This window comes from Cavia porcellus, unplaced genomic scaffold, assembly GCF_034190915.1.
Source record: "Cavia porcellus strain 051 isolate PalLab524CR breed Dunkin Hartley unplaced genomic scaffold, mCavPor4.1 scaffold_15, whole genome shotgun sequence".
NCBI classification, from domain to species: Eukaryota; Metazoa; Chordata; class Mammalia; order Rodentia; family Caviidae; genus Cavia; species Cavia porcellus.
This window is the reverse complement of record NW_026947498.1, coordinates 44653978-44726066: the sequence shown is the minus strand read 5'-3', so window position 1 is coordinate 44726066 and position 72089 is coordinate 44653978. Positions and strand designations below refer to the sequence as shown.

Here is a 72089-nt window from a genome sequence, read left to right as displayed (position 1 = left end):
AGCGGTGTAAGGGTACAAGTAATACAGAACTACAAAAAAAAAAAAGAAAGAAAAACAGTAAGACATCATCAGTTAATAGATTACATATTATCATCTTAGAAATACTTGCTCAAATCACAGTATCAAAGAATACAAAGTGGACATTCAAACAGTGAGACTGCAAACAGTTGTGTTCAATGATCCAACCAAAAACATTAATATAGTCAGCTATTTAACACCCCTAAACACACTTGCTGTTGTATCCTTTAGAGCTCTTTTTTTCCCTCTCTTTTTTACAACAAAATTTACACATTTTGGGTTTTATTACTCCTTAGTTCTTATTACTTTTTTGTGGGAAAGAGAATAAAGTCAAATATGGCAAAACAAAGCTGTCAGTCAAAACCAAAGATAGACATAGCTCATGATGTAAAACAGAGTACAAGGTTATCAACAATGGTTATCAACGATGTCTCTTGTTTCCTTAAAAAGAATTGTCTATCTCATTAGATATTATAAAGTTGAACAAAACAGTAGAGAACAAGACCAATAAAACTTAGGCATTGTAAACATTACAGGACTTCTAAAGGAGACAATAGTCAAACCAGAATGGGTATCTTAGTGAATCTTATTGTCTTCAAAGTAGTTGCCTATACCCTCAAACTTGATACTATCATACAGAATGGAACAGAGTCTAATCAGTCAAAACAAGATCATGGGAGTACTACAGGACTTCAAAACAAGTTAATAGGAAATCAAAAAAAGTTACTATTATATATCCTGCTAATTTTTAAAAATTTTCCCCTTAATTAAAACAAACATAAGAAATAACTAAATAATTTTTTTAAAGAATAAGGGAGAGATTGAGATAAAACAGGACATAACAATATAACAATACAGGTCAAAGCATGACTGTTTCAGCAACCTAGTGCTTCACCACCAAATAACCCGACTTAATAGTAGTTACCATAGTGTCTGTCTTTTTCCTTGAAATATTTGAATAAAACTTCATATACTATAGCTTCAAATATTTCCATATCAAGAAGCCCAGAATAAAGCCTTTCCAATTAATAAGTGAAAACTTTATAAGGCTTCAAGGCCACATAATGGGGAATCATGATTACCACATATTTTTATATACTTGAATCATTACTTACATTAGGGAAACTATTCGGTATTCACACATGCGAGATTGATTTATTTCACTTATGAGTATGGTGTCAAGCTGCACCCATTTATTGATAAATATCTCAATGTGATCCTTCTTTATAGCTGAATTATACTCCATTGTATAGAAATACCAAAACTTTTTTATCCATTCCTCAGTTGATGGACACTTGGGTTGTTTCCAAGATCTGGCGATTACAAATTGTGCTGCTATAAACATAGGTGCACATATATCACTGTGGTATGATGCTTTCAGTTCTTCTGGGAATATGCCTAGAAGTGGAATAGCTGGAATAAATGGGACTTCCAACCCCAGCTTTTTGAGAAATCTCCAGACAGACCTCCACAAAGGCTGTACCAGTCTACACTCCCAGCAACAGTGCAGGAGAGTTCCTTTTTCCCCACAGCCTCTCCAGCATTTGTTGTTGTTGGTTTTCTTGATCCTGGCCATTCTTTCAGGAGTGAGATGGTATCTCAGTGTGGTTTTAATTTGCATTTCTCTAATGACCAATCATGATGAACATTTTTTCATGTATTAATTTGCCATTTGCATTTCTTCATCTGAGAAGTGCGTATTCATCTCAGATGCCCATTTTTGGATTGGATCTTTGAATTTTGGGGGTCTGAGTTTTTTTAAATTCTTTATATGTTTTAGACAAGAGTCCCTTGTCTGAGAGAGAATTCACTAAAATCTTTTCCCAGTTTGTGGGTTTTCTTTTCACTATGCTGGAGATTTCTTTTGACATGCAGAAACTTTTTAATAAGAAGTGGTCCCAGTTACTGATTCTGGCAAGTATTTCCTGTGCGGTTTGAGTCCTGTTCATGAATTCTCTACCTACTCCTATGTCTTCAAGGTTTCTTCCCAATTTGCCTTCCAATAGATTTAGTGTTTCTGTTTTAATATTCAGATCTTTGACCCATTTAGATTTTAATTTAGTACATGGTGATAGGCATGGGTGTAGCTTTAGTTTTCGGCAAATGGAGAGCCAGTTTTTCCAGCACCATTTATTAAGGAGACTGTCATTCTTCCAGTGAACCTGCTTGGCTCCTTTATCAAAGATAAGGTGGTTGAGTGTGTTTGTAGTTGTGGTTGTATCTTCTAATCTATTCCATTGATCTTCGGCTCTGTTTTGATTCCAATACCATGTTGATTTTACTACTGTTGCTTTGTAGTATAACTTCAAGTCAGGGATTGTGATGCCTCCTGCTTTGTCTTTGCTGCTTAGAATTGCCTTTGCTATTCTAGGTCTCTTCTGGTTCCAGATGAAATTTAGGAGTGATTTCTCTAGATCTATAAGGTATGTTGATGATATTTCTATTGAAATTGCATTGAATCTGTACAACAATTTTGGGAGAATGGCCATCTTCACAATGTTTGTTCTTCCTATCCATGAGCAAGGGATGTCTTTCCATTTTCTGAGATCATCCTCAATTTCCTTTTTCAGTGTATTATAATTTTCACTGTATAAGTCTTTCACTTCTTTTGTAAGAGTAATTCCTAAATATTTCATTTTTTTGCTTGCTAATGTGAAGAGTGCAGTTTCTCTTATTTCCCTCTCTGTGATTTTGTTGTTCGTGTATAGGAATGCTATTGATTTCTGAGTATTGATTTTGTATCCAGCCACATTACTGAATTTATTTATTGTATCTAAGAGTCTTTCAATGGAGTTTAGGGGGTCTTCTATGTAGAGTATCATGTCATCTGCAAACAATGATAATTTAACTTCTTCTTTTCCTATCTTTACCCCTTTTATTTCTCTCTCTTGCCTAATTGCTCTGGCTAGTACTTCCAGTACTATATTAAATAGGAGTGGTGATAAAGGACATCCTTGTCTTGTGCCTGATTTTAAAGTAAAGGCTTTCAATTTTTGGCCATTCAGTATGATGCTGGCTGTTGGTTTGTCATAAATGGCCTTTATTATATTGAGGTAAAGACTATCTATTCCAATTTTCTGTAAAGTTCTTATCATGAATAAATGTTGGACCTTATCGAAGGCTTTTTCTGCATCTATAGAAATGATCATGTGATTCTTATTTTTGGCTTTATTGATATGGTGGATTACATTTATTGATTTGCGTATGTTGAACCATCCTTGCATTCCTGGGATGAATCCCACTTGGTCATGGTGTATAATCTTCTTGATGATTTGCTGCATCCTATTTGCCAATACTTTTTATTGAGGATTTTTGCATCTGTGTTCATTAGGGAGATCAGTCTATAGTTCTCTTTTTTAGTTGGGTCTTTCTCAGGTTTTTCAGAGTAATATTTGCTTCCAGGAATGACTTAGGAAGGATTGCTTCCCTTTCAATTTCATTGAATAGTTTGAGGAGTGCCGGCATTAGGTCTTCTTTGTATTTCTTGTAGAATTCTGCAGTGAATCCATCTGGACCTGGGCTCTTCTTGGTGGGTAAGGACTTAATTACATTTTCAATTTCATTAACAGCGATTGGGTTATTCAACAGTTTTACATCCTCTTGATCTAGCTTTGGTACTTCATATGTTTCTAAGAATCTGTCTATTTCTTCTGTGTTATCAAACTTTTGAGAGTAGAGGTTTTGGAAATAGGTGTTGATGATCTTCTGTATTTCTATTGGGTCTGTAGTGATTTCTCCTTTTTCATTTCTTATTGCATGAATTTGAGCTTTTCCTTCCCTTTTTTTAATAAGGTTGGCTAGGGGCTTATCGATTTTATTTATTCTTTCAAAGAACCAACTCTTTGATTCGTTGATTCTTTGGATTGTTTTCTTAGTCTCTATTGCATTGATTTCTGCTCTGATTTTTATAATTTCCTCTCTTCTTTTGGCTTTGGGCTTGACTTGCTCTTCTTTTTCTAGCTGCTTGAGGTGTAGCATCAAGTTATTTATTTGTATTCGTTCTGTTTTCCTGATGTGGGAACTCAGTGCAATAAATTTTCCTCTCAGGACGGCTTTCATTGCATCCCACACACTCCGGTAAGTTGTATCTGCTTTTTCATTTTCTTTTAGGTATTGTTTAATTTCTTCTTTAATTTCTTCTGTGACCCACTGATTACTCAAGAGCGTGTTATTCAGTTTCCATGTGTTTGCGGGATTTTTGCAGTATCTTTTATCATTAATTTCTAATTTCAGAGTGCTATGATCCGATAAAATGCAAGGGATGATTTCAACTCTTTGCCATTTGTTTAAATATGTTCTGTGAGCTAATATATGGTCTATTTTAGAGAATGATCCATGTACTGCTGAGAAGAATGTGTATTCTGATGTTGGTGGGTGGAACATTCTGTATATGTCTATCAAACCCATCTGTTCGCAGGTGTGATTCAGTTCTGTTATTTCTTTGCTCACTTTCTGTCTGGTTGATCTGTCCCTTGGTGTCAATGGTGTAGTAAGGTCTCCTGTTACAATTGTGTTACTGATAATTTGAGTTTTCATTTCTGTTAATAGTTGTTTTATATAACTGGGTGATCTGGAGTTTGGTGCGTATATATTTAAGATAGTTATCTCTTCCTCTTGGAGTTTTCCCCTTACGAGTATGTAGTGACCTTCTTTGTCCTTTATGGTCATTGTTGGTTTAAAGTTCACCTTGTCTGCAAACAGAATGGCTACTCCTGCCTTTTTTTGGATTCCTGCTGCATGAAGAATTGTTTTCCATCCTTTGACTTTCAGTCTGTGAGTATCCTTCTGGGTAAGATGGGTTTCCTGTAAACAGCATATGGTTGGATTTTGTTTCTTGATCCATTCTGCTAGTCTGTTTCTTTTGATTGGTGCATTGAGACCATTTACATTAATGGTTATTACTGTTAAATGCTGGTTAATTGTAGGAATCTTATCTCTCTGCTGTTGCATCTTTATCTTTCTGTTCTGTTTAATTATTTGCTTTGCTTAGTGGTTTTTTCCTTTGTGTATCTAAACTGTGTTTCAATATTTTTTGCAGTGTTGGTTTGGTGTTCATGAAGTTCTTCAGCTGTTCTTTGTCATGGAAGTATCGTATTTCACCATCACTTTTGAATGACAGTTTTGCAGGATATATCAGTCTAGGTTGGAAATCATTTTGCTTTAGGATCTGGAATACTTCACTCCATGCTCTTCTTGACTTTATTGTTTGTGCTGAGAAGTCTGCTGTGATTCTGATAGGTTTTCCTTTATAAGTGATCTGTCTTTTCTCTCTGACAGCTTTTAATAATCTATTCTTGTGTTGGATTTCTGGGATGGTGATTATTATATGTCTGGGTGTAGTTTTATTTTGGTTATGACTATTTGGAGTTCTATATGCTTCACTGATCCTGATGTCGGTTTCTGATCTCATGCTTGGGAAATTTTCAGTTATTACTTCTCTAAATATCCTCTTGACATCCTTTATGTTGTCTCCTTCTTTTTCATTGATCCCTATCATTCTTATGTTATTCTTCTTTGGATCGTCTTACAGTTGTTGAATTGTCATTTCCTGATTCTTTGTTATTTTTAAAAGATCTTTCCTTTCCTGTTCACTAGCTGCAATCCTGTCTTCAAGGTCTGAAATTCTATCTTCACTTTCATTAAGGCGGTTTTTACAACTTTCAGTGGAGTTTTTTATTTCCTGTATATCTCTGTGCATCTGCATTATGTATTCTGTTTGTTTCTTATATTGCTCGTCTAGGGATTCTATCTTTTTGTTTAGTTCCTCCAATTTTTTATCTGTGTTTTCTTTAGATATATTCAGAATCTCTTTCATTTCTTTTATCATTTCTTCTTTTATCTGGGAGATTATTTTGAGTTTGAATTTCTTTAAAGCTTCCTGCAGTTGCTTGTCAATTTCAGTAGCTATTGTGTCCGATATTTGAGGTGGATGGGATATATTTTCTTCTATATACATCACTCTTAGGGTTTCTTGAGATGGGCTGGAGGTTTGAGGTTGTAATTTGGTCTTTCGTTTTGTCATTTTCCTATATTTCTGTGTTTCAAGTGTTATTTGAAAGCTTCCTCAGGATCTGTTGAAAATCCCCTTTTATGTTTGCAGCTACTGAAACTCTGGCACCACGCTACCCCAAGCCACTGGGCCTGCAGAACCAATGGCCCTCCTCTGCCTGCTCAGAAGTCCACAGTTCCAGACAAGCTGGGCCTCAGGGACACTGTGCGCCCACCTGCCCCTTGGAAGCTCCACAGCTCTCCAATCACAGCCGTGATGTGGAGGCAGATGTAGACACCTCAAACCCACCTCTCCACTTCACTGCACCTGGAAGCCTGGAGGGACCCAAACAGTCTGGGCTCTGGGCAGAGTGTGCTGAGCACTCACCACAAGCTGCAGGGCCTCTGGAACCCACAATGCTCCAGCGCCCGCCAAGACATCCACAGTCCTCCAGACACACAGGGAGGCTGATGCAGGTGCCCCAGATCCGTCCAGCCCCTCCTCTGCACACCGATGGCTAGGTGAGGCAGTCTGAAACAGGCTGGGCTCCGGGGATAGTGTGGGCCCGCCCACCCGTAGGAAGCTCAGCAGTTCTCCAAGTGCAGCCGGGATGGGGAGATGGATGTAGAGGCCTCAAACCCACTTCTCCACTTCACTGCATCCAGAAACCTGGAGGGTCCGGAACAGTCTGGGATTTGGGCAGAGTGTGCTGAGCACTCACCACAGGCCACGGTGCTTCAGGAACCTGCGATACCTGCCTGCTTGCTGAGATATCCACAGTCCTCCAGACACACGGAGAGGCCGATGCAGGCGCCCCAGATCCACCCAGCCCCTCCTCTGCACATCGATGGCTAGGTGCGGCAGTCTGAAACAGGCTGGGCTCCAGGGATAGTGTGGGCCCGTCCACCTGTTGGAAGCTCAGCAGTTCTCCAAGTGCAGCCGGGATGGGGAGGCAGATGTAGAGGCCTCCCATAAAATGCTTTTGATAAAGTCCATTTATCATTCATGATAAAAGCCTTTTGGGAAATCAGAATAGACACTCTTTATCTCAATCTGATAAAAGCCATCTATGAAAAACCAATAGCCAACATCACACTAAATGGATAAAAGCTGAAATCTTTCACTCTAAAACTGAGAACAAGACAAGAAAGTCCATTATTACCACTCCTATTCAATGTAGTTCTGGAAAGATTAGCCACAGCAAGTAGACAAGATAGAGAAATAAAAGGAGTAAGGATAGGAAAAGAAGTTAAATTATCATTATTTGCAGATGACATGATAGTCTACATACAACACCACAAAAACTTCACCAAAAGACAGCTAGAGTTAATAATCAAGTTCAGTAGTATAGCTTGGATACAAAGTGAACACTTAAAAATCAGTGGCATTCCTATACACAAACAACAAACTCACTAAGAGAGAGATTAGGAAAATTAGGAATATCATAAAAAATACTTAGGAATCAATCTTACAAAAGACATGAAAGCTCTATAAATTAAAAATTATAGAACTCTAAAAAAAGAGATTGAAGTAGACATCAGAAAATGGAAAGATAACCATTTTTTCATGGATAGGAAGAAACAAGATTGTAAACATGGCCATACTCCCAAAACTTTAATACAGATTTAGTATAATCCCATTCACAATATTTTTAGCATAACTAGTAGATCTAGAGAAAATATTATTAAAATGCATTTGGAAACAGAACAGATATAAAATAAAGGCCATAAAGGTAAGGCAGGAGGCATCACAGCTATAAAGCTATTGTGATAAAATCAGCATTGTACTGGAAAAATAAAAAACAGACCTGAGGATCAGTGGAATAGATTAGAAGATACAGACAACTACAGAGACACTCAGCCACCTTATCTTTGACAAAAGGGTCAAATACATTCACAAAAAGGAGAGCCTCTCTAATCAATGGTGTCAGAAAAACTGGCTTTCCATATGCCAAAACGAAAATTAGACATGTCTGTTATCATGCATTAAAATAAAGCTAAAATTGATCAGAGATCTAAATATTGAAACAGAAATACCAAGTCTACTGGAATAAAATGTAGGTAGGAATCTTGAAGACATTGGGTAGGCAGAGAATTGATGAACAAAAGTCAAACAGCATGGGAAATACTTCAAAGAATAACAACTGAGTTCTGGTCTTATTATGTTTTTGCACCTCAAAAGAAATCACCAACAGAGGGAAAAGACAGCCCACAGATTGTGGAAAGATTTTAGCCAAGTTTCCCTTTGATGAAAGATTTTTATTTAGAATGTAATGAATTGAAAAAAAAACAGACTTGTCCACCAACCAAAGGCAAAGATGAAACCCAAAAATGGGCATCTGAATATGCACTTTTCAGATAAAGAAATATAAATGGCAAACGAATATATGAAAAACTTTCAATACCATGAATCATTCAAGAAATGCAAATTAAAACAACACTGAGATTTAATCTCACTCCAGAAAGAATGACTGTCATCAAGAAAGCAACCTGTAAAAAATACTGGTGGGGCTGTGGGAGAAAAACCTTCTCCATTGTTGGTGAAAGTGTAGACTGGTGCAATCACTGTGGAAATCAGTGTAGAGATTCCTCAAAAATCTAAGTATGAAGCCCCATTTGACCAAGACATTCCACTTTTTGGTATTTTCCCAGAAGAACTGAAAACATCACACAGCAATATGTGTGCACCCATGTTTATAGAAGCACAACTAGCAATAGCTAAAGCTTGGAAACAATTTAAATGCACATCAATCACTGAATAGATAAAAAGACGTGGTATTTTTTAATACAATGAAATACTACTCAGTTATAAAGAAGGATAAAACTGAGGCTTTTATAGGTAAGTGGGTGCAACTTGAGACCATATTCATAAATAAAGTAAATCAGACTTGTATGTATAAATAGGGTTGTCTCTTTAGTGTAAAAAACTGAAAGCATAAATAAAACCCAAAATGTACAACAGATTTTGTGAAAGGGGAAAAAGTGCTCAAAAGCAAAGAACTGGGAGAGAGGAAAGAAGAAAAGAGTGAAGAGAAAAGATATTTATATATATGTATATAATAGATAACCATACTATCAATCTGCTAGTTCATCAAAGAACAATTTGTGTTTCCATTGTTTGATCATTTTTTTCACTAGGTGATAAATAGGCTACTGTAAATCGTTATATACTGAATTGAGCAGAAATTATGCTTGAAAAGAATGAAATGTGTAATCTATTATCCTTTAAGGCCTCAGGAAGCAATAATTTTTAAGGCTGAAAGAGTAATGTATAATATTGTATTACACCAAATAAGTCCAAAAAACATAGCTTACAATAAAGAAAATGGTAGTATTGGGTAATTATTCATTCACAAATTTTTACTATATTTCATATAGAGTGAAAATTGTTGCCTTAATTAAATGATAGAAATAGATTGCAATATGTTATCAAAGTATCCAGATTGCATTGTCAAGGGAGCAGTACACACCAGAAATCAATGATCATCATATGGTGATGTTCTAAGTAGCTAAGTTAGATAGAAATTAATAGGTGACAGTCAGGGATGGATACTCAAGAGAATCGTTGCAAAAGATGAGAACAAACCAAAAATATGACTGAAGGTGCATATGAAGAAGGTAAATCCTAGAATTTAAAATCACAATGGCCAGACTTGCATATCTTTCTAAGGGATGAATGGAAATTTCAGATTATATTGTAGTTGACATTACCCACTCCACTAAATCCTGAGAGACATCAGTCACCTAGTGGGTGACCAGAGTATTCAAATCCATCTCTTCTCCAAAATGCCTTTGTTCGTTCCATGTACTCTTGACACATGACTCAACTCTCTACTGGATCAATTATAGCTAAAGTGGATGTACTTTTAATCCTATATGTATTTTATAGTTTAAATCACATTGTACATACCTTGTGACTTTGCTGCTGATAAAGGGCCTCAGAGGTAGCCCAGCTGAAGAGTCTCTCAGGATCTACTCTTTATCTCTCATTAAATCTTCCCTGCTCTCAATCTCCATCATTTCTTAGAATTTATTTCTTGACTTTGGGAGACATAAACTTGTTGTATTTGGTATCTCACAGATTAGAAGTTACATTTTTTCCCCCTATATCAGTAAGTCTCTGGTAGTTGGGCTCTTGTGTCCAAAAACTTTTACACAACAGTTGAAGCAACTAGAAAGGTGAAAGAGAGAGAAAAATTACTCTCAGAAATACATCAGGTAGCAAAACTATTACAAAAATTTATCAGGAAAGGTTGACCAAGCAAGAAGAAACCAGAAATATGAAAGACCAAGGAAACTATCCTCATTCACCTCTGATAAACTGCAAATGAGATAAGGTACATTCAGTTAAGGACTAATATAATAAGTAAAACACACACATTTAAAGATCTACATGTAGGTATGTATGTTCTCATTTTAAAATCACTACGTTGTTGCACCAGATACACACATGTCCCTGTACTTAATCATTAACTCTAATTCATCTTTATATAGGGTTCCTATTCACCACCACTTATCCATTATGAAGAGACACGAAGAAATCAAAGGGCCAAAATTTATGTAGACAGAGACATGTAAGGTTAGAATCAAAGACATTATTATTATTATTATTATTATTTTACACAGCATTAACCTTGATTTCTCATATCAGAAAGGGAAAAAATATATCAGGAACTGGTGGAATCATACTAGTAAGATTCATGAATAAACTTGAAATTTTGTAGTGCAGTTTCTGCCAAAGAATAATTATTATAATTCCTTAAGGTAAGAATATATTTAAAATTAATAATTTTGTAGGATATTAGAAAAAATAATTCATTAGTCTGAAAAACAGCAATTAGATTTTGTATTGTTTTTTCTATGTGATTAAGTTTTAAATAAACTAGAAAAGAAAGAAAAAGAAACAAAGGAAGGTGACGAAGGAAGTAGGTAAAGAAACAAAAAGCAAAGGAAAAAAGGAAAGGGAAGAGGGAAAGGAAGAAAAGAAAAAGGTAGGGAATAAAAAAGAAAAGAACAGGCGAAGTAGAGAAAGAGGAACGAAAAAGAATTCATTATTATCTAGAAAAACAAATTTTAATATACCCAAACAAATTTCATCATTTAGTTTCAGAAAGTCCAGGATAAAGAAAAGCTCCTGGACATCATCTGACAGAAAATTGAGCAGATATCAGAATAACACACAACTGCTCATGTAACGCAGGGTGCTAGAATCCATGAAGATGACGTCAGAGTTCAGTAAAATGGTTATTTCAAATGTCGAGTTCTAGACAAGCCCAATTATGGATCACGTGTGAAAAACACTGCAAAATGTCAGTCAAGATTTCTTAGCAATATGTGAAATTAAACATTAAGAAGATGGAGAACTTTAAAACAGAATACTTAACATAGGAAAAACTTCAAATAGAATTCTCAGGACAGCTGAGATTTGAATCAGAGTATAATATTAAGTGGAATAAACCAGACGTCCAAGTTTAAATATTGTAGAATTTCTTTTGTGTAAGCAAATCAAAATACAAATTCAGCAAAATAAAGATAGATAATAGGAAGCATGGGAAAAAGATATCAGGAGGAAAGAATGAAGGAAAAAAGGATCTTAAGAGTCTCGAAGGAAAAAGCAGAAAGAGTTCTTTCAAATAGGAAAAAGATTAAGAGTTGGAGGGAACTGGGTGGTCTAGGAGGAGGGGAGGACAAAAGAATTTGAAGTGCTGTGTACATGTACAAACTCTGCACAATAAATGCAATCATTATGCATTTTAAACATGTACTAATAAAACGTTAATGAAAAAAAATTCTGTCCTGACTGTGGCAGGAAGACAAAGTGCTCCAGGAAGGAAGACTCTGGTTTAAAGAAATACACTGTTTCTTAATATGATTACATTTTATTTTATTTATTTTTATTTAAATAAAAAAGCAAAACAGAACAAAAGGTAGAAATAATACAGAATTTCAAAGAAAAGTTAACACTAGGAAATCGCTAGTTAATAAATTACATATTGTCATTTTAGAAATAGTTCAATCAAAGCATAAAAAGTGGCCAGTCTAACAGTGACAGTGCAAACGATTCTGTTCAATTATCCAACAAAAACTTAGTAATGTGATTATCTATCTTACACACTTAAATGTATATAGTTATATCATTTAGAACACTTTCATTCCCTTTACCTTTTATAATATTTATTATACCTTTTGGATCTTATTTCTCCTTCAGTTTTATTACTTTTTACACTGGAGAGACTATGTGATATTTACAAATAAGAGCCATTTAATTCACTTATGAGAACAGTCTCAAGTTGCCTCTATTTATCTATAAGGGCTCATTCTTTTTTACAGCTGAGTGATATTCCATTATATAAAATACCACATCTTTTCATCCATTCTGTGGTTGATGGACATTGTGGTTGTTTTCAAGATTTATCAATTACAAATTGTGGTGAGATAAACATGGACGCAAATATATTTCAAGTTTTCTGGGAAAATACCCAGGAGAGGAATAGCTGCATTGAATGGAACTTCCAATCCTAGTTTTTTGAGTAATTTCAAAACTGACTTCCACATTGGTTGCACCAGTTTACTCCCACCAACAGTGGAGAAGTGTTTCTTTCCCCCAAAGCCTTGCAAACATTTGTTATCAGTTGATTTCTTGATGGTAGCCATTCTTTCCAGAATGAGATGAAATCTCAATGCTGTTTTAATTTGCATTTCTCAAATGAATAGTGATGGTGAATGTTTCTTCACGTATTTATTTGCCATTTGTATATTCTCATCTGAAAAATGTATGTTCATCTCAGATGCCCATTTTTGGAGAGAATCTTTAATTTTGGGGGAATTGATATTTTTCAGTTCCTCATATGTTCTGGATATAAGTCCTTCATCTGAGGGATTGCTGGTTAAAATTCTTTCCTATTTTGTGGGTTTTCTTTCCACTTTGTTGGTGATTTCTTTTGAAGTTCAAAAACTTTTTAATAAGATAGGAATCCCAGTTGTTGACTCTTTGAAGTATTTCCCGTGCAGTTTTCATTTTGTTCATGAATTCTCTGCCTATTCCTAAGTCTTCAAAACTTTTACCTATCTTGTGTTCCAGTAGATTTAGTGTTTCTGTTTTAATATTTAGATCTTTGATGCATTTTGACTTTAGTTTAGTGCATGGTGATAGGCATGGGTCTACTGTCAGTGTTTGGCACATGGAAAGCCAATTTTTTCCAAACCATTTGTTAAAGAGGCTATCCTTCTTCCAGTGAACATGGTTAGCCCCTTTATCAAACATAAGGTGGCTGAGTGTCTTTGTAGTAGTGTTTGAATCTTCTAATCTGTTATATTGATCCTCAGGTCTATTTCTTTGCCAGCATCATGCTGATCTTATAACTGTATATTTGTAGAATAGTTTCAGGTCAGGAATTGGGATGCCTCCTGACGTGCCTTTATTGCCCAGGATTGATTTTGCTATTCTAGGGTTCTTCTGTTTCCAAATGAATTTTAGAAGTGTTTTTTCTAGATCTGTAAGGTATCCTAATCATATTTTGATTGGGATTACATTAAAATTGTATATCATTTTGGGAGTATGGCCATTTTCAATGTTGGTTCTTCCAAACCAAGAACAAATAATATCCTTCCATTTTCTGATATATCCTCTTCAATCTCAATTTTTAAGTAGTATAATTTTCAGCATATTTCTTTTATATTCATGTTTATGTTGACTCCTATGTATCTCATTTTTTAGATGCTATTGTGAAAGGTGATATTCCAATATAATTTCTCTCTCAGAGAGTTTTGTGTACAGGAATGCTATTAATTTTTGAGCATTGATTTTGTATCCAGATACAGTGCTGGATTTGTTTTATTAACTCTGTTAGTCTTTTAGTGGAGTTTTTATGGTGTTCTATGTAGCACATCACGTCATCTGCAAAGTGATAATTTAAATTCTTCCTTTCCTATCTTTATTCCTTTTATTTCTCTCTCTTGTCTGATTGCTCTGGTTAATATTTCCAGAACTATATTGAATAGGAGTGATGATTATGGACATTCGTGTCTTGTTCTGGATTTTAGAGTGAAAATCCTTGTCCATTTTGTATAATATTGACTGTTAGTTTGTCATAGATGGCTTTATAAGACTGAGGTAGACACTATCTATTCTTTGTTTCTGTAGGGTTCTTGTAATTAACAAGTGTTAGACTTTATCAAAAGCTTCTTCTGCATCTATTGAGATGACCATGTGGTTTTTGTTTTTGGCTCTGTTGATGTGGTGTATTACATCTATTGATTTGAATATGTTAATCCATCCCTGCATTCCTAGAATAAATTCCACTTGGTCATGATGTATAATCTTCTTGATGATTTGTTGCATTCTATTTGCCAGTATTTTATTGAGAATCTTTGCATCAGTATTTATTAGTGTGGCTAGTCTGTAGTTCTCCTTTTTGGTTGGGTCTTTTTCTGGTTTTGGTATCAGAGTAATACTTGCCCTCAGGAAGGATTGCTTCTGTTTCAGTTTCATTGAAGAGTATGAGGAGCATTGGCATCAAATCTTCTCTAAATTTCTTTTAGAATTCAGCTATGTATCCTTCAGGGCCTGGGTTTATTTTGCTAAGTTTTAAATTATGTTTTCAATTTGAATAGCTGTATTGGGTTATTTAAGATAGTTACATCTTCTTGATTGAGCTTTGGTAGTTCATATGTTTCTAGAAATCTTTCCATTTCCTCTGTTTTCCACTCTGTGAGTAGAGATTTTCAAGGTAGGCATTTAAGATCTTTTGAATTTCCATGGTGTCTTAGTTACTTTTAATTCATTGCTGAGACAAAATACTTGATGACCGAAGTTGGGACAGGAAAAGTTTATTTCTTACAGTTTTTGGAGGTTTCAGTCCATGCTCAGTTGGCTCCAAGGCAGGGTGTCATGGCAGGGCCGCAGTTCACGGTGGTTGCAAACAGCAAGGCAGAAACAAGCAAGAGAGAGAGACACACCTTCTTCCTGACATTAAATCACATCCTGCCTCTACTCCTAGCCCGGAGTAGTACTCACACCCCAATCCAAGCACCAGACAATGAACCAATCACAAATGCATAATGCAAACGCATGAGGCCTGAGGGCCACTGACATAAACCACAACACATGGCATCTGTAGTAATTTCTCTCTTTCAGTCCTTATTGCATAAATTTGAGTTTTTTCTTTCTTTTTCTTGATAAGGTTGGATAGAGGTTTATCAAATTTGGTTATTCTCTCCAAAACCCAGCTCTTTGATTCATTCTTTGTATTTTTTTTTTAGTTTCAATTGCATTAATTTGTGCTCTGATCTTTATAATTTCCTCTCTTCTATGAGCTTTGGGTTTTTCTTGCTCTTTTTTTCAAAAGCTTGAGTATAGCATTAGGTTATATATTTATGCTCATTCTGTTTTCTTGGTATGACAATGTATTGCTATATATTTCCCTCTTAATACTGATTTCATTGTATCTCGCAAATTATGGTATGTTGTATTGGCATTTTCATCAATTGTAAGTATTGCTTTATTTCTTCTTTAATTTCATATGTAATCCAAGAGTTGTTCAGAAGATTGTTATTTAATTTCCATGTATTTATGCAGGTTTTAAAATGTCTTTTGCCATTAATTTCCAGTTTTAGTGCACTATGGTCAGATAGTATGTATGGACTTTTTAAAATCCCTTTGCATTTGCTTAAGAATGTTTCATGGGTTAATATTTGGTGTATTTGGGAGAATGTCCCATTCACAACTGAAATGAATGTATATTCTGATGAGGTTAGGTAGAACGTTTTGTAAAGCTCTATTAAGTCCATTGGTATGATTGAGTTCTATTATTTCTTTGGTAAGTTTTTGTTGAGTTGATCTATCTCTTTGTTACAATGTGATATTAAGTCACAATTGTCACAATTGTCTTCTTGTACATTTTGTTTTTCATGGCCATTAGTATTTGTCATATATAGTTGGGTGCTCCTGTATTTGGTGCATATATATTTATAATTGTTAGTTTTTCCTCTTGAATTTTTTCACTAACAAGTATATAATGACCTTCTTTATCTCTTTTAATCATTTTAGGTTTGATGTTCACATTGTCTGGAAATAGAATAGTTACCCCTGCTTTTTTCTGGGTTCCTGTTGCATGGAATATTGTTTTCCATCCCTTAACTTTTAGCCTATCAGCTTCCTTTTGAGTCAGATGTGTTTCCTGTACATGGCATATTGTGGGATCCTGTTTCTTGATCCATTATGTTAAATATATTTCTTTTAATAGGTGAATTGAGGCCATTTCCACTTATGGATATCACTGAAATGTACTGGCTTAACTTTGTCCTGTTATGTTCCTGTTTTGGTTTCTGCTTTTCCCCCTTGTTCACTTGCTTGCCTTGCCTGGTATTTTGTTTCTGTTGTTCTTCTGGAGATTGTGGTCATCTTTGTCTCTATCTATTATGTCTTTCAGTACTCTTTCTATAGTTAGTTTTGTGGACATGAATTTTTTCAATTGTTCTTTGTGATGGATGTATCTTGATTCTCCATTAAATTTGAAAGAAAGTTTTGCAGGTGCATCAATCTGGGTTGAAAGTTGTTTCTTTTAGAGCTTGAAACACCTCATGCCAAGCTCATCTTGACTTGAGGGTTTATGCTGAAAAGTCTGCTATGGTTCTAATGAATTTTCCTTGATAGGTGAGTTGTGTTTTTTCTCTAACAGCTTTTAGTATTCTGTTTTTAAGCTGTATGTCTCGGATCTTAATTATTGTATGTCTGGGTGTTGATTTATGTTGGTTGTGACTGATTGGAATCCTATATGCCTCAATTATCTGTAAGTCATATTTTTTCACCATGTTTGGCATTTTTTCTGTTATTACTTGTGTTAATACTTTATCAATGTCATTTGTGTTTATTCACTGAATTTGTCACAATGTCATTTGTGTTTATTCACTGCACTTTCACTGATGCCTATTAATCTTATATTGCTTCTTTTGGTTCATCTTGAAGCTGCTAGATTGTCATTTCATCTTGTTTTGTTATTTTTAAAAGTTCTATCATTTCATGATCACTAATTGTGATCATGTCTTCAAGGTCAGAAAATCTATCCTCAGCTTCATTTAAACAATTTTTGCCAGCTTTCAATAGAATTTTTTGTTTCTTGGTTATCTCTTTGAGTTTGTTTCATGGATTCTGCTTGTTTTGTGTATTGGTCATTCAAGATTTCAATCAGTTTTCCATGTTTTTGTACTTTTTTAAATCTATTTCTTTTCTAGCTAGCTGAGCAACTTCTTTAGTAAGGTTGTTATTTCTGTCTTTACATTAGAAACTATTTCTAATTGATTTCCTTTATAGTCTCATAGATTTTTTTCTTTATTTCACTTGCTGTCTTTTCAGAGGTTTCAGGTGTATAACTTTTAAAGTCCTCTATTTCAATGTCTCCTGTAATTTCTCCAGATGGACTACATGTCTGCGGTTTCATTTAGTTTTTTTTTTTTTGTCATTTTTACCATTTGGGCTAATATTTGATCTTCAGTCCCACCAGTCTCAACTGTTCGTAGTGTGCAATTTAGCATCCTACTGTGTTTGATGTCACCAGTCCTACTGCCAATGTGTGAGAGCAGTCAGTGGTGTAGCTGTGATCAACTCCCATGCCCAGCAGCAATCCTAGTGCAGATTTGGTGAAGTTATTCATACAGATTAAAGTTCTGACTAGGTAGGTAACACAGAACTGGGGATGCCAGAGTAATTTTTGTGTTAAGTTTTATAGTTTGACTTTTATTATTTTTTTCTTTTTTCTTTAACAGCATTTCTTGATTTTCTGATATTTTTATGTGAATGAACTATCTCTAGTCTTTCTGTACTGGCTTTGATATTCTTTTGCTCTCTCATTTATGCTTTCTTTCTTGTCCTCTTCTCCCACTTCCCAATGTTTGAGTGATCATTCTTTATACTTCAGCCCACTTTTAGTACACTTTTTTCAGTTATTGCTTTGTTTCACTTATTGCTTCGTTTTGACACTTGTCTTTTTAAAGTTTACCTTCTCGAAGGAAGAAATTACCAAGGCAAAATTCACTCATACAAATTCCTGGTTTAGGTTGAATAATGTTATATGACTCTAGATCTTGCTACTATGATTACACATACCAAATTAGCAGTTACCCCATAGTTTCAGTTTCTAAGCTGTGTTTGATAATATTGTTATTGCTAACATTACTACTTTAATCAGTATGCCCAATTTACTTTACTCATTGCTAAGAAAAAAATGCTCCAAACCCAAGGCTAAAGAGGGAAATGATTTTAAAAGTACTGTGTGTAGAGGTTTCAGTCGATATTCAACTGAATCCAAAACAAGGTAGCACACGGCAGAGCGGTAAAAGTTCATGGTGGCAAAAAACAGTGAAAGCAACAATAAAGGGGCACAAGCCTCTTTATACCCTTTACATTGTATGCAGGTTATCAACACTAGTGTGTATATATCACTTGTATCCTTAATCCCAGCTGTACCACAAGTTAATCACAAGCTTTATATTCAGCCACCTCCAAACCCTCCCCATGAGGCTTTGGGGCAACATATAGGCACAAACCATGACACTGCCATAGTTGTTCTTAGTAGTTGTTCACCCTTGTTTGGCAACATTGTGATAATCTGGCATCATAACCATCTCCATAGTACAGTACCAAAAAAAAGGGCACTGAGTTGAATAGGTTGCAGCTTCTCATCCCTAATAAAATGGGAAGATGGGATCTTGAGATAGACACAAAAACCAACAGTCAGCTAAACATAGAAGATTTTTCAGAGAAATAAACAGTTCCTAGGGAAGCTTCAAAATGAGTAACAAAGATACCTATGATAAGAAAAATACAAACAAGAACATGGAACATAAGTTAAAACAAAAAAAGAGAAAATGACAAGATGGAGAAGCAAAACACAAATCCATTCTTTTGACCCACCCACAACAAATTCAGTGGACAGTGGGATAGAGGAAAGCAGAAATCACTCACCCGAATTTTGTGGAATGAGAGCAGCAAATATTAAAATCTATATATCTATATCTGTCTATATCTATATTTACATATGACTAAAGAGAAAATCAGAAAATGAACAATTTCACAGATTCAAAAGAAATCAAACAATAATGAGGGACATCCTCAACAAATCTACAACAGAGGAGCATAAAAAATAATGTAACTTCTGAATACTCAACATGGCATAGAGAAATGGAATCCATTAAAAAGTTTCAAATTAGATATCCAAGAAATTAGAAATTTCATCGAACATTTGCAAAAGCAAATGAAATAAAGTGAACATAAAATATCATAGAAGATGGGATTGTGGTTAGAAATCAAAAAAAGAAAGATCACTTAAAAGAGAAAGGAACCATGACAAAGTAGTCCAACAACTGGAAGATGATGCAAGATAAAACAATATAAAACTGATGAGAGTCAATGAAAAAGGAGTTAGCACAAATGACAAAAAAATAGAAATAAAGAATAAAAGAAACGAAGTAAAAGAAACCAATTCTCAGAAGCAATGACAGAAACATGGAAAAGATTTTTGACAAATAAATGTGTGGGGCATACAGAACTTCAATTACTGATGACCAAAATAAATTAAACCAATGCATATAATATTCAAGATTCCAGAAATTCAACATAAGAACAGATTATTAAAAACTATTAGAGAAAAGAAACAGATCACCTATGAAGGAAAACACATTGGAATCACAGAAGATCAGTCAACACAAACTCTTAAGTCAAGGAGAGCTTGGAGAAAAGTATTTCAAATCCTGAAAGAAAACATGTGCCAGCTCAGTATCCTGAAAAATTCTTTCATAATTAGAGAAATAAAATACTTCCACAATGAAGAACAAGCTGAAAAAATTCATTAACACTACATTAGCTCTAAAAAGAATTCTGAAAGATATTCTAGTAAAAGATAAAGACCAAAATTCCAAGAGTACAAATAGAAAGAAGTCACCAAGAATGGAAAGCAAATAAACAGAAGGAAAGACAAAGAACCATTAGCAGGAAAATAATGTGACAGGACAAACCAATACATGAGTGATTACCATCAATGTAAATGGTCTCATTCATTAATCAAATGAAACATCTTGGCAGAATGGATCAAGAAACATAATCCAATAATATGCTGCATTCAAGAAATACATTTAACTCAAAAAGAAGCTCATAGATCGAAACCTAAAGGATGGAAAAAATGTCTATGCAATAAATAATCAGGAAAAAAAAACCACAGGCAGCTGTTCAATTAATAGACAGTGAGAAATTCAAGACTGATCAAAAGAGATAAAAAGTTGCTATATACTTGTTAAGAAGAAACTCCAAGAAAAAGAAGACATAAGAATCAAATATATATGCACATAATTCAGATGCACCCAATTGTATAAAACAAATATTAGTGGATATGAAAAATTAAACAAACATTAACATATTGTAATTGTGGACCTTCATTACCCCTTGTCACAGATAGGTACATCAACCAGACAACAAAGACATATCAGAATTAACTCAAACCTGTGAACCGATGGACTTAGTAGATGATCTTAGAGTGTTTCACACCACAACATCAGAATATGTATTCTTCTCAGAATACTTGGGACACTGTCCAAATTAGACCACACAGTAGTCCATGGAACATGCCTCTGTAAATTCAAAGGGATTCAAATGACCCCATTTGTATTATCAGTCCACATTGCCGAGAAATTGGAAATCAATGACAAAAGAAACTACAAACACTCCATAAGCATGTGGATATTAAATCCTAAATTTCTGAACAATCAATTGGTCACAGAGACAATTAAAGAAGAAATTAAGCAGTAGCTACAAATAAATAATAATGCCAATACACACCAAAACTTATGAGTTACAATGGAAATGGTCCTGGGAGGGAAATTTATAGTGGTGAATTCTCACATCAGAAAAATGGAACAAATTCAAATAACCTAACATTGAGCCTCAAACTTCTAGAAAAACAAGAATAAGTCAACACGAAGCTAGTGTGAAGGAACAAGTTATAAAGATCAGAGCAGAAATTAATCAAGATAAAATCAATGAGTTGAAGAGTTGGTTCTTTGAAGATTAAATATATTGACAAACCCTTAGCTAAACATCAAAAAAGAAATAAAAGATTCAACTTATGCAATTATGAATGAAAAAGGTAAATCACAACAGATTCTGTGAAAATACTATTTTGAGGCATTTATTAATATGGAAAATACAGAAGAAATGGACAGATCTCTATATACATATGAATTAACAAAGATGAATGAATCAAAGTTATGTAAAATTCTAAATAAACTAATATCAGTCAGTGAAATTGAAAGTGTAATAAAAGTCTTTCCACCAAAGAGAGGCCCAAATCCTCTGGAATTCACTTTTGATTTCAAGGCATTTAGAGACAATCTAATACCATTATTACTCAAATTCTTTAATGAAACTAAAAGAAAAGAAATAGTCCCAAAATGATTCCTGGAAGTAACTATTGCTGTAATATAGAAATCGGTGAAAGACCCACTCAAAGAAAAGAACGATAGGCAAATCTCCATAATGAAAATAGATGCAAAATTTTTCAATAGAATACTGGCAAATGGAATGAATAAAGTCATCAAGATTATACACCATGATAAATCAACAGCCAACATCATACTAAATGTTCAAAAACCAAAGTTTTCACTCTAATATAAAGAAGATAAATGTGTCCACTAATCACCATTTCTACTCAGTGTAGTTCTGGAACATTATCCAGAGCAATTAGACAAGAAAAAGAAATAAAAGGGATAAATATAGAGCATAAAAAACTTGGGGCTGGGGATTTAGCTGAGTGGCTTAAGTGCCTGCTTTGCAAGCAGGAGGTCATGAGTTCGATCCCTGGTACCGATAAAAAAAAAAAGGAACTTAAATTATAATTGTTTACAGAAGACATAATATTCTACATAGAAAACTTAAGAAACTCCACCAATAGGCTTCTGTTTTTAATCATCAGATTTAGTAGCACTGCTGAATACAAAGTCACCAACTGAAGATCAATAGCACTACTCTACACAAATAAATCTGCTGGAGGATAGATCTCTTGAAGACATACTTGCAGGCAAAGATTTCATGCACAAAACCCTCACTGCATGGAAAATACTACAAAGAATCAATAACTGGAATCTCATTCTTTAAAAAGCTTTTCACAGTAAAAGAAATCACCAACAGAATGAAGAGACAATCCACGTGGTGGGAAAAATTTATGCCAGCTATTTCTCAAACAAAGTACTAATAGCTATAACATAAAAAGAACTGAAAAATCAGATTTTCCAAATTCAAAGACCCAATCCAATATTGGTCATCTAAGATTAATAAATACTTCTCAGAAGTACAAATGGCAAATAAATGTATGACAAAATTTTCAGTATCACCTATCATTCAAGTGATGCAAATTAAAACAATGCTGAGATTCCATTTCACTCCAGAAAGAATGGTTGTTATCAAGAAATCAACAAATAGCAAATATTGGTAGGGTTGTGGGAGAAAAGAAATCTTTATCCAGTGTTGATGGAAATGTAGAGTGATTCAACCAGTGTGGAAATTAGTGTGGAGATTTTTCCAAAACTAAAATTAGAAGTTCATTTTGACCCAGTTATTCCCCTTCTGGGGTCTTACCAAAAGAATTAAAAGCATCATAGCATAACAATATATGCCCTCCCATAGCTATAGCAGCACAGTTTGTAATAGCTAAATCTTGGAAACAACCCAAATGTCCAAAACAAAAGTCCTATTTTGTTAATAAACTAGAGTAGTACTCAATCATAAATCAGGATGAATTTGAGACATTTCTAGATAAATGGATGGACCTTAAGTGAAATAAATTGGACACACATATGTAAATATCACATTTGTCTCTAGTATGAGAAACTGAAAGTATAAATAAAACCTAAAATATATCATAGATACTGTTCAATAGGAAAGGGGATATGTGGTCAGGGGGAGGAAAGGAAGGTAATAAAAAAGAAAGGTAATAAAAAAGAAAATAAATGGATAAAATGGAAACAAATCTTTGTAAGTAGGAAGGGAGGAGGGGTTTAAGAAAGGGAACAGGATGGGAAAAAAGAACTAAGATATGTCACATATAAATTATGTATTCCTATAACAAATGTGATCAATATGTATGTCTATATTGTACTAATAAACTTACATTAATAAAAAAACAAAACAAAACAAAAATCAGGCAAATTAATTGAAATCCATTGATATTAGTTACGTGGCAGAATTATGGGCAAGATAGAATAAACAAAGCGTTTAACATATTGAACATACGTTTCAGAGATGGAGTTGAAAGTTATTGTGAAAGTTTAGTTGTGACAAGGGGGAGATATAAAGGCTAACTTAACTTCTGACTTGCTCAGTTGGTTGTAGAAAGGTACTAGAACAATTAGAAAAAGCCAGGGAAGGACAATGGTGAGAGGAAATTCAGAAGTTGTACTTTGATCATATTGTGTTTGAGGTTTCTTTGATATGTTCAAGTTACAATGTGAGGTAAGGAGTTGGCTACACAAGCTTGGAAATTGGTGACCAAACAGAGCTGGAAATATACATTTTGGGCCATCTTAGTATTAATAATATCAAAAACCATTAAAATAGAATCATATAGAAACAAAACTTAGAAAAAATTATTAGGAAAAATTTGGAGCCCAAAAAATAGGCTTTGGCTAGAGGCAGAAGAATCTTCCCAAATCTACAGTCGTTACATTTTAGTTTTGTTTCTTTTAAAAGTTTCTCCCCTGCTAGGACATAAATATGAGAACTTGGCAACTTTATTTTTACTGTACAAATAGGCTAGCAATAGATTTTTGTGTGCATTATATATGTATGATTATATCAATTGTCCATGTACAAAAGCAGACCTGAGCAATCAGTGAAGGAAGAGTAAGTTAACTCAGAGTTCTGGAAGCACTGCTAGTTGCAAGCCAAATTTTAAGTATCACTTTATAACATTATGAAATAAATCTTATTTTATAGGACATATCACAGTTCAACTATGACACATAGAAATGTAAGTTTGTTTATAAAAATTTTGAAAAGGACAATAAATGGAAAAGACAAAATTAGTGGACTCAAGGGACTCAACAATCCTTTCTTCTCTTGTTATTTGTGGTGTCCGTCTTATCTATATTGGAATTTACTTTTGGATAACCTGATTTGTTCCACTGATCTATTAATTCTTAAAATAAGACTGTTTTAATAATTACAACTTCATCATGTATTTTATTTATTTATTTATTTTGGATTTTTGAGACAGGGTCTTACTATGCAGTTCAGACTGACTTGAGTTTGTTTTGTAGCCTAGGCTATTCTCAAATACAACAATCCTTCTGTCTCAGCCTCCCTCATCATGTATTTTAATTTTTAAGGCATCATCTATTTGTTTTAAAGATTATTATTTTTTAAATCTATGATTTAAGAAAAAAATTTAGAGTAACTTTTACCAGACTCCTATACAAGTCATTTGATGTTTGAGGATGATACATGGATTACTTTTAGAGAAACACTATATAAAGTAGTATCTTGCAATTATGGCATGTATAAGTTCATTTCTATAGATAATATGCACAATTTAAATGAGAAGGGGATTATTTTAACTCACAGTTTCACAGGTTTTAGTCCAAATTCAGCTAGATTCAAGGCAGGAACATCTTTGCAGAAAGATATGGTAGAATAAAGTTGTTACTCTATGGGGTTGAGAAGCAAAACAGGAGAAGAGCAGAGAGGAAGTTGTTGGAAAACAGATATAAACCCTGAAGTCATATTCATATTACACTCCTTCCAACAAGACTCTATCTCTTTTTTTTTTTTTTTTTTTTTTTGTCTTTTTCGTTTTTATCGGTACCAGGGATCGAACTCACGACTGCCTGCTTGCAAGGCAGGCATTTATGCCGCTGAGCTAAATCCCCAGCCCAAGACTCTATCTCTTAACAGCTTGTTTAGTTATGATTGCTTCAACAGTTTAACTAGTTGATAGGATTCTCACAATTCAATCACCCCTCTTACACTAATCAAGTTGATTATCAAGATTAATAGAAACAAGAGATGTTTGTGTAAGCCTGAAATCCCACACTTTGGGAGCTAAGACAGAATGATGAAAGTTTGAGTATAGCCTGTGCAGCTTAGTGACTCAGCAAGACCCTCTCTCAAAAACAAGCTAGTAAAAAGGTTTTTGGGGTGTCACCCAATGTGAAGATCCTGGGCACAGTTTCTAATATTAGGGAGGAAGGCGAAGAATTCACTGGGCCATGCCATATACTGAGTTAACTCTAAGATGAATAAAGAGTGAACATCAAAGTTTTATTCAAAAACTTCAGGAGGAAAATGAGAAAACAGAAAAGAAAGGAAAGAGGACAACATAAAATGTAGTAGTTACTATTGGACTTTAGATTTAAGAAGAAATTTTACACACGAGAATATGAAAAAAGTCATAAAAATAATGAATATGAGCATTACAAATTAAAATGTTTGTAGATTATAAGCATCATAAACAAATATGAAAAATTACCAGTTAAGTATTTGCCATAACATACACATTTTAATATATTTTCTTTGTAAACCATAGTACAAATAAAAATAGGTGGAATATTGCCATTTGGAAAATGAATACAACATTCATAGAAATAAAAACTAACCACTAAATATATACAATTTACATCTCACCTTAAAGGAAAAAAGTATCTTTATTAACATGTTTTAAGTTTTTTTTGAGTGCTTAATATGCAACCATTAAGGGCTTAATATGAAACTTAATATGAAACTATCTGTATAATATTTTATAATATGTAACATGGTTTATGCATTCAAGGTAAAACATTAAATACCTCAATAAAAGTAAAAATTATCAATTAACTATCATTATTAGTTTACAAAATACATAGCTATTCATCTCATTCTCCTCTTTCTTGGAATCTTATCTAAATAAAACATTATATCAGGTATAGATTACTGCAATTAGTTTGTTTTTATTTTCTTTCCTTCTGAACTAACACACATGGGTCTGCCAGATCAGTTTTTCAAGAAACAAAATTATCATTTGACTTTTATACTAGGTAATGTTAAATATTTTAAGCGTTCTTCCTAGGACCAGATAAAATTTCTTCTATCGACTATAAAATATTACTCAAAGACTCTTTTCACAAATAAATATTTAATTTTGAAGCCATGTTGACTTACTGAGTCTCAAACCTTCTCAAAATTCCATGAGAGTTATGACAGCTGGTAAATAAAATTACCATTTAGTTTTCATTGATTTAATCTGGTTGTATAAATTGGGTTAAAATATATCAGTTCTGAAATTCTGTTCATATATGTTTTAACAAATACAGCCTGCTGATTTAAAGATACAAATTTTTCATAAAACTAGAATATTCTTTTTCTATGTCTACTTTTTATGAAAGCAGTTTAATAACTGAAGTCAATTTGCGATAGTTGAAACCTGTTTGAGAATATTATAAGTCCTCATAACTTTTTTAAGAACATTTATTACCACCTTATTTCTCAGGCTATATATAAAAGGGTTTAACAGTGGAATTACTATTGTATAAAATATTGCCACTGGTATATCTTTATCATGTTCTTCAAATGGTCGAATATACATGAGAAGACAAATGTAGAATATTGAGACAGAGAGAAAGTGGGATGCACAGGTAGAAAATGCTTTACCTCTACCTTTCTTAGATTTCATTTGGAAAATTGTGCAAAGAATGTAAAGATAAGAGATTAAGACAGTGGCAATAGTAAAGATTTGAATAGGCATTGAAAAAATATATATCATTAGTTCATTAATAAAAGGATCTGTGCAGGAAAGTCTATACAGTGGAAGGATGTCACAAAAAAAGTGATCAATTTTATTAGACTTGCAGAAAGTTAATCTTAATAGAAGTCCTACATGAATCATGGAATGAAGATTACTAGCTATGAAGGATCCAATGGTCATTTGAATGCAGAGTTTCTTTGACATCCTGCTGTGGTACTGCAGGGGGCTGCATATGGCCACATAGCGGTCATAGGCCATTGCTGCCAGAAGAAAGCAGTCTGCAGTTTCAGCAAGACAGAGAAAATAAAACTGTACCATGCACTCATAGAGGGAAATCTTTCTGTCCCGAGAAAAGAAGTTGTCCAGCATCTTGGGAGTGATGGCACAGGAACAGCAGGAGTCCATCAGAGCCAGGTTTCCCAGAAATATGTACATTGGTATGTGAAGACAACGCTCCATGTAAATCAAGGCGACCAAACCTAGGTTCCCCACCATGGTGAGGAGGTAGATCACAAAGAAGAGGATAAAAAGAAGGATCTTCTGGTCTGGGTTGTCTGTGAATCCTATGAGGATGAATTCAGTTGTCAAGGAGGAATTTGCGCTGGTCATTTCTGGTTTGCCAGCTGAGATGTAAACTGAAAAGACATTAAGATTGCAAGAAGAATGTGTCTAACTCATCCCTTCTAATTACTCTATGTACAAAAGAAAAGAATTATACACTTCAATTCATTTCATGGTATCTAGTGCTCCCATAAACTAGCACACCAACAGCAGGTCAAGTCATGTGAAGAGGAATGTATCATGGAATATGTGCACAAGATAGTCTCATAGGTCTTCAGATGTCTATGCGAATGCCCAGTGAGGCAAAGCTTTTTCTCTATGAAGTTTCCAGTGCCCATCAATAAATTTTTGGCCAGTATATATAACTTGCCATTTCCTAACACAAAAAATTTTAGGGTAACTTTTTCTGCACAAAAATTCAACAACTGTCACACATTATCGAATGGGATTTATGCAATATTTTTAAAATTGCTCTTTAGACAGCTTTTAAATCACAATATGACTGATTTTTAAAAACCGAACAAAAAACTGTGAATTTGAAAAATATTTGCAGTATCATTCTGTTTTTTTTTTCAAATAAGATCATCAAGGGATATTCTAAAGCAAGATGTATTTATCTTTTAAGGCAGCATAAGAATATAAGGCATGTTTGTATTATCTCAATAAATTTAATAATTTTTTCATATTAATCTTAAAATATTCTGATTCCTACACCTGTCTTTTCTGACAAGGTTTTCCTTTTAACTACCCATCTGTCTTAGGATGTTATATTCATAGTTTTAAGTGTTCTTTATGTACATATAATATTACAATAGTTGGTGACAAAGAATCCACTCAGCATGCATATTTTTCATGATAAATATCTATCTTGTACTCTTGGAAATATATTCTGTAGGAACTTTTACTTTTTTGAGTCTCATGGAGGTTCTCTACTTTATGTATTTAAATTTACAAACTTATCTGCTTACAATCTGTCATATATTTACTAGAGTTCAATGAATACCCAAATTTAATATATTCATTATGTCTGGCAAGAATGATATAATGTTTGAAAACAAGGAACAATGTAAATTTTTAAGACATAAAATACTCTATATTTTCTTCCAGAAAGTGCTAAAAGTCACTGGTTTCAGCAAACTTCAGACAATTTTGGAGAAAGTCCTGCAGTAATTATTCAAAGTGCAATGTTTTATAAACATATTTCTGTTACTTATTCTTGTCTGATTTTAATTTAATTTGCTGCTTTTTCCTATTCACTCATGTATTAGGGTGAGTTTTTTTTTTTTACTTTTATCACTAAAATCTTATAATCAAATGAATAAAATAAATTGACATTCATATTGCAGTCCTATAATTCTTTTAAAATATTCTTTGAAATTGAATTTTGACAAATATTTATGAAGATATAAAAATATATTTTATCACTTTTCAACAACACAGTAGTAAATCAGCTGAAAATACTTACCTGAATTCTAGTGAGATGGACTTATTTATCAATGATTATCATTTTCTTAGAAGATATTGTATCAAACTCCCTTCTTCATTCAAAAATATAATCATTTGTGAATTTGTGAATCAGAAATAAATTTCACTATACATTCCACATATATTTCACACCTTTATAGACCTACCTGGATATTTGCTGATAAAAATATAGTACTTTTGAATTAAGGATAGTCAAATTGATTAACTTACTAAGCTTTATTATTTCTTTTCTTAGTGCTTTTAGACAAACTAAAAAAAGTGAATAATATGTGAACACAATAAAAATACTTAGATATATACATGAATACATATTTCTCCATATGTATATCATAAGTAAATTACAAATCATACTTTGAGTTCATAGTTAACACTTTATAGAGGTTGATTGACCATGTGACATTATTTTAATGGTAATTAATACAAACTTTGGTTTTTAAAACATTGGGGAATAAATTACAAAAAATTAGGATATTCTTTCCATTCGTAGGTCAGTAGCAATAATTATGTAGTTAATCTCAGGACAAAATTTATTTTTTCTATTCTTTCTAAAGGGATTTGTTTGGCATTGACATTAGGGTATTTCTTCAGAGACTCCCTTGTGAAGGCATGGTTCTCAAAACACCAGTAAACCAACAATATTAATTAAAGAGTGATATACTTTGAGATTTTATAGTAAAATCAAATGGTCAGCTTAAGGGTTATCTTGATTATTCATTCTTTCTCTCTCTCTCTCCCATTTCTTTAATGTCTATGTGAAATCTGTAATGGATAAAAATGATTTGTATTGATTACTTAAAATAGATGTTAAACAGAGTTTTGCAAAGAAATTTGGATTTGTGCAGAGGTTAAAACTGTGGTGTTGTCAATAGAATTGCCCCCTTTTTCACTGCCTGAAAAGAACGGTACCAGACCTTACAGATTTATTCTCTGAAAAACTCTAACATTGTGTTCCTTAGTTTTACTAATTTGTGATAGAACAGAATAAGAATTATTACTGTTATGCAAATTTTGTAGATATTTAATGAGTGCAACTCCATGAATTTGGAGATAAGTGTACATTCATGAAACCATCTTTATAATCAATATTATAATCATAAGGGTTTTTTTTTTATTTTGAGGGTGCTGGGGATTAAACCCAGAGCTTATGCATGCCAGGCAAGGACACTACTATCAAGCTATGGTCCCAGACTAGGGTTGTTTTTTAATAGGCCTAGTCCAATCCTTTCTGTAGTATACTTGTAATTTTACATCCTAAAATGTTTTGCTCCTCTTGATTTTGCAAATCAATTCTTTGTCATTTACCTCAGTATTCCAGGACTGGGTTTATGTCACCTATGACTTTGTTTTCTACCACTAATCTTTAAGAATCAATTTCTAGGGCCAGGGGTGTAGCTCAGCAGTGTAAGTGCCTGCTTGGCAAATGAAAAGTCATGAGTTTGATCCCTGGCACCAAAAAAACCACAAACAAACAAACAAACAAACATCCAGTTTGTCCTAGAGACAAACTCATCACTTATCTAATTCCCAATGCACTAAATTTCAATATTGTTTGCTGAGAATTTACTTCACAGATTAAGTGTTCTTTGATGTATTCATCTACCTAAATGCTAACCAGTTTTATATGAAGTTTGATTCCCAACATGAAGGTGTCTTCAAATTTCTAATCTGAAAACTGACTGGTCATTTATAATGGAGGAACCCTTAATCAGACTTCATTTATACGTTCAATCAGCAGCTCTTATAGGCAGGTCTTGTTTATTCTCAGATGGTTTGATTTTTTTTGTTGGCTTACACATGGCACATCTCCCTGTACTATATAGAGAGCAGCTACAGTTGAATTAAGTATTAAAAAGGGCATGAAAATTGTGTCAAAAGAAATAAGGCCCAGAAATACAAGCACCACGTGATCTCATTCATATGGAATCTAATGAAGTATAGCTTACATATATTGGGAGTAGAATTGTCAGTCTCAGAAACCAGGGAGAGTAGGAGTTGGAGGTGAGGGCTGAGAAACGGGCAGTGAGTCACAGTTAAATAGAGGCAAGGGGGTAGTCTAGATAATTATAACATGCTGTGCATTTCAAGAAGCTAGAAAAATATTTCAGGAATTTTCACCATGTACAGATGATAAATATTTAAAGCAATATATGTTTAAATTGATTTAAACATTAGCAATTTATACATGTGTTGAAACTTGATGTGGTGATGATACAGTGGAAATAATTGTAACTCCCAGCCTGCTAGATGTCACATACACTGAGTTTGTGCTCCACAGATTTGAAGACTGAATTCTAAGGAACAGTGGAATTAAGAGTCAGAAAGCTTTATTGGGAGAGACAACTCCTGAGGGACAGGAGGGGATCTGAAATTTTGTTGCCAATGAGACCATTTCTCAAAGGAAGTTTTACAGAGCAAAAATCACAAACTGGGTATAATGTATGTCAGAAATATGATCAACCAATAAGATTACAAGTATATCTGATTAGGTAATATTGATCCAATAAAGAAGCAGGTCATGTAGCAAGAGTACATGGAAAGAAAAAAAAGACTTTCTTTATGAAGGCATAGATTAAGGGTCTTGGTCACCTACCAGGGTGACTGATGTCTATTTACTTTATTGGGCTAGATGATACCAATTATCTTATACCCTGGGGGGATACGTAGGCCTGCTCATTCTGTGCTTGTCTTGAGGTGTGGCCTCTGGCAGATGCATCTCTGGTCACAGTTGTTTTATTATGTGCTTTTTCTGCTCTCACTGCCGGACTCCCTGGCTGCCTGACATCCCATTGCTGTATACAGTACAGAGGTTTTACGTGTCAATTAAAAAAACTTTTAAAATTAAAATTAAATGCTGTTTTCATTAAAATAATTTACAAGTAATATATTTGTAAATACAAAGAAGGATTTAATTTAAGGTTCTAAGAAAAGACATTACCAAAATATGACAGTGTTGTTAAAGGATAAATTAAATTACAACAGACAGAAAATGTCTGGCATGTCATAATAAGATAATGGAACAAACACATGAGTCAGTGTAAAATCATGGATGTTTGTAAGTTCAAAGCATATTTAAGTAATGAGTAAACAGGATAGCTGGAGTGTAGGCATCTGCTAGGAATAGGAGGTGTTAGAAAGGTGGGTTGTAACTGGATCTACTTCTGCTCTCTCCATTTGTTAACATTACTCACTGCTATCATTACTTGACCCTTAATCACCAAATCTAAAGCTTTCTTGTTTATCATTACATTAATCGATTAATTATATGAGTTGGCAGTGTGGATCACACTCTAAAATTCCTTCCTTCCTTAGAATTCTGTCGCAATTCTTTTTATTCCTACACATCTGCCTATCCTTCTTCACGTTTTCTACATATTAGTTTGTTTCTTTCTTGAGAAAGATACATTCATTGAAACAAGTGAATCTTTGAGTACATTTAGAAAATTATGTACTGTTTTAAATCTAGTCACTAATTTATAAAATCTTGTCCCAATATTTGTCTATTAAACAACCATATTCCCTGATGTCAGTCAATTGTCACCAGCTAGTGAAAATTTCCTGTACTACAATATTTTTTTTAAAAAAATGTTTAAACCTGTCTGAGGACTTTACACAAGTAAATAACCTGTGTAAAACGTTTTTGTTTTCAAGATTTTTATGTTACTTTAAAAAAATTTTAATTTTATTTAAAGAAAGAAAATTTAAAAAGATAGAAAAAAATGAGAAAAAAGTAGAATATAGAATTAAAAAAAATTTAACAGCATAAAATCGTTAGTTGATTCATTACATATTGTCATCTTAACAATAGTTATTAAACTTACAAAATCCTAGCATAGAAAGTGCAAACTCTTCTGTTCAATGATCTAACATAAATTTAGTAATATGGTGATTTATCTTACATACTATACATACCATGATATCCTTTAGAGCACTTTCCTTCCCTTTCACTTTTACAATATCTATGATAATTTTTGGATTCTATTATTCTGTCAGTTATTATTATTTTTTACACTTGAGAGGCAATGTGATATTTACTAATGTGAGTCTTGTTTATTTCACTAATGAGAATATTCTCAAGTTGCCTCCATTTACCTATAAAGGCTGAAAGATCATTGTTTTTTATAGTCAAATATTCCACTGTATTAAAAACATCACATTTTTTTTCATCCACTCTGCAGTTGATGAGCATTTTGGTTGTTTCCAAAATGTAGAAAAAACAAACTGGGCTGCTTTGAACATGGGTGCACATATATTACTGTGACATGACCTTCTCAATTTTTATGGAAAAATACCCAGGAAGGGAATCATTAGATTAAATGGAACTTCCAGTCCTAGTTTTTGAGGAATCTTCATACTGATTTCCACAGTGGTTGCACCATTTGCACTCCCACCAACAGTGGAGAAGTGTTCCTTTGTCCCACATCATTGCCAACATTTGTTATCAGTTGTTTTCTTGATGACAGCCATCCTTTCTGGGTTGAGAGGAAATCTCAATGCTGTTTTAATTTGCATTTCTCAAATGACCAGTGATGGTGAACATTTCTTCATATATTTATTTGCCATTTGTATATCTTCATCTGAGAACTGTGTGTTTATTTCAGATGCCCATTTTTGGAGAGGGTCTTTGAATTTTGGGGGCTTGATATTTTTCAATTCCTTATGTGTCCTGGATATAAGTCCTTCATCTGAGGGATTACTAAGCTAAAATTCTTTCCCATGTTGTAGGCTTTCTTTTCACTTTGTTGGTGATTTCTTTCGAAGTGTAAAAACATTTTAGTAAAATGAGATCCAAATTGTTGATTCTTTGAAATATTTCCCTTCTGGTTTGCATTTTATTCATGAATTCTCTCCCTAACCCTTTATCTCCAAGACTTCTACCTACCTTATGTTCCAGTAGATTTAGTGCTTCTGTTTTAATATTTAGATCTTTGATCCATTTTCACTTTAGTTTAGTGTATGGTGATAGGCATGGGTCTATTTTCAGTCTTCGGCATGTGGAAAGCCAATTTTCCAACACTATTTATTAAAGAGGCTATCTTTTTCCAGTGAACATGTTTAGCCACTTTGGCAAATAAAGGTAGCTAAGTGCCTTTGTAGTAGTGTTTGCATCTTCTAATCTAATTATATTGATCCTCTGGCCTATTTCTTTGCCAGTACCATGCTGATTTTATTACTATGGCTTCGTAGTATAGTTTCAAGTCAGGAATTGAGATGCCTCCTGTCTTGCCTTTGTTGCCCAGAATTGCCTTTGCTATTCTAGGTTTCTTCTGTTTCCAGATGAATTTTAGGAATATTTGTTTAAATCTGTAAGGTATGTTAATGATATTTTGATTGGGATTGCGTTGACTCTGTATAACAGTTTTGAAAGTATGGCCATTTTCACAGTGTTGGTTCTTCCTAACCAAGAGCAAGGAATATTCTTCCATTTTTCTAATATCCTCTTCAATCTTCTTTTTTATAGTAGCATAATTTTCAGCATATAGGTTTTTTACATTCTTGGTTAGGTTGGTTCCTAAGTATTTCATTTTTTAGATGCTATTGTGAAAGGTGGTATTTCCATACTTTATCTCTAATGGAGTTTTTTGTTTGTGTACAGGAATTCCATTTTTTTTTTGAGTGCTGATTTTGTATCCAGCTATGCTCCTGCATTTGTTTATTACCTCTAGTAGTCCTTTAATGGAGTTTTTGGAGTCTTCTATGTAGAGTATCATGTCACTTGCAAATAATCACAATTTAAGTTCTTTTTGTATTTTTACCCCTTTTATTTCTCCATCTTTTCTAACTGCTCTGCATAACATCCCATAACTATATTGAATAGGAGTGATGATAGTGGACATCCTTGTCTCATTCCTGATTTTAGAGTGAAGGCTTTCAGGTTTTGTCCATTTAGTATATCAGGCATTTAGTATATCAGGTTTGTCATAGATTGCCTTGATGAGATTGAGGTACTTATCTTTTATTCTGAGTTTCTGTAGGGTTTTTGTCATGAACAGATGTTGGACTTTATCAAAAGCTTTTTCTGCTTCTGTTGAGATGATCATGTGATTTTTATTTTTGGCTCTGTTGATGTGGTGTATTACATTTATTGATTTGCATGTGTTAAACCATCCCTGCATTCCTGGAATAAATCCCACTTGGTCATGGTGTATACTCTTCTTGATGATTTGGTGCATGCTATTTGCCAATATTTGAGAATCTTTGCATCAATGTTCATTAGTGAGATTGATCTATAGTTCTCCTTTTTGGTTGGGTCTTTCTCTTGGTTTTGGTATCAGAGTGATAATTGCCTCCAAGAATGAGTTAGGGAGGACTGCTTCTCTTTCAACTTTCTCAAAGAGTTTAAGGAATATTGACAGTAAATCTTCTCTAAATTTCTTATAGAATTCATCCCTAAATCTCTTAGGACCGAGGCTTTTCTTTGTCAGTAAGTTTTTAATCGTGTTTTTGATTTCAGTAGCTGATATTGGGTTATTCAAAATTGTTATATCTTTTTGATTGAGGTTTGGTAGTTCGTATGTTTCTAGAAATCCATTTTCTCTGTGTTTTCCACTCTACTTGAGTAGAAATTTTCAAAGTAGGTATTCATGATCTTTTGAGTTTCCATGGGATCTGTAGTAATTTTCTTCTTTTCAGTCCTTATTCCATGGATTTGAGATTTTTCTTTCTTTTTCTTGATAAGGTTGGCTAGAGGTTTATTAATTTTTTTATTCTCTCAAAAACCCAGCTCTTTATTCACTAATTGTATTTTTTTTAGTTTCAAGTGCATTAATTTCTGCTCTATTCTTTACAATTTCCTCTCTTCTGTCAGCTTTGGGTTTGACTTGCTCTTCCTTTTCTAGAAGCTTGAGATGTAGCATTAGGTTATTTATTTGTGTTCATTCCATTTCTTGATGTGACTATTTATTGTTATATATCTACCTCTTAGGACTGCTTTCATTGCATCCCATCAGTACCAGTATGTTGTATCTACATTTTCATTGTATTGTAGGTATTGTTTTTTTCTTCTTTAATTTAATCTGTAGCCCACTGGTTATTCAGAAGGTTGTTAATTTCCATGTATTTATGCATGTTTTTTGCCATTGATTTCCAATTTTAGTGTGCTATGATCAGATATTATGCATGGGATAATTTCACTTCCTTTGCATTTAGTTAAGAATGCTTTATGGCTTAATATATAGTCTATTTGGAGAATGTCCCATGTGTAGCTGAGAAAAATATATTATCTGATATAGTTGGGTGGAATACTGTACACATCTACTAAGTCCATTATTCCCAGATATGAATAAGTTCTGTTATTTCTTTGCTGACTTTTTGTCTAGTTGATCTATCTCTTTGTGACAGTGGGGTATTGGGGTCTCCTATTACAATTGTGTTCTTGTGTATTTGGTTTTTCATGTCCTTAGTATTTGTCTTATATAGTTGGGTGCTCCTGTATTTGGTAATATATATTTACAATTGTTAGTTCTTCCTCTTGTAGTTTTACACTTACAAGTATGTAGTGGCCTTCTTTATCTCTTTTAATGCTTTTAGGTTTGAAGATCATTTTGTCTGCAAACAAAATAGCTACCCCTGTTTTTTTCTGGGTTCCTGTTGCATGGCATAGTGTTTTCCATCCTTTGACTTTTAATCTATGAGTTCCTTTTTGAGTCAGATGTATTTGTTGTATATAGCATATTGTGGGATCCTGTTTTTTGATCCATTCTGTCAACCTGTTTCTTTTGATAGGTGAATTGAGGCCATTTACATTTATGGATATCGCTTGACTTCGCCATGTTGTGCTCCTATTGTTGGTTTCTAGCTTTTCTCCCTTGTTTAATTTCTTGTCCAGCCTGGTGATATCTTTGTGTTGTTCTTCTGGAGATTGTGGTAATTTTTATCTCTATGTAATATGTCTTTCAGTACTCTTTCTAGGGTTGGATTGGACATGAATTTCTTCAGTTTTTCTTTATGGTGGAAGTATCTTGTTTCTCCATTAAATTTGAAAGACACTTTTGTTGGGTGCATCAGTCTAGGTTGAAAGTTGTTTTCTTAAAAAAAAAAAAAAAGAAAGTTGTTTTCTTTTAGGGCTTGAAATACTTCACTCCAAGCTCATCTTAACATGAAGGTTTGTGCTGAAAAGTCTGCCATGATTCTAATAGGCTTTCCTTAATAGGTGAGTTGTATCTTTTCTCTAACAGCTTTTAGTATTCTGTTTTATGCTGTGACTGTTTGGCATTCTATATGCCTCACTTATTTGTATATCAGATTTTTTATCCATGTGTGGGGAATTTTCTGCTATTACTTCTGTGAATAGTTTAGTTATGTCATTTGCATTGCTTTCTGCATCTTCATTGATGCCTTTTAATATTATATTGTTTCTCTTGGCATCATTTTGAAGCTGCTGGATTGTCATTTCATGCTGCTTTGTTGTTGTTATAAATTATATCCCATGATCACTATCTGGGATCCTGTCCTCAAGGTGTCTATCCTCAGTTTCATTTAAATGGTTTTGCCAGCTTTCAATAGATTTTTTTGTTTGTTTGTTTTTTGGATATCTCTTTGAATTTGTTTCATGCATTCTGCTTGTTTTTTGCATTTTTCATTCAAAGTTTCAATCAATTTCTCATACTCTTGTTTTTTTTTTAATCTGCTTCTTCTCTAGCTATGTTGAGCAACTCATTTACTAAGGTTGTTATTTGTGTCTTTACATAAGACATTATTTCTAATTTGATTTTCTCTCTAGCTCCATTGATTTGTTTCTTTACTTCATTTGCTACCTTTTCAGAGATTTCTGATATATGACCTATAAAGTCCTCTATTTCAGTGTCATCTGTAGTCCTGAAGGACTAGATGTTTGAGATTGCCTTTTGCCTTTTGTCTTGTCATTTTCACCTTTAAATATTTGGTCTTTCAATCTCAACAGTCTCAACTCTCCATAGTGTGAATTTTAGAGCCCTACTGCGTGGCTTATATTTGTCCAATTGCTGGGTAACACAATGTAGAGGAGAGCCAGTCACCTGAATTCGCCTACAGGTCCTATTTGGTGAGTCTTATATTATTTCTGGGCTAACTAGCCTAGAAGTATTGATGTAGGTCAACTGTTAGTTCTGGCTATTGCTATGTCTTGAGTTGTTTTATGTCACTAGATCTCCCTGTCTATAGTGTTTATGTCATCTGAGGCCTACTGTTTTACTGGGGGTCTCATAAGCCCTTTTAATTTTGTCCACATTGGGGGAGACCTCATTGGTATACTCCTCAACCTGCCTGATGTTCTCTGTGTGAAGGGGGAATTATCCACTCTCTTGCCAGGTTCACCAAGTCCTGGAGGGAGTTTCACTTCTGCTCTTATTTACCCACTGCAGACCTTTATTTTAGGGCCAAATTCAGCACATTGAGTGGAACCTGCTGAGGTCTTCTGTTTGGGTGAGGGGTTCCTGAATCCAGCATGGTAATCTGTGATAGTGCAAGGTTCTTCCCAGAAAAAGGGGTTGGATCCAAAGATCAACTGCAGTATTAGGTCCAGGAGGCAGCTGGGTTTCTCAAGGGGTGGGCCTGTGGCGGTAGTCAGAGGTGTCCCAGGCATACCAGGGATGTCCTAGGTGTTCCCAGCCTAGGGTAGGCTTGCAGTGGCAGTCTGAGGCAGCTCATTAGTGCAAGGGGTGTCGTAGATGTTCCCGGCTGAGGAGCAGGCCCACAATGGCAGTTCAAGGCAATCTGATTTTCAAGTTTTAAAAAATATGCAAACATAAAAATTTGTTATTTATATTTTCCCAGAAAAATCATATTGATATATGGAAATATTTCAACCATGTTTTCAAAGTTATTTCTATACTATATGATTTCCTTTTTATGCAGTTATTGTTCACTTAGTTATTCATCACACTTATGTTATTGAATGAAATAAAGTACTTTAAATTGTTGATAACTACTTATCTGAAAATGAATCTGCAAATTTAGAACATTTATCTTTTGTTAGAAAAAATGTACAATTTATCTTACATTCCACAGTTGTTTTAAATATTAGCATGATATCCAGTGTATTATATAATTAGTCATTATGTCACAAGGATTTCACAGATATGTGCATAGGCAGAGTAACAGATAAACAAAATGTGGTGTTACACACAGTGGGATCTACTATAAAGAATAAACAAATCACTTATAGAAAAATAGATATATCTTGTGCTGATAATGTTAAGTGAAATAAATCAGACACAGAAATTTAAATGCATATAGTTTTTCTTTTATAAAAATTCAAAATATAAATAAAAAGCAAAATATAAGAAAGATAATGGTCAATAGAAAGATTGATCTTTGGCACAGGAGAAAGGGACCAAGGGATGGAGACAGGGAAGGAGTTGAGAGAAAGGGAATGAAAAAAGAAATTAAGATGTGTTATGTACATGTTCCAAATCCACACGAAAAATGTAAATGTTATGTATTGTGAACATGTACCTAAAAAAAGGAACAGAATTAGGAGATAGATGGAAGGAAGAGGGAGAGAGAAGAAAAGGGATAAAAGATGAACTAAGGAATAAACAGAATTAACTATCAGCTATTAAAATAAAAATAAAGTTAAATACTTCCAGCATACAATGGCACAGGGTAAGCATTCCCATTCTAAAAGGTTTAGGTTAAGAGCAAGCCTGGACTCCAACAAGGCAAATGGTAAATCCTATAACTCATGTTCAGCATCTGGGTGCATGGCAGTAAAATGTAAACTCCAAAGGGCTTGGGCAGTCATCATGGCTTTGATTTTTGCAGGCTACATGTTATCTCTCGTGGACTAGCTCTATTTGGTGCCTGTGGTTTTCCTTAGCAGACATTCCTCATTCCTGGCATTTTCACATACCTGGGGTGCCCCCTGAAGCTTTGCCTTCATTCTCACAGTTTCACACATCACTCTGTCAGTGGCTCCTGGTGAGGACTGCCACCCTATTATACCATATTGCCTTACCCACAAGGCATTCTGAATTCTGGATGGTTGCCTTCAAGATACCACAACTCTTGCATTCTGGATGTTTGCAAATCCAGTACCATATGGATGATACCAAAGTCTGCTGCCTGCTCAAGCAGCTTCTAGATCTCCCTTGTACAATAGTTACAGTGGCCTCTGAATGACTGGATGGATGAACACTGGCACATACTATCTCAGGCATTCCTGGGTGGGCACCTTGAAGTTCTTATCTCAAGGTAGTCTCTCAAATAAATTTCCACTTTATACCCTTGACCCTGTGATTATTGAGGTGTGGCCACTTACTGTGATGTCCTTATGCTATCTTTCCTGTTCAGGTGCAAATCACTAAACTTACTTTTGCAGTGGTAGCCATTCAACAACCATAGCTTCTTGATCTCAACTTTGTAGATCCTCCTGTGTGGTAAAACCACGACATTTTCACTTCTTTTGGCCATAATTTTGACTCCTAATTCTCTTTGTAGATCTATCTAGAATCACCTAGCAATACATCTGCTACTACCTGACCATTGAACTGTCTTGAACTTTCCTTCACTAGATTAATTAACATACAAACGTTAAATTTATCCTCATACAAAGCTTAAGACTTGAGCAAAGTGTGAACAAGTTCTCTGCCACAATGTAAAATATCTGGGTTCTAGTATACTTTCAATTGTAAGTCTCATTCACACATACAACCTTGAGTTTGGTCTTCCTGTCTACATTCATTTTGGTCTTCTGAGATCTGACCAAAATAGCCTATCAATTTCTACTTACATTATTCTAGAGCTTCACCAACATATATCTCAAACCTTTACAAACTTCCCCCATAAAACACTTCCAAAAACTTCTCTGTTAAACATGATACATCAACTTGACAGGATTGAGAAATGACTAGCAAATTAGAAAAGCACACTTCCGAGTGTGTCTGTGAATTGTTTTTAGAGATGTTTGGCATGTAGTTCAGCCAAGAAGATCTAGCCTAATCATGGATGGATGGCACAATCCAGTGAGCTAGTATCCTGGATTGAATATAAAGGAAAGAAAGATGAAGTTGGCATGTGTTTCAAGAGATCCATTCTGCTTGAAGGAGTATCTCTTTTGCTGTCCTTGCCTATGGACATTAGGTCCAGTTTCTTTAGCCTTCCAACACTGGCTTATGTCAATGACTCTCCAAGGAGCTTCTAGTCGTGACTAGGACTGCATCTTTGATTATTTTTACTTCAAAGATTCCTGCTTCTTGGACTGAGCAGTGAATAGAGTTCTCTGGCTTCAGTGCACAGAGATTCTCCTGCTTTTGATACTTTAAACAATAAACTTCCTTGCATAATTTACACACACATATATAAGCTCATGACTTCCTCTCCACAAATTATATAAAGTTGTATAAATAATGAAGGAGTTAGATGTGTACTTTTTCTATGTTCCTCTAGAAAACTCTCCCCAATAGAGATTTTGGTACCAAAAGTAGTTCTAGTGAAATAGAATTTTTGGTTCTCGTGAATCAATTGTAAAAATGAATTCCTCAAATCTTTTTAGTTGTTAATGAAGGTAGTTCTCCAACTTAGTAAGGTCTAAATTTGTCATGATGCCTTCTGATATTGTAGAGAGTACTAGTAGCATGTGGAGTGAACTGTTTAAAGTAAAATGCAAAGTAGACCAATTTAATTATGTAACTCAGCAGTGGTGAGATGCAAAATATTTACAGATCCTATACAGGATACTTTTGAATATTTTTAAAAGACTAACAAATATGTTGATATTGGCTCATTTCTCTTCTTAACAGCTCCAGAGAGAGTAAAAAGGAAAAAAACCAATTAACTCAAAGACTCAGTTACCCAACCCTATGCATAAACCCTATGTATAAACAATATGAAGGCATCTAAGAGTAGCCTGGAAGAGAATTTTCTTTCCTAAAGCTGTAGGGGTGAAGTTGATGAAAACAAACACAATCTCTCACTGTGTGATTTTGTAAATCACAGTGCAAATTTAGCTCTTAGCTTCAAAGGGCTAAAATGAGGGCACTGGTCTGAAAATATAATGGAAACCCATAAACTGGGATGGAGATACTTGATAGTAAACTTTTTGGCTTTTATGTTCTGATGAGATTATTTTGTCTAGAGAAAGAGATTTCTCCACCCTCAGTAGTAGAGGGTGGAGATACCATGCCCCACCCTATGTGGTGATGTTATCCTCACTTCTATCTGAAGAAACCACTATGTTGTCTACAAAAGCAGTATGACTTTCCCTGATGCAGTTGCTAAACAACCACTTTAGCTTCTAGATCTATAATCAGTCCAAATCTCAAAAGACTCCTAAAAACAAGGCATGCAGCATAATTCATATGGTGGTATGTAACAATTCCCCCCAAAACAACTTCTCTACTTTTTAAATTCTTACAAACAGAAACTTGAAGAAAAATTATTGGCATGGATTTTACATGTGTAAGATAATGGTGGAAGAAACATAAATCTGGACCAAGATTAATTTCATGATGTAAGTTTATTAAGCAAAGATTCTAAGTTGAATTTCACAGAATTGGTAAAAATGTGCTATCATTTTATACAAAAAGAAAATTTTCAGGGCATATGCACAAAATCCACACCAAATCATAGTATCAGAGAGTATTCCCTCAACCATTTCCAAGACTTGATCCAGTTTATATATCTAGAAACCTCTGAATGAAGGTGAAGGGCATGATCTACTAACCAAACTTTATACTGATTTTCTTTCCACTTTTATTTCTCAAAGAGATGTAAAACAATAAGATCAGAAATTTCAGGAACTGCTGGACACATATTCTGAATGATAGATATTTCAGGAACTACTGGACACAAATTCTAAATGAACACTGATTCTAGGAGAGTTGAAATATCATTGAGACTTTCAGTTAATACAAAAAACTATGTAAGTTAGGTTATCAAGAAGGTTTTAGCCAAGCTTTCAGCTGGCAACATCAGCAGTGCAACTTTACTTTCCTATTTTAGGGATATATCAGCCCTCTAGCCTTGTAGCACAACTTTTTCTGTCTTTTTCTTCCAAAGTAATCACACTGGTTCATTACATTGATGGCATTATGCTGATTTGACTAAGTGAGCAAAAGACAGCAACTTCTCTGGACCTGGTAAAGTTTTGTCATAGGATGGGAAATAAATCCAAGAAATTCTAGTTTCCTCTAGTGTGGTGAAATTTCTAGATATCCAGTAGTGTACAGCATGTGGGGATACGCTTCTATGGTGAAGGATTAAATTTTTGTATCTGGCCTCTCCTACAACCATGAAAGATTCATAAAACATAGTGTGCCTATTTGAATTTTGGAGGCAACACATTCCTTACATGGATTTGTTACTATAGTCCATTTACTGAGTGACTGGAAAAGCCACTAGTTTTAAGTGAGACCCAGGTCTAGCTACATTACAGTCTGTCCTTGAGACCATATGATCCAGAAGATCCAATGGTACTTGAGGTGTCAGTGGCAGATCGAGGTGCTATTTGGAGTCTCTTGCAGGCTCCCACAAATGAATTATTGCAGAGGCCTTTAGGATTTTAGATAAATGCTACCCCGTCATCTGTAGACAAGTACTCACCTTTTGAAAGTTAGCTTGGTCTTACTGGAAACAGAATGTTTGACCATAAGACACCTGGTTACCATAATATCTGAGTTGCCAATCATGTGCTAAGAGTTCTCTGGTATACCAAGTTCTAAATTTGGATGTGTCCAACAATAGTCCATCATTAATTGGAAATGGTATATATGTGATCTAGCCTTAGCAGGTCCAGGGGGAACAAGTAAGCTATCCAAAGAAGTTGCCAAAATTTCCATGGTTCTTATTCCTGGTATATTGCTTTCTATGTCTCAACATCCATGTATTGGCTCATGGAATGTGTCATGTGGTCATCTGACAGAGTAATAAGAGGCTATGTATGGATTTACTTTCCCTGAGTTCAATGTTAAGACTACCATCCTTGAATTTACAGAATGCCTCATTAACCATCACAATAATCCACACAATGTTTTTTCTGACCAATGAAAACTTTTATGGGCAAAGAAATGCAGTAATAAGTTCTTCATGCTCATGGTATTCATGGGTCTTACCACATTCTTCACTACACAGAGACAGCTAGATTGATATAATGGTGAAATGGCCCTTTGAAGATGCCATTCTCCAAACTGCCAGTAGCAATGCCTTGGAGGACTAGGGAAAGATTCTGGAGAAAGCTGCGTATGCTCTAAATCCGTGTCATATAAATGATACCATTTCTCCCATACTCAGTATCTGTGGGTCCAGAAATCATGAGTTGAGCTCACTGACCCACCAAAAAATGTTTTGCTTCTTTTTCTTATGATTTAATGCTCTGCTGTTCTAAAAGTCTTAACTACAGGAAAAGGAAGACTTTTACTAGGAGGAACATAAAATGATTCTACTGAAATAGAAGATAAGGCTTTCAACTGGTCGTTTTGGGCTCCTCATATTACTGAGTCACCAAACTAAAAACACATTACAATATTGTTGCGATGACTGATCTAGAATTCCAAGGAGAAATTGGAATAAAAATCCCTCCACACACCCAACAAAGAAAAACTTGAAGAAGAGTGTGTTTGCAGTGTAGAAAATTCCTTAAGGTATCTCTGAGTACTACCATGCCCTATTGTTGAGGTCAATGAAAATTGCAACAAGCCATTACAGGCAGGATGACTCAAACTGAAATGAAAGATTTACTGAGGTGCTTGCTGAAGGCCAAGGGAAATAAAGAAATGTTAGTAGAAAGAAAATATAAATACAGCTTATAAGTACATAACCAGTTACAAAAAAGAGAAGTGTAATTATCTCTTGTATCTCTTCCTATTTTATTAATATTCTTATATATTATATTATTCTAATATTCTTTTTTTACTTTGAAGAGAATAAAACAAAATGAGAAAAACAAAGCAAAACAAAATGGGGTCTTACAACAAAAGGATGGACATAGTACACAATTTAAAATGATAATAACAGTTGATCTGCAATGGTTACCACAATGTCTCTTGTTATCTTCCATAGAATTTCCCATATCATCAGGTACAATAAAATTGAACATAGAAGTATGGGACAAAATCAATAAGAAACATTGGAGACATAGGACTTAAAAAGAGGACAATAGTCGAACCAGAATGAGTATCGTAGTGAACCTTAATGTCTTCAGAGCAGTTGCCTGTACTCTCAGACTTGATACTCTCAGACAAACATAACAGATTCAAAAAATCAATCAAGATAAGACGACAATCAAACAAAACTGATTCAAAAAAATCAGTCAAAACAAAGCAGTGAAAACAAGATAGGGCTTCAGAGTAAGTTGATAGGAAATTAAAATTAGTTACTGTAGTATATCCTGCTATCTTTGGAATAGCTGTGCATGGTATCCCACTAACTCCTTTAGTTTTTAGATTAGGGAGGCATCCTGCTATTTAAGTGGTTCTGAATGTTTTTACCCCTGAGCTTGGTCTGAAATTATATCCATGTACCTATAAGAGCCTCAAGGTTTTCCTTCCCTATAGCTGAGTAGTTCTCCATTGTATAAAAGTGTTATGTCTTTCCAACCAATCTAAAGTTGGTGGGTGAGCTACTCCTACTTTTTTTCTGGTTCCCTGTCATATACAGCATTATTTTCTGATCTTTGTCTTTCAGTCCATACACTCTCTTTCAGGTCAAATGTATTTCTTGTATCTCTATACATTGGGATGGACTCTATCTTCTGATCCACTCTGCATGTGTTTCTTTTTATTAGTATATAGAAGCCATCCATGTTAGTGATTATGGCCAACCTTCTCTGACCCATCTTTGCCATTCTATTTTTCTGCTGTTGGCTGTCTACTTTTCCTCTTCATTCCACTGTCTGCCCCATTCAGTGAGTCCCCTCTGCCCCTGTTCTCAAAACCATGGTCATTTTTTTTTCTCTCTCTAGAATGTCCTTCAGTACTTTTTGTAGGGTTGGATTGGTGGTCAGAAACTCCCTGAGTTCCTCTTTGTCATGGAAGAATCTTGTTTCTCTATTAATTTTGGGAGACAGTGTTTCAGGGTACATCATCTGGGTTGGAGGTTATTTTCTTTCAGGGCTTGGAATTTTTCACTCCAAGTTCTTCTTGATTTGATGGTTTGTGTGAGAAGTCTGTCATGATTCTGATGGTGATCTGTTTTTTTTCTCTGATAGCATTTTTGTGTTGTATTTCTGGGATTTTGATTATTATATGTCTGGGTGTAGATCTATTTTGATTATAGCTGGCTGGAGTTCTGTATGCCTCATAAATCTGAATATTATTTCTTTTCCTATGCTCGGGAAGTTTTCTTTAATTATTTCTGTAAATAGCCATTGTATTTAATTTGTGTTTACCCCAGTTCTTCACTCATATTTTTTATTCTTAAGTTATAGATCCTTTTGTCATCTTTCAGCCATTGTATTGTTACTTCCTGGTTCCTTGTTATGTTTAAGAGAGCTTTCCTTTCATAATTACATGTTGTAAACCTGTCTTCAAGGTTTTATAGTCTATCTTTAGTTTCTTTCAAGAAGTTTTGCCAGCTTTAAACATAATTTTTAATTTCCTGACAATCTCTTTAAATCTGTTTCAGGTATTCTAGATTTTTTTATATTCTTCATCAAAGATTTCTCTCCTTTTTTATGTTCCTCCATTCTTCCAAATGTGTCTTCTTGAGAGGTAGTTGGCATTTCTTTTATTATTTTTTATATGTTCCTTTACTTGTATTAATATGTTTTGAGTTCTTTCATAATGTCATGAAGATAATTCTTTATGTCAGATGCTGCTTTTTCAGACATTGCAGGTGTGCACCCCCGATCTCTTCTCTGTTTACCTCTCCTGGGCCAGTATTGTTTGGGTTGGAGACTGGAGACTTCCTTTTGTTTGTTCCTCTTGTCATGTTTCTGGTTTCTTCCCAGTCAAGTGGATATTGGTGGTTCCTGGCACTTCCTGTATTGGCTATGATTACTATGAAGCACGCTGGCTAGGGATTGTTGCCCTTCCTACTCTGCTGATAAGCCCTGAAGTACAAGCAGGGATGGGACAGGCTGGCCTCTCCCTTCTGAGCTGGTCAACCACTGGAAGTCTTGACCCTGTTAGTGTGTGCCATGCAAATGGGGCTGGTTATGGATAGCTTCAGGGAGACCTCCTCCTTGGCTATTGGATTTTGTAATGCATGGGGTGAGACTCATTAATAGAAATTTTCACCAGTTTGCTCTGTGCTAGGAGTGGCTGACTGAAGCAGCTGCAGTTCTGGTTCCAGGCTTATCCTGCCTGACTTCAGTGTCTCCTAGCCAATTGCCCACTCCCACAGGAGAATTGAGTTCTTTGCACTCACTGCAAGCCAGTATGGATCTCTAAGCCAGTGCTGTTTTCCACTCCTCCACTCCTTCCAAGACTGTGCCCTCCTATGGAGACCCTTGTCCTCACCAATCCCCAACTTCACTGCAAGTATGCATCTTTGGATTCCAGCGGTGTTTCATACACAATGGGACTGGCTGTGGTGAGCGCACATCTGGACACATCCTTTCATTCACATTTTTCCTTTCTTTTTTCCCTGTAGTTTTTTCCTGGGTTGAAAGGATCCATCACCTTCTGTCTAGTCTTCTCCAAGATGCTTTATTCCAGCACCTGAGCTGTTTCTCTCAGAAAGCCTCTCCACCTTGCTGGTTACTGATCCACCATCTTGCACCTCCTCTATTATAATATTCTTGTATTAATATTCTTATATTTACTATATAAACATACAGTAAATAGATATCTCCTTTCTTTTTATTTTGTATCATGTAACATAAAATTGATTGACTTAATATCAGTACTTCAATATTATTAAATCTACATTGTAATATTTACATCATGGAATGTTAGAAGAGTGAGCATTACTAAAAGCAAATAATTGATTTCTATTCTGGGGAGAGAATTGGTGAATTTCCATTTGTATGTAGTGTAGTTGTATCACGTTAGGTGTAGTTATGAACTTGTTATTTTATTTGGAGATTATACATGGTTTAAGGAGATGTGTCTGCTTGTCATATTGACAATAAATATACTGGGAATATTAATTGTGATATGTCAAAGTGACAGGATTAAGAAATGCCTAAATGATTAGAAAGTGCACTTCTTGGGTGACTGGCATGTATGGCAGGAAACTGAAAGAGGAACCAGTGTAGATGTGGGTGGCTTCATGCAGTTGGCTTGTAACCTGGATGAAATAAAAAGAAAAGGGAGAAGAAAGCACTTTAGAGAGCTCTATTTTGCTTGCAAAATTGTACTTTTTGCTGCTTTCATTCATGCCTCAGACTCCAATTTTTTAACCCTGCCAATGCAGACTCATACCCGTAAAACTCTGGAGACTTTCCAGACCTTTGGTTTTAGAGCAGTGACATGTACTTGTCTATTGTTAAATGGTTTCCATTTTCTTGAGCAGCTACTGGATCCTCTGGCTCTCTGGAATGCAGACATCTATTGCAGATTCTTATTTATCTAATTCTCTAATAAACCTATTTTGGTATCAATTGCTTTCTCATCATCATAACAAAATACTTGAAACCTAATATTTTAGGCAAAAGAGCTTCTTATAGTTCATAGTTTCAAAGAGTTTAGTTCCTTGTCAACTAGTTCCAAGGCAGAAATTGCATAGCAGGTGGTCATGGCAGAAAAAGCCTTTCACTTCATGATGGCCAGAGCACAAATATAGGTAAGAAACTGAGTGAGAGGTATGTTTTTCCAGGGTGCATTCCTTGTGATTCTACTGGGTCTCACATCACCAAAGCACATTTAGGTATGAACTCATCAGTGAGAAAATTTACTGATGACTATAGCATCCACCATGATCCAATCACTTTCCAAAAGTCATGCCTGTGTACATATGAGACTTTTGAAGGACTTTAAAAAAAATCTAAATCATAGCACCAGAGAGAGAAGGAAAGAACTAGCCTACATGACAGTTTTCTGATTTTTCTGGGGGCTGATTCAGACACTATAAATTGAGATTATAACAAAATTGGCATATTTTGAGCTACAAAAACCAAGGAAAAATGTATAAATAATCAGAGATGTAAAAGAACATTTTGCAACTTATGCCCCAGAAATAAAAAAGAATAATCAACTTCTATAAATAACCACATACTAAACCACTTGATAATTTAGAAGACATAATCTCTAAGCATAATTAGCAAATATCTGATATTATGTTTGCATACAATTATTATCATCATCAGTAATAATAATAGTAGGGTAGTAGTAGTAAACATCTCAAAATAAAAACTAGACTCAAAAGAAAAATAGTACAAATTTCTAGAAAGTCTATGAAGATTGAATCATTAAGAAATAGAAAATCTAAGCAGATTTGTAACTATTAAGGATATTAAATGAGTAATGAAAAACTTCTCAATAAGAAAATCCCAGTACCAGATGGCTTTTCTAATGAACTGAGTCAAACATTGAAATCAAGGAAGGAACAGTAGAAGTAAAGAAAACTAGATATTAACCTACAAAATAACAGATGGACTGTCTCTCAAAAACAGAAAATATTTTAATGCTAATGTCAGTACAAGATTGAATAAACAATTGGTGGGCAGATTTCTTCATGCAAGGTTGTATGCAAGGCTGTGGTTCTATCAGAATTCGTTTTATGACATTTCTTATTGACAATTTATTTTCCTAATCTTGCAGCTCTATTTTATCTAAGCCTCACATAAATGACTCCATCTTTGCACTGATAGGTTTCATACAAGCCGATATTCCCGATGAGCATGGATATTTTAAAAAGCACAAGAAAACCAAATTCAGCAGCACTTAAAAAACATTTTAACTATAATGAAGTGTGATTAAGCTGGGTGTGGTGGCTCATGCCTGTAATCCCAGCACTCGGAAGGCTGAGACGGGAGGATCATTGTGAGTTTGAGACCAGCCTGGGCCACAAAGTGAGCTCAAGGCCAACCTGAGCTGCATAGCGAGACCCTGTCTCAAAAAGACAAAAAAAAAAAAAAAAAAAAAAAAAAAGAAGTGTGATTTGTCCCTAGAATGAAAACTTTTAATGTGATACAGAAACTAACAAAACAAAGAATATAAACTCCACAATCACCAGAAGGAATTAATGAAAACCATTTAAATATTCAATATGCTTTCATGATAATATTTCACAAATTGAGATAGAGCTTGATTTATTTCAGTTAGAGTATGGTCTCATTTTCTCCACTTACCTGTGAAAGCCTGAAGTTTATACTTCTTTATAGCTGAGTAATACTATATAATTGTATAAAAAAATCACATCCTTTTTATCCACTCCATGGTTGATGGGCATTTTAGTTGTTTCCAAGCCTTAGCTATTACAAATTTTGTTTCTGTAAACATGGATGCACATATATTTCTTTGGCATGATGTTTTCAATTTTTCTGTGAAAATACCCAGAAATGAAATAGCTGAATTGAATGGAACTTCCAACCCTAGTTTTCTGAGGAATCTCCATACTGATTTCTGTGTTGTATTGCATCCCTAGTGAAAAAAATACTGTAAGAATAATGAGAACCAAAATGTACAATATATATTATGATAATGAAAGGGAAAGAAAGTGCTCAAAATGAAAGAACGACTGAGATATGGAAAAGGAGAAAATGATGGAGGGAAAAGATCATATGCATATATATATATATATATATATATATATATATACACACACATCTATATGTGTGTGTGTATAATACATAACTATACTACTAATCTCTGTAAATTCATCAAAAAGAACAGCTTGTGCTTTCAATATTTGATAGTTTCATCATTTTTAATGCCTGAATCTTGTAACCTGAGCAACTGTTTCTAGGATAACAATATGCAATGTATTAACTAGTGTTAATTTCCTTTTTTTGACATTCAGTATCATTTCTATCCTTTCTTTTGATTTTCAAAATAAAATTAAGAAAATTTCTAAAAACACGACATAGTTGGAAATTCCTTCAGACAATAAAGGCCATATGTGAAACACTCATAGCTAACATCATATTAAATGGTGAAAATGTGAATTTTTTTTCCTTTGAGTTGTGGAGTAAGGCAAGGATGCTCACTCTCAACACTTCTACTTAACATGCATTATCACTGAGAAAAGGAGGAGAGCACATATCATGTCCCTCATGTGTTTCTCTTCATTCCAAAGTCAAAGAGACAATAGAAGTAGGCAGGTATTGGTGTGTCTGGATAATATGTTTTGACTTGGTCACATGCACTGGTAACTAGACACAACTAGTGTTATCTGTAGAAAGTGTTATCTTCCCTACACATATACCAAATCAGTTCTTTCTTAGAATGATCATTATACCTGGTCACAAAGAGGGGAAGAACATACTACTTATGCAATTTAGTCTATAAAACCCACTCCCTGAAGTAACTAAGAATGGAATAGAGTACTGTGGAGAAAATAAATGTTGCATGTTATTAGGCTTTCTGGAAAGGTGATATGGGGACCAGAGGCACTAGTTTTCCAATCCATCACCACTGAAATTTCAGGCAAAGCACAGCGAAAGATGGAGGCTCTACTTGTCCAATCCATCCCCATTGTAATTTCCTTATAAGTTTCAATAAATCTTGTGTCTCGTAAACATTCTCTGGGTATTTTCTCCAGTCTCTTAGCAACCTACACCATTGCCAATAAACAGCTGAGCTGTAGACAGGGTGATATACTACTGGATATCCTGGTCAGAGCAATTAGATAAGATAAAAAGGAAAGAACATCCAAAATGAAATGGAAGAAGTAAAACTTTCTTTTTGTAAGTAATGTGATTTTATATGCAGAAAAGCCTAAAGATTTTCCAGAAAAACACTGTTAGAATGAATAAATGAATTTACTATAGTGATATGATACAAACTATACACAGAAAAATAATTGGGCTTCTATGACAATAAGAATAACTCACTTAAAATGAAGCTAAGGAAACATTATTTATACCAGCATCAAAAATGATACGATAATTAGTAACATACACAGCTAGGTAGAGTAAATGACTTGTACTGAAAACTACATGGAAAAGGATACATAAACAAGTGGAATTCCTTACCTGGGATGTGAGTGGAGCTGTAGGAGTGGAAGCCCAGACCCTGTAGACCTGTGACCGAGCTTTCAAGATGGTGAATAATAGCCCTTCAAGCTTTCAGTAAAAAGTGGAGTCCAATAAAACTACATTGTAAAAATGGGAAAGAAAACAGAAAAGGTAAAAATATTGAGGAAGCAGGAAGAATTTGTGGTAGAAAAAGCGCACCTACATGTAGTGAATGGGAAAGTAGAGTCTTTGCTGAAGGGGAAGGGGACAATATATGGGAACCTGAAGAAAATTCAGATTGTCCTTATCAAAAACTTTTCTGCATCTAATGAGATGATCATATGATTCTTACTTTTAGCTTTATTGATATGGTGCATGACATTTATTGATTTACGTATATACTGAACCAGCCATGCATGCCTGAGATGAATCCTACTTGGTCATGGTGTATAATCTTCTTGATGATTTGCTGCATCCTGTTTGCCAATATTTTATTGAGGATTTTTGCATCTAAGTTCATTAAGGAGATCAGTCTATAGTTCTCTTTTGTACTTGGGTCTTTCTCATGTTTTGGTACTAGAATAATATTTGCTTCCAGGAATTATTTAGAAAGGGTTACTTCCCTTTCAATTTCATTGAATAGTTTGAGGAGTGTTGGCATTAAGTCTTCTTTGTATTTCATGTAGAATTCTGCAGTGAATCCGTCTGGGCCTGGGCTCTTCTTTGTAAGTAAGGTCTTAATTACATTTTCAGTTTCATCATCAGAAATTGGGTTATTCAGCAGTTTTACATCTTCTTGACCCAGCTTTGATACTTCATATGTTTCTAGGAATCTGTCCATTTCTTCTGGTTATCAAACCTATGAGAGTAGGTTTTTGAAACAGGTGTTGATGATATTCTGGTTGATGATATTCTGTATTTCCACAGAGTCTGTAGTGATTACGCCTTTTTCATTGCAACATTCATTCATCAGAATCTTACAGAAAATTGGAATAGATGGTATTTACCTCAATATGATAAAGGCCATTTATGAAAATCAACAGTCAGCATCATATTAAAAGGCCCAAAACTGAGGCCTTCACCTTAAAATCAGGCAAAAGACAAGGATGACCCTTATCACCACTCCTATTCAACATAGTACTGGAAAAACTAGCCAGAGCAATTAGACTTGCCAGAGAAATAAAAGGGGTAAAAATAGGAAAAGGGAAGTTAAATTATCATTATTTGTGGATGACATGATACTTCACATAGAAGATCCCCAAAACTCCATTGAAAGACTCCTAGATATAATAAATAAATTCAGCAATATAGCTGCATACAAATCAGTACTCAAAAATCAATAGCATTTCTATACACCAACAACAAAATTACTGAGAGAGAAATAAGAGAAGCCACACCCTCCACAACAGCATCCAAAAAAACAAAATACTAAGGAATTAATCTCATGAAAGAAGCAAAAGATCTATACAGGGAAAATTATAATACCCTGTAAAAAGAAATTGAAGAGGATCTCAGAAAATGCAAGGACATCCCTTGTTCATGGATAGGAAGAATATATATTGTGAAAATGGCCATTCTCCCAAAACCGTTATACAGGTTCAATGCAATCCCACTGAAAATACCATCAACATACCAACAGATCTAGAGAAGTCACTCCTAATATTCATCTGGAACTGGAAAAGACCTAGAAGAGCAAAGGCAATTTTAAGCAGCAAAGGCAAGGCAGGAGACATCACAATCCCTGACTTGAAGTTATACCACAAAGCTACTGTAATAAAATCAACATGATACTAGAATAAAAACAGATCTGAAGATCAATGTAATAGATTAGAGGATACAAGGACAACTACCAACACACTCGACCACCTTATCTTTGTTAAAGGGGCCAAGCACGTTCACTGGAAGAACGACAGTCTCTTTAATAAATGGTGCTGGAAAAACTGTCTCTCCATATGCTGAAAACTAAAACTAGACCCATGCCTATCACCATGTACTAAACTAAAATCTAAATGGATCAAAGATCTGAATATTAAAACAGAAACACTAAATTTGTTGGAAGACAAATTAGGTAAAACTCTTTATAGGTGCTGGGAAAGAATTCATGAACAGGAATCAAACTGCACTGTAAATACTTCCCAGAATCAATAATGGGGATCATGTCTTATTATAAAGTTTCTGCACGTCAAAAGAAATCTCCAGCATAGTGAAAGGAAAACTCACAAACTGGGAAAAAATCTTAGTGACTGTCCCTCAGACAAAGGACTTTTGTCTAAAACATATAAAGAATTTTAAAAAATCAGACTCCTGAAATTCAAAGACCCAACCCAAAAATGGACATCTGAGATGAATACGCACATCTCAGATGAAGAAATACAAATGGCAAATAAATACTTAAAAAAATGTTCATCATCACTGGTCATTAAAGAAATGCAAATTAAAACAACACTGAGATTCCATCTCACTCCAGAAAGCATGGGCAGGATCAAGAAAACTAGCAACAACAAATGCTGGAGAGGCTGTGGGGAAAAAGAAACTCTCCTGCACTGTTGGTGGGAGTGTAGACTGGTGCAACCACTGTGGAGATCAGTCTGGAGATTCCTCAAAAATCTGGTATTAGAAGTCCCATTAAACCCAGATATTCCACTTTTAGGTATATTCCCAGAAAAATTGAAAACATCAAACCACAGTGATATATGCGCACTCATATTTATAGCAGCACAATTTGTAATAACCAGATCTTGGAAACAACCTAAGTGTCCACCAACTGAGGAATGGATAAAAAATGTTGTGGTATTTTTATAGAATGGTGTACGACTCAGCTATAAAGAATGATCACATTGAAATATTTACAAATAAGTGGATGCAACTTGAGACTAATAAGCAAAATAAATCACTCACATCTAGTGTAAGAAATGGTAAGAGTACATAAGATTTTATGGTAATTGTGACTCCCCATTACATTGCTTTGAAGCCTTATAATGTTTGCATTCATTAGTTGGAATGATTTTATCCTAGTTTGTTTGATTTTATTATCTGTGATAATATGAATAGCTATTTTGAAAAAATAAGACATTATAATAGCCAGTGCTCTTTAACCATCATCTCACTCTGAAGTCCTACTATGCTTTTATTCTTCTGTTTCCTTTGGTTCTATCCTATTGTATTTTATTGGATTTTATTATGTGTAATAGTATAAACAAATTTTCTATGGAAAGTGAGATAATATAGTAGCCATTGTTCATTCTCTGTTATTTGGTTCTGAATGCCCTATAATACTTTCATTCTCTTGAATGGTTTTATACTATTTTGTTATTTTTGATACTTTTGTATATGAAGTTATGCTCAACTATTTCAGGAAAGAGACATTATGGTACTAACTGTTAATTATGGATTGTCTTGAGGTGAAATTTTGTGTTGTTTACATTGTTTTGTTCTGATCTGCTTTGTTGTGTCATCTTATGTATTAATCTATTTAAAACTAAAAAAAATCGAAAAAAAATTCAGATTGTTCAGAATTAACTGAAGCACTTATTAATTCTCAAAAAGCTGGTGTAGAAAATATGGTACAGAAAGAAAATCTTTATCTGATGATAGCAAATCAAAGGAAAAAACAAAGAGATGCTTCTGACAAACCTAGAGCCTTTGCTAGAGGTCTTGATCCGGAACAAATAATTGGTGTGACAGACAGTAGTGGAGAATTAATGTTTCTCATGAAATGGAAAGATTCAGATGCGGCTGACTTGATGCTGGATAAAGAGGCAAATATGAAATGTCCTCAAATTGTAATTCTTTTTATGAACAGAGACTAACTTGACATTCTTGTCCAGAAGATGAAGCCAAATAACTACAGTAGCTAAAGTAGTATGGCACTAGCAAAGGATAGACATATAAACTAATGGGCCAGCATAAAAATCCAAGAAATAAACATACTTAGGTGAACTGATATTTCACAAGGATATTGTCTTTTACCTACCTTCTTTTGTGTAAATTTCTTCTGTATTAATGGCTAATTTCAACTGAAAATAATTAATGGTCAGGTGTGTGTTGCATTCCTTTACCAGTTATATCACCTTGGACCATTGTTCTCTCTGGCATTTCTCTCAAGAACTACTGACCCGAGCTTTCCCTCAAATGCTACAGTGGAATAGCAGCTAGCTTTTCTTTGTTTTGGTGTGTGTGTGTGTGTGTGTGTGTGTGTGTGTGTGTGTACGTGTGTGTGTTTGGGAAGCACGTCTCCAGTAAACCATTTTTTAGTTTGATACCTGAAACTTGTCCATGGAATATTATACTTTTATGTATTAATGGGTTTGATAATATTTTATTAAGGATTTTTGTGGTTATGTCTATTTGGAATGTTGTTCTGTAGTTTTATTTTCCTGTGATGCCTTTCACTGGTTTGGCTTAAGAATAATATTCAGTTAAAAACTTGATAAGTAAATTAACCTGGTAAGTAGCTGGAAATTAATCACAAATTAGTTTGCAAGCTAGATTGTAATTCAAACATCCTTTACTACACTTAATCTGCAAATATTATATGACAGTTTCGTATTACACTATAAATTCTGTGGTTTACTCATGTAATTACATTACTGATTGGTTGTTGCCATGCGCTAATTTTTTCAAGACTCACAAGAGAGTATCTTATTGCATATCACTAGCTGAGGAAGAGATTAAATGGCAACATTTTAAGTATAATTTCTACTAAATGCATATTGGCATGATAGTAAAGCTAAAAATAGCTTAGGTTGGATCATGACAAATTTGGGGTCACTTGTACATATTCCACTTGTGTATATTCAGTTAAGGAATGGAGCCATAGAGTCTGTTTCAAATTTTACTTTTTACTAATCTTACTAAAACAAGAGAAAAAAAGGAAGAAGTATTTTTCTGAATTAATAAAGGGATACATTAGTACATATTAGTTGCTTTATGTTCCAAATATACAAAAAACCAAAAGAAATCTAGATTTAATTCAGTGTAAAGCCAAAATGTGCTTTGATAGGCTTAGTGAGGGCAATATCCTGTGCAGTGATGTGTAGCTATTTCATATTAATAGAAAAATGATTTTTTGATGATAGAGTCCATATACAAGGAGATTGAGTACTTCACAAAACACTTACTCTGATTTTTCACATGCTTCACAATTGAGTACCATGATTTTGAAGTGAAATATTCTACCACTGAGCTATATCTCCATGCCTAGTGTGATTTTGAATTCACATGACTAGTGAAACTAGGTAAAATTCTTTCAAGAAATATAGGTTGGCTTATTAGTATACTTAGGTGGAGCTACTTTTAATTACTAAATGAAGTCAAATAATTATGCTTACTGATAATGTCAAAGATACATCCCAGAAAAAATGAACACTGACAAATGGGAATGGTGATATGCAAATGGAATCCTAAGAAGAAAAAAAGGATATACTAAAATAGTGTGGTTAAATCAAGCCATATAGGGTAGACTTGGGATATAGGGTCCCCCACCTCTTTTATCTTCTTCCAAAGAGCAGATGCTATAGTCCAGCAGTAAATGATGCTGACACATTCTACTCCCTCTCTGATGATAGCCAGGTTTCTTTTTCTTTCTTTCTTTTTTCTTTTCCTTTTTCTTTCTTCTCTTTCCTTTTTTTGTCCCAGAGTGCTAACTGGAACCAATTTCCCAAGGTTTATACAATCATTTTTCATCATCCAGCCTGACCTCTACTTTATTTCTTTTCAGTTATCCCTGTTCAATCCACTATCCTTCTTAATTTTCCCCCACTACAGGGTAAAATCACTCTACCTAGGGGAAACCGTTTGCATAAAGGTTTCCAACTGATGATTGGTTCTCTATAAAACTGTAGATTTTGCCTTTATGGTTAAAGGTACAAAATAAATAGCTATCACAATTTGTCAGATTTTAAACTGTGCTCAATGCTATTGTTATTGCTCATTTTTAGACTTTAGCTCGGATGTCATGTCTGTCAATTTTTGTCACTTCTGTGAAGATGCAGGGAAGTATTGGGAGTAATAACCATGGTACCTCAGCACCAAAGTACTGAGAACCAAGCTGAACAGATACCAACATCTTTTAAATAATTGGAAATGTGGAATCTCAGAACAGACACAAAGATCCTATATCCAGAAGGCATTCCTGAAGACATTATGTAGAGAGGCTTTAATACTAGTGATGATATTATCTACTAAAAAACTTACAATAATCAACACAAATATAAAATAAAATTTCTTGAAATAGAAAGCAAGACGAAGAAGTAAGACCCAATCTATGACCTCCAGCTCACCCAGAATAACTCTAGAGACAATAAAGTAGAGCCAAATTGAAGACACACTCCTGAAATTTCTGAAATGTTAGCAACTGGAATAAAGAAATAAACTGATGAGGCATAGAGAAAGAAAAAGCGATGATGATACATTGAAGATGCGAACTGTGAATGATCAATATAGGAAAGAAATAGAGTGCAGGAGTTTGATTCAAATAGATACCCAGGAAATTAAAAATTCATTGAAAATTGGCAAAACTACTTGACTGAAAGTAAAAACAGACTTTCAGACCTTTAAGTCATGGCTAGTGATCATGAAAGGAAAGATGTATTGAAAACAACAAAGGATCACAAAATAACATTTCAAAAGCTGCAAAATGATACAAGGAAAAATAATACAAGATTAATTGGTATCAATAAAAAAGTAGGAGTTAACACAAATACATTAAAAATGATTTAGAGAACCAATAGCAGAAAATTCCCAAGGAAAGGAAAAGAATCTGACATATAGCTAAATGAAGCACACACAACTCCAATTAGCCATAACCAAAATAAATCTACATTCAGAAATATTATATTCAAGATCCCAGAAATTCAGCACAAGAGTAGAATATTAAAATCTATTAGAGAAAATAAACAGATCACTTATAAAGGAAAGCCAATTAGAATCATGGCAGATTTTTCAACTCAACACAAATTCTCAAGTCAAGACAAGCGTGGAGTGAAGTATTTAAAATCCTGATAGAAAACAACTTCCAACCCAGGTTGAGGTACCCTACAAAGCTATCTTTCAAAATTAATGGAGAAATAATATGCTTCTATGACAAAGAACAACTGAAAAAATTCATGATCACAGTATGAACATTATGAAGGGTATTGAAAGATATCCTAGACAGATTAAAAATGACCACAATTCCAAGAGCAACAATGGAAAGAAACCACCAAACAGAGTACAAAAACAGGGAACCAACAGTCAGAAAGTAACATGATAAAATAAACCAATATGTATAAGTTATAACCATCATTGTAAATGGCCTCAACTCCCCAATCAAAAGAAACAGACTGGAAAAATGGATCAACAATACGATGTATACAAGAAACATATTTAAGTCAAAAGGAAATTCATGGAATAAAAGGTAAAGGCTTTACTACAATACTCCATGCAACAAGAACGTAGGAAAAAGCTGGGGTATCTATTCTGTTTACAGACAATGTGAACTTCAAACCAAAAATATTCTAAAGAGATAGAGAAGGTCACTATAAAATTGTTGGGGGAAAACCTCAAGACAAGGAAATAACAGTCATAAATACATATGCACCAAATGTGGGAGCACCCAACTATATTTTACAAATATTAATAAACATGAAAAATCAAATGAGCAAAAACACTGTTGATATGGGGGTCTTTGTACTCCATTGTCAGAAATAGATAGACCAACTATACAAAAAAATCATCAAGAAATATCAGGACTCAACCAAACCTTTGAACAAATGGAATTAGTAGACATTTACAGAGTGTTCCACTCAACAATATCAGAATACATATTTTTCTCAGGTGTACATGTGATATTATCTAAAATAAACCATATAATAGTTCACAGAACATGATTAAGTAAATGCCAAACAACTGAAAATATTCCATGTATATTATCTCAGCATAGTTTGATGAAATTGGAAATTATTGAAAAAAAAGTCCATAAATATATGGAAATCCAATAGCGCTCTCCTGAGCAAAAGCTGGGCCACAGATGAAATTAAACAGCATCTACAATTAAATGATATTGTGGATACAGCATACTAAACCCTATGGGAGGCAATGGAAGCAGTCTGTAAAGAGAAATTTGTAGTGATAAATTCCCTGGTCAGGAAAATGGAATGAACACCCTAATGTTGCACCTCCAGCTTCTAAAAAATAGAGCAAGTCAATCCCAAAGTCCATACAAAGGAGGGAATTATAAAACTCAGAGCAGAAATCAAGGCAGATGAAACTAAGAGAACAGTACAGAGAATTAATGAACTGAAGAACTGGTTCTTTGAAAGAACCAATAAAGCCAATAAACCCTAGGCAACCTTACCAAAAAAATTGAGAACAGATTCAAATTCATGCCAAGCAGAATGAAAAGTACAAAATCAACACCAATCCTGTGGAAATTCAGAAGATCATCATACATATTTTGAAAAACTTTACTCTCATAGGATAGAAAGTAAAGGAGAAATAGACAGATTCCTTGTTATATATGAATCACCAAAGCTGAATGAAGACATAAACATTCTGAATAATCCGATGTCAGTACATGAAATAGAAAATGTAATTAAAATCTTATGAACAAAGAAAGGCGAGCGATCTGATGAATTCACTGCTGAATGCTACAAGAAATTTTTTAGGAGATCTAATGCCACTGCAATGCAAACTCTTTAATGAGATTGAAAGTGAAACAATACTCCTTACTCTTAATTGAAGGTGAATATTATCCTGATATGAAAATCAAAGAGGAACCCAACCAAAAAAGAACTACAGACCAATCTTCCTGTTGAACCCAGATGCAAAAATCCTCAATAAGATACTGGCAAACAGAATGTAGCAAATCATCAAGAAGTTTATGTACCATAACCAAGTAGGATTCATCCTAGGATTGCAGAGATGGTCCAACATATGCAAGTCAATGAATGTGATAAATCATATCAACAGAGGCAATGACAAAAATTGCATGGCCATCATTTTAAAAAAATTTTATTTAAAGAAAGACTAAAACAGAAAATGGGTAGAAATAATACATAGTTTCAAAGAATAAATAAACAATAAGAAACCACTAGTTGATGATTACATATTGTCCTCTTACAAATAGTTGTTCAGGATACAAAGTGAAGATTCATACAGTGAGACTGCAAACGGTTCTGTTCAACTATCCAACAAAAACTTAGTAATACGATTATCAATCGTATACACTTAAATATACATGCAGTTATCCATGTCTTCATTTATGTTGAGATTAAGCAAACCATAGCAGGCTAAAAATCACTTTGAACAAAGAATAATAGTATTGCTGGATTTCACATCATAACATTACAGGATCAGCACTGGGTACTGTAGTGTCTCTTTTTCTTCAAAGTATTTGTTCATTTCATCATGTGTTATAAGATCAGTTCTCATAAACTGCTTATAGGTTCTACGCATGCATGAGTCTTAACATGTATTTCTATCTTTCTATATTAGAGGGAGAAGCAAAGCAAAGCAAGACAAAACAAAACATATTCCTATAAACATATGAAATGAAAAGACATAAAACCACTGTACAAGGATTTTTACAATGGTTACTGTGTTGTCTCTTGTTATCTTCAATAGAATTGTCTATATCATTGGACATAGGGTAATTAAATATAGCAGTACATAATAATATTAATAAAAACAAAACTTTGTAGGTAGTGTAAAATTTCAAAAACAGGTAATAATCAAACCAGAATGGGTATCACAGTGAATCTTGTCAACTTTGGTGTAGTTGTCTATACTTTCAGACTTGATACTATCAATCATAATAGTATTGTATAAAATCTGTCACTACCAAATAGCAATCAAACAAACCAGATTTAACTAAGACCAGTCATGACAAAACAGTATAAGTTATACAGGGCTCCAGATTAAGTTAATGGGAAATTAAAGATTATTGTACTATATCCTGTCTGTGCCTTCAGATCTAGACAACTAAACAAATTGGGACAGAATAAAATCTATCTAAGCAGAGTGATGCAAGTAATGTGGGTTTTAAATCCTGATACACTATTAATAATATCCTCTGCCATCCTTTTAAAGACTATTCCTCCCCTTTCACTCCCCCAGAGCGCACTGTGCATTTTTGGGTCTCACCAAGACCCTTAGTTTTTAGATTGGGGGGGGGGGCAACCTCCTATTTACCTTAGTGGTTCCAAATCCTCTCTCTCCTGGACTTGATCTCTAGTTGTATTCCTTTACCTATTAAAGCCCGATCGAGTTTTCCCTAATACTCTCTGTTTCCCTGTCTCATAGAGCATTGTTTTATCATATTTGATTTTTGATCCATAAACACTTTTTCAGGTTAATTATATTTCCTATAAAGAGCATCTCTGTCGACCCTACCTGCTGATCTACTCTGTCTGTGTTTTTCTTTTCTTTTTTTTTTTTTAGTGTATCAAGGCCATCTATATTGGAGATTATAGCCTACCTTCTCTGCCTCATTTCCGTTGTGCTCTTTTTCTGCCATTAGTTGTCTGCTTTTCTTCTTCATACACTTTCTGCTCCATTCATTGAGGCCTCTTTGCCACTGTTCCTGGAATTCTGGTACTTTACTCTCTCTTTAGAATGTCCTTCAATATTCTCAGTACCACTGTCCTTTAGTAGAGTTGGATTGGTGTTTGTGAATTCCCCCAGTTTCTCATTGTCTTGAAAGCATCTTGTTTCTCCATTAATTTCTAGAGACAGTTTTGCAATGTACATCAATCTTGGCTGGAAGTTACTTTCTTTCAGGGTTTGGAATACTTCACTCCAAGCTCCTCTTAATTTGATGGTCTGTGTTGAGAAGTCTGCCATGATTTTGATGGGTTTTCTTTTATAGGTAATCTGTTTCTTTTCTCTGATGGCTTTTAATATTATGTTCTATAATGAATTTCTGGGATCTTGATTACTATATGCCTGGGTATAGCTGTTTTGGTTGTAGGTGGCTGGCATTCTGTATGCCTCATACATCTAAATATCATTTCTTTTTCCTATGCTTGGGAAGTTTTCCTTAATTATTTCTGTGAATAGCCTTTGCGGTTCCTTTGTTTGTACCCCTGCTTTTTCATTCACATTATTTATTCTTAAGTTATAGATCCTCTTGTCCTCTTCTAGCCTTTGTATTGTTACTGCCTGTTTCCTTGTTATTTTAAAGAAATTTTTCCTTTCATGATCACACATTGCAAACCTGTCTTCCAGTATGGATAACCTATCCTTAGTTTCTTTCAAGCAGTTTTACCAGCTTTCAATGGAGTTTTTTTATTTTCTGGTAATCTCTTCGAACTTGTTTCATGTATTCTATGTTTTCTTTATATTCTTCTTCAAACATTTCTCTCCTTTTTTTGTGTTCCTCCATTCTTCCATCTATGTCTTCTTGAGAGGTGCTTAGCATTTCTTTTATTAATCTACTTATATCTTGCTTTCCTTGGTTAAGTATTTCACTTTTGAACTCATCTATGAGGTCCCAAAGATATCTCTTTATGTCAACTGATGCCGTGTCTGATATTGCATGTTTGCTGTCCTTAATCTCTATTGTATTTGCCTCTCCTGGATTAATGCTTTCAGGGTTGGGTCTGGGGACTTTTTCTTGTTGCTTCCTCTTCTCATGTTTTTTGTTTCTTCCATATAGATGTATGAGGAGGTCCCAGTCCCTTTCCTTGTTGGTTATGGTTCTTCTGAAGCACACTGGCTAGCTAATCCTGTCCACTATAGTGGATTATTGAGGTGCAAACAGGTGTGGCATATGCTGACTCCTCTCTTCCAGGTCAGTCAACCTGCTGAGGCCTTCATTGTGTTAGTGGTGCCACACATAGGGAATTGATTTGTGACAGCTTATTGGGTCTCAGCCAGAGCTATGACCCAGGCCATGCATACCTCACCAATCTTGTCTGGGGAGGGAATAACTAACTGAAGTCACTACTGTTTCTTGTTCTTTCCAGTCCTCCCTGATTCCAAAATGTCCTCCCATTGGTGCCCTTCTCCTGTGGAAGTGCTTTGTTCCTGGCACTCACCATAGGTCAATGTAGGTCTCTTGCTGGCTCCATTCTCCATTGGGCTTGCAGACCTCCAATTTCAGTGTGAATGCACTTCAGTGTGACTGCAGTTCCAATGAGTCAAAGGAGTAGGAATTTGGGTTTGCGAGACCACGGAATCTTAGCTGCCTCAATAGTAGCCCCAGGACTGCATGTTTGACTGGTTCTTTTCACTTTAGTTTCTTCCTGGGTCAAGAGGATCCATTTCCTTCTGTCCAGGACTTCCCACATTGTGTTATTTTGGCATCTAAGTAGTCTGTCTCAGAGAGTCTCTGTATTCTACTCTTATCTATCCATTGTCTTTACCAGAATCCCCCTGACCATCTCAATTTATGCAGAAAAAGCATTTGACAAAGTCCTACATTCATTCATGATATTAAAAAAGCCTAACAGAAAATCCAAATCTACTGTCTTTATCTTAATTTGATAAAAGTCATTCAAGACAAACCAATAGTGACTATTTTACTAAATGGTCAAATCTGCAAGCTTTTATTCTAAAACCAGGAACAAGATGTCTAGTGTCACTACTCTTGTTCAATAAAGTTCTGGAAACATTAATTGGAGCAATCAGACAAGAGGAAGGAATAAAAGGAATAACTATAGGAAAGGTAAAAGTTTAATTATAACTATTCGAGGATTACATGATACTCTACATAGAACCCCCAAAGACTTCACTAATGTCTTCCAGCTTTAATCACCAGATTCAGTAGCATAGCTGTATACAAAGTCAACACTCAAAAATTACTAGCATTCCTGTCCATATGTAACAAGGTACTTAGAGAAAAATGATGAGAATAACATCTTTCACAATATAATTGAAAATAATGAAATAATTAGGAGTCAATCTAACAAAGGAATTAAAAACTACAGTATTCTGAAAAAGGAACTTGAAGAGGATATCAGAAAATGGAAAGACATTCCTTGCTCTTGGGTAGAAAGAATAAACAATATAAATGGCCATACTCCTAAAATTATTATACAGATGTAATGGAATGCCCATCAAAACATCTTTAGAATTTTTCACAGAATGATAGAAAAAAATTCTAAAATTCATTTGAAATCAGAAGAAACCCAGAATAACAATGGCAATTCTGGGCTAGAAAGGCAAGTCAGGGAGCATCACAATTCTTGACTTGAAATTATACTACAGATATATTGTGATAAAAATAGCAAGGCATTGGCAAAATCATACCTGAGTATCAGTGGAAAAGTTTAAAAGATGGAAAAACAACTCTGAACACAGCCATCTGATCTTTTTTTAAGAGGCCAAACATCTGCACTGGAAGAAAGATAGTCTCTTTAATAAATGGTGCTGGAAAAAAAGGCTATCCTCATGCTAAAAACTTAAACTAGAACCATATATATAACCATGCACTAAAGTAAAATAAAAATGGACCAAAGATGTAAACATCAAAACAGAACACTAGATTTGCTGGAAGAGGAATAGATAGAACTCTTAAAGACATAGCTGTGGGTATAGACTTCAAGAACAAATCACCAATTACATGAGAAATACTTCAAAGAATTAACAACTGGGATCTGATCTTACTAAAAAGGTTTTGTTGCAAAAGAAATCACCAAGAGTGAAAGGACAGCCCACTGAGAAAAATTTTAGCTAACTTTCCCTCAAACAAAGGACCAACACTAGAACATAAAGAACTGAAAAAAAATTAGACCAATCTCCCAATTGAAAGACTCAATCCAAAAATAGGGATCCGAGATTAATAGACACTTCTTAGAAAGGAATGTCTATTTATCGACTAATCAATCAATAACAAATTCTGACTGGGTATGGAGAAAAAGGGATCCTTTTTCACTGTTGGTAAGAGTGCAAACTCGTCCAAAAACTATGGAAATCAGTGTGGAGATTACTAAAAACCTAGGAGATGAGGTCCAATTTGACCCAGCTGTTTCCTTTCTGGGTATCTTCTCAAAATAATTTAAAGTGACATACTATGTTAATACATGCACACCTATGTTATAGCAGCACAGTTCGTAATAGTTAAATTTTGGAAACAAACCAAATGCCCATTAAACTATGAATGGATAAAAAAATAAGAGATTTTCTTTTTTAAATAGAATTAAATATTACTCAGCCATAAAGAAGGTAAAACTTGAGACATTTTTGGGTAAATGGATGCACTTCAAGACCACAATTATAAGTGAAATAAATCACTTATGTGATATATTTTTAAATCACTTATTTACCCACATGTGTAAATACTGCATTATCCCTCTGGGGTGAGAAACAGAAAGTATAAAGAAGAACCAAAATGCAAAATAGATATTGTAAATTGGGAAGAACTTTTTCAAAAGGAAAGGGAGTTTAGGGAAGGGAGAAGTAGAAAGAAAAGAAGCAGAAAACATTTGAAAAGAGGGGCAAAAGGGAATAAACTTATGTGAATAAGGAGGGGAAAAGGAGTTGAGGGTAGGGAAATGAGAAAAAAGAGAAATCAAGACGTATCATGTACAGGTACAAATTCCCTGTAATGAATGTGATCATTGTGTGTGCCTAAATTGCACCAATAAGCTTAAATAACTTTAAAAATAAATTTTAAAAAAGAAAAATTGCCTGAAGTGGAAAATTTGTCTTTTGAGATCAGGAATGATGTACATAAGTCTGCCCCTCCCAATTCTAACCAACGTTTTGCTGAATACTCTGCCCAATTCAATAAGACAAAGGAAGAAAACAATGAATAAAATATGTAAAATCTGAAATGTAGAAAGAAGTTGTCAACTATTGCCTGATGACAGAGAAGGAAAATATTGTTATTGGAAACATACACAAAAACTTTCAGAACGAAAACTTTCTAAATGAAAATCCATACATCAAAATTTATTTTTGTTTATGCACTTTATGAATATACTATATCTATATTTTTCTATATCTATAGTTTTTATTTTTTAATTTAAAATATTATCCAAACTTTACTTACTGAATTAGGTCTGGAGATAACACTACCACTGCTGAACCAGAATGATCTGAAGCTAAGGCTCATTAAAGGCTACATCTACATCTGTCTAATAAATGAAGATTTGTCTAAATAAAAATTTTAACATTCTAGAAAACTACTATGGAACCTATTTATTCACAGTTGGAAAATGATATGAACATTCAATACCTGAAACTAATGAAATATTCCTCACATCCAAGTGTATCTGTCATTATCATCCTCTCTGACCTATTATAGATGTGTGCACATAATTTTAAGAGCATTGCTTTCCCAAAAATGTTAGAATATAACTAATCTCTTTAGCCTTCATTTATATGCCAGTCTTTGTGCTAAATACTTAATAATATTTAAATCTCAAATATTGTCGACCAGTGCAAGGTCGTGAATTTGATCCCCAGGGCCAAAAAACAAAAGCAAAGAAACAAAAACAATTGCCATCACCAGTCCTGCAGTTAACAGTATTATTTTCAGAGCATTTAACCTTTTAGAAACGAGAGTACAGAGGCTCAGATAATTTGTGAATTAGGCAGGGACACATATATTGCTATGATAGAGCAGAGTCAGATTTCAACACATAATGATCTGAACCTGAAGATTTCTCACTTCATCATTCTATGTAGCCATCATTAATAACTGAGGATGTTGCTCCCTAGGAGCAGTTAAATATCCCATTTCTTACACAGAATTAGTTGAAAGAGATTAAAGGTAGGTAAGTGAAGGTATCAATAAACTCCTTTTGTGGGTTTCTATTATTGTAATCTGTGTTCAAATTTGAATTTAGACTGTGAGAATGAACTCATTTCTTGGGAATACAAATGACCCAGAACTACAAAATTTGGGAGATTTCTAGAAAGATACGAGATAAAGCATGAGTTAGATAGTGAGAAGAAAAATAATAACTGCTAATGACTGAGAATGAACAGAGAAAAGAGATGCAAGAAATTTCAGAGAACAGCCATTACCATTATAATCCTGCTCCAATGATTAAACCCAGGTTTCAGAAGATGAGGTTGTCAGAATGCGTAACCAAATTGACTTATTGCCAGAATAGGGAAACAAATTTTCCTTTCAATGTTTACTCTTGGGTCTCATCAATGTAACGTAAAGATTCTTTTCACTTGACAAAAGTAACTTGAGTTTTCAGAGAAACCTCTACTGATTCCTTAATTAGATCTGCTGAGCAATGCGTATGAATTGCAATTACGTATTTACAATTACAGAAGTTTCCCAATTCCCAGGCCAAAGATGTCAAACTTCTAATAAAGTCTCTAGTGGAGACTCTCAGAGTCACTATTATATTTTCAAGAGAATTAATTTGCTACATATGTCCCCAACTAACAATTGAATGAGCATATTAGTGAGAACCAACATCAATGATTCTTAGTTGATGCACTGTCTTTCAAAAGCTAATGATTGTTTCAAAAATCAAAATATTGAATTTAAATCTCTGAGAGATAAATTGGGTCATATATCTTCATTTCATAATAAAACTAAAAAATTACTGTACTAAATAAGAAGGTTTTTTTTGGTTTTATTTTGTTTGGTTGTTTATTTACTTTGAATTGGAAATTTTATTGGGGAATAGAAATGAGGGATTTGAATAACTCCTGAGAGACAGGAGGGTTCCTGAATGGAATGCCTGCCAGCAATGATTTGTTTTATATCTCCAGCTCCTGTACTTAATTTGAAGATCTGCTCTCCATCAAGGTCATATAAACATTTCAGTGATGTCAATCTTGGGTTAATATTAATTCAAATATCTAAGTTATCATCTTTTAAAAAATTACGTTATAAAATATCATGCCAATGAATTTACACTTACTATTACCCTCACAAATGTGAGTAATGTTTCATTTTACTTAGCCTTCTTAATTTTCAGGGAGTTCTTAAAAAGTGTAAGTTCAATTCTTTAAGATAGTAATTCTATTGCAATGCCATTATTGAATTTGATATCTATGTTATCAATCTATTTACTGATTTTAGTACTTCTAGTCATTATGCTGAAAAAGTTTCTAAGTATTAGTTTTATTTGTTTTTTTAATTTTGTATATAGCAACAGTTTTTAAATGCCCACCTTGACCATTATGTAGTTCTAGATAAAGCCTTAGTTTTCTTTATAAATATTAATTAGAAGTTAATGAATTTTCTATATTGCTAGTGTTTTCCCACAACACACACTCAGCAATGTTTTCTGCTGGCTGAAAACACCTGATATCTCCTTTGCAGGTTTGAATTAATTTTATTTAATTAGTGCATGTTTGCAAAACATGAATATTATATTTATTTTAGTGAGTTTGTTCATGTATATAGCACATCTTACTTTTAATATCCTCCTGCCTTCTCCTCTCTCATGTCTCCATCTTTTGGCCTTAACTATCATGCAAAGGGTCTACCTTTTTATTTTTTATTATGTATTCCTTGGCTCTACAATGTATTAGTGTTTTGAGTTTCTTATAAAAGAGAAATATTGATATTTAAGCTTGTGTTTCCGATTTATTTCATTTAACATTTTGGTTTCAGGGTATATTCCACTTTCCTACAAGTGACTCAAGCTTATCCTTCTTAAGCAAAAAGCTAACTTTATTTTGTGAATTGTCTGCTTTTAACTTGTTGTGCTGTTATTGTCTACATGAGGAACTGATACGGTTTTTAATCTATTCCTCAGAATTTTATTTATTAGAAATTTAATCTCCAAATTCATATTTGAATTTAGTAGTGGGGTATTTAAGAAGTACTTAGGATTGAAGGAGATAATGTGATAGTATCTACAATATCTTAGTAGCTTTGATAGGAAGACAGAAAGAGACCCAAAGTAGTTCATTTGCTGTGTCTTGTTATGTGATGTTCCCCAGCATACTATGGTGCAAGAAGTCTCTTATCAGGTGCTGAATACAATGCAAGGCTATGACCTTGGATTTTCAGCCTCCAGAAATGTAAGTCAAATACGTTTCTATTGTTTGTCAATTATCAAGTCTTGAGTATTTAGGTAGTAAAAAATGAAATAAAGCATGAATGTAGGTATGCATATACACTGTTTAACTTCTTTTAAAGCTCGAGCAGCATATGTTTATTCTCCATCAAAAAGTTCTAAGATTTCACTGATTATATCAAACATTGGCATTCTAACATTTCAAACTGTGTGTGTGTGTGTGTGTGTGTGTGTGTGTGTGTGTGAAATGCCCTGAAGCTATTTATGTGCCTCTGCATTTTATGATATTGATCTTAAACTCATGGAAATGTTGTCACTTTGCTGCATTTGTGGTAACTTTGATACTAACTTGCAATTTGTTAAAGTAATTTTCATTTGTATTTTATTTCCTTTGCAGTATCTATTGAGATTCTATTTAAAGCAAAATTTTTATGCTTAGAGCAAATATTTTGTAGCCTTTTTCCATAATGATAGATTGTTAGTTAAGACTTGTTTCATGTATTTTTTTTGCAATTATTTTTTCACGTAACTCTTTCAGCATCACAAATAAGCTGAATCTAAATGTTTCAGTAGGATATTTTATATCAGCCAAAGTCTCACAATTTTCAACAGAGTGTACATTATGTTTACTTGTTTTATTTCAATTTAGATTTGCCTTTTCAATTAAATATGTTTATATTATTTTTTTCCAATTTTTATGTATTTGAAGCTGAGAAAGGGTATAATTACAGTGATATACTATGTCCTCTTGACCAGAAATTCATTATCATTTTAAGGTTTACAATATGCACAAAGTAAATCATCATAGCTTTTTTTCAAAAGAAACCCACGTTTATATAAATTTATAAAATATTTTTTCACTGTATCCAGAGGAAAATAATGATTCCTTGATGAAATATAAACTGTGGCACAGACATTATTAAAAATTCAGGTTTTAATATTTACATAAAATCACAAATCCAGTCAATACTTTTTAAAAATCTTGTAATTTATATTCTGCATTGTGTGTAACACTGAACTCGTAAAGTGTTTTATTATTTGAAATTAGCTGCAACATTATCTTTTATTGGAACCATTAATCTTTAATTACAACTCTATGTTGCAGACTTAAATTTGCTTTTAGAATAAAATAATTCTACTACAATACATGGTATAAAGTAATTTATCTTAATATAAATATTCTAATTTCAAAATACAAAATCGATGTATGTTGTAATACATTTTTTGAGGGATAAAATTATTAAGATTATATTCCCTAAAAGTGGCATGGTTACATATCTTTATTAAATAAAAAAATAATCACAACAGGTTGAGTGATCTGGAGACTTTAAAGATCATTGGTACATAACATAAATAGAACAAGATTGACTTTCACTGCACACATAGTAATGCTAACACAAAACAAAGAAGATCTTTACTTGGAAAGCTCTATTTTAAAAAAATCCTAAGCCCATGCTTTATAAATTATCTTTATCTTTTATTTGTGCCCATATTAAACTCAGTTTGTATGGAATCTGGTATATGTTTGTATTTGCATGATTTAGTATTTAAATTTTTAAAATATATTATTTTAAAAGCAAATATAACAGACTGACATCATATCTTGAACACAATAATTAAAATATCCTGAAATAAAATTTCATATTTGAAATTCAATTTTATCTTTTCCTTAAGTTTATTAGTTTTAAAATTAATTTTTTGTCTTGTACTGGGAATCAAACTTATGACCTTGCACTTGCCAGGCCGGCACCAGGCCACTGAGCTATACCCTCGGCCCCTACATTTTCTTAATTCCACCATTTTCTCCTATAAAATTATAAAACTAACTTGATCTTGTTGGCACAGGCCTCAACACTCAGGGAAGCTGAAGTAGGAGGGTTGTAAATTCAAGCTTAATCTGTGTGAATTATTTAAGACTTTGCTCAAAATTAAATACTTATAAAATGGTGACTCTAAAAGTAGTTTACTATGAAGAGCCTAGGCTCTGTTTCCAATACCAAACAAATAAAAAACACATGAACAAATAAATCAGTGAGTTGATTAAGAAAATGGGGAGCTAATAATTGATTGTTGATACATAATTGATTAAAATGTTGATATAACATACTTAGTAACATAATACTAAAATTACAACAAATATACAAATATCAGTTGCTTTCTTATCCTATTTATATGCTAGATAATCATGTGAATTTGTAGTGATTACTTTTTGAAAAAATTTTTTTTTGTCTTTTTCCTTTTTATCGGTACCGGGGATCGAACTCATGACTGCCTGCTTGCAAGGCAGGTGCTTATGCTGCTGAGCTAAATCCCCAGCCCCCTTGAAATTTTTTTTATACCAAGGATTGTACTCATGACCCTGCACTTGCCAGGCAGGTGCTTATG

General features: G+C 34.0%; 1 protein-coding gene and 1 pseudogene across 1 annotated transcript; one reads left to right on the top strand and one right to left on the bottom strand.

Annotated features, from left to right (window-relative positions):
* Positions 1–26423: 26423 nt before the first annotated feature.
* On the bottom strand, positions 26424–27374 carry LOC100716994 (olfactory receptor Olfr180). Its single transcript, XM_003469233.2, has one exon. The coding sequence runs from the start codon at positions 27372–27374 to the stop codon at positions 26424–26426; it is 951 nt and encodes a 316-aa protein (XP_003469281.1).
* A 19492-nt stretch (positions 27375–46866) lies between these two features.
* Positions 46867–55627, top strand: LOC134470406 (chromobox protein homolog 3-like; annotated as a pseudogene).
* The last annotated feature ends 16462 nt before the right edge of the window (positions 55628–72089 follow it).

What these genes read in the sequence shown, in the direction of transcription:
- LOC100716994 (XM_003469233.2), bottom strand. Translation starts at nt 27,374, where the DNA reads ATGACCAGCGCAAATTCCTCCTTGACAACTGAATTCATCCTCATAGGA.